Source organism: Symphalangus syndactylus, chromosome 17, assembly GCF_028878055.3.
Source record: "Symphalangus syndactylus isolate Jambi chromosome 17, NHGRI_mSymSyn1-v2.1_pri, whole genome shotgun sequence".
Lineage (NCBI taxonomy): Eukaryota > Metazoa > Chordata > Mammalia > Primates > Hylobatidae > Symphalangus > Symphalangus syndactylus.
In genome coordinates, this window is record NC_072439.2 from 36,612,043 (window position 1) to 36,679,020 (window position 66,978).

At 47.7% G+C, this 66,978-nt stretch overlaps 3 protein-coding genes across 3 annotated transcripts; 2 read left to right on the top strand and 1 right to left on the bottom strand.

The window, feature by feature from the left end:
• Positions 1-10,719: 10,719 nt before the first annotated feature.
• Positions 10,720-19,846, top strand: KRT76 (keratin 76). The gene is made up of 9 exons (XM_055247076.1): positions 10,720-11,373; positions 12,468-12,682; positions 14,358-14,418; positions 15,104-15,199; positions 15,725-15,889; positions 15,987-16,112; positions 16,764-16,984; positions 18,385-18,419; positions 18,858-19,846. The coding sequence occupies exons 1-9, from the start codon at positions 10,774-10,776 to the stop codon at positions 19,286-19,288; spliced, it is 1,950 nt and encodes a 649-aa protein (XP_055103051.1). The 5' UTR covers positions 10,720-10,773; the 3' UTR covers positions 19,289-19,846.
• A 9,883-nt stretch (positions 19,847-29,729) lies between these two features.
• Positions 29,730-31,170, bottom strand: LOC129466003 (BTB/POZ domain-containing protein 10-like). The gene has a single exon (XM_055250828.2). It carries the CDS (start codon positions 30,857-30,859, stop codon positions 29,879-29,881), a length of 981 nt encoding a protein of 326 aa, XP_055106803.2. The 5' UTR covers positions 30,860-31,170; the 3' UTR covers positions 29,730-29,878.
• A 6,614-nt stretch (positions 31,171-37,784) lies between these two features.
• LOC129466841 (keratin, type II cytoskeletal 2 oral-like) lies at positions 37,785-57,215 on the top strand. The gene is given in 16 exon segments (XM_055250829.2): positions 37,785-37,802; positions 38,204-38,500; positions 39,756-39,824; positions 40,773-40,890; positions 41,232-41,285; positions 49,632-50,178; positions 50,180-50,200; positions 52,319-52,379; positions 53,081-53,175; positions 53,522-53,630; positions 53,632-53,686; positions 54,758-54,885; positions 55,554-55,774; positions 56,459-56,493; positions 56,593-56,735; positions 56,784-57,215. Coding segments are annotated over 16 exon segments (2,403 nt in total).
• The last annotated feature ends 9,763 nt before the right edge of the window (positions 57,216-66,978 follow it).

The window sequence follows — 66,978 nt, forward strand, 5'->3', positions numbered from 1 at the left end:
AGGTGGGGAGGTTAAGGGAGAGGGGAGATTCAACCAGGATGCCCAGTTTCCCAGTATGAGCACTTGGGTGGTTGGTGGTGCCATTTACTGAGGTGAGTGGAGGAGTGGGAGGGCGGGATAGGTGTGGAGAGAAACTTCAGCTGTGCTTTAGAAAAGCAGGAGCTGCTCACGAGATAGCCACATGAGACACCCAGGTGAGATGTGAGCCTGTAGATTCAGAAGGGGGCCCCGTCAGGGCTAGACACTTGCATCTGGACATCATCAGCTTAAGGGTCACGTTCAGACTGTGACCTCTGTCCTTTGCTGTTCTTTCCTGGACCTGTGCTCACTGGCCCTTGTTTCTCCTGTGGGGTTTACAGGAGCCCCTGCTACCTAAGTAACAACTAGTGGTGAGGTGGTGGGGTGGGGCTCCATGCAGCTTCTTAAAGGACAGCCTGGCACAGGAGGAGTGGGGTGGAGAGGCTATTTCTTGGAGGTGTCATTGTTCCAGAGGAATGGCTAGGGTAGGTTACCTTGGTGCCAGGATCTAGGACCCAAGGAGTTAACTCCATGCTTGGCTGGATATTCTCAGCCCAGCACTGACTTACTTTCTTTCTTTTTCTTTCTTTCTTTCTTTCTTTCTTTCTTTCTTTCTTTCTTTCTTTCTTTCTTTCTTTCTTTCTTCTTTCTTTCTTTCTTTCTTTCTTTCTTTCTTTCTTTCTTTCTTTCTTCCTTCCTTCCTTCTTTCTTTCTTCTTTCTTTCTTTCTTTCTTTCTTTCTTTCTTTCTTTCTTTCTTTCTTTCTTTCTTCTTTCTTTCTTCTTTCTTTCTTTCTTTCTTTCTTTCTTTCTTTCTTTCTTTCTTTTTCTTTCTCTCTCTCTCTCTCTTTCTTCCTTCCTTTCTTTCTTTCTTTCTTTCTTTCTTTCTTTCTTTCTTTCTTTCTTTCTTTCTTTCTTTCTTTCTTTCTTTCTTCCTTTCTTTCTTTCTTTTTGAGACAGAGTCTCCCTGTGTCACTCAGGCTGTAGTGCAGTGGCACTATCTTGGCTCACTGCAACCTCTGCCCCCTGGGCTCAAGTGATTCTTGTGCGTCATCCTCCTGAGTAGCTGAGATTATAGGTGCAAGCCACCAAGCCCAGCTAATTTTTGCATTTTTAGTAGAGACGGCCATGTTGGCCAGGGTGGTTTCTAACTCCTGACCTCAGGTGATCTGCCCGCCTCCGCCTCGCAAAGTGCTGGGATTACAGGCATGAGCCACCGCGCCCTGCCAGGCCCTGACTGTTTCTAATCCAGGCTGAAAACCCCTTGCAGGGAACTTCACCTGCTTCTGAGTGCTCCTTCTTTTCCTTTGCCTTAGCATTTGCATAGTTTTTTTTGCACAATTCTATGTTGACTTTTCAAGTGCTCTTAAGTCACTGGGCTTGAGTTTGCTTTCTTGTACTTGACTAGACTTTTCATTCTTCTAGTAGGTAGTCAGTGAGTCCTGTGTTGTCCATGGTTTTCCTGTCCTCTAAGGCATACCTTCACCCATAAAGAGCTCGCAGTGATTGTTGAATAATGCCTACTTGTGAGCCTGGATCCTAAACTGGGATTTGGGGTCTTTGGCCAATGTTCAAGGATTTCTTTGCTCTCTCTTCCACATCTCTCTTTCCTGGGTGTGGAGAGGTATATCCACTTGCAATGAAACAGAGGAACCAACTTCTACCCTACGCCTCTATCTATCTATCTATCTATCTATCTATCTATCTATCTATCTATCTATCTATCATCTATCTATCTATCTATCTATCTATCTATCTATCTATCTATCTATCATCATCATCTATCTACCTATCTATCTATCTATCTATCTATCATCTATCTATCTATGTATCATCTATCTATCTATCATCTATCTATCTATCTATCTATCATCTAATCTATCTATCTATCTATCTAATCTATCTATCATCTATCTATCTAATCTATCTGTCATCTATCTATCTATCTATCTATCTATCATCTATCATCTAATCTATCTATCTATCTAATCTATCTAACATCTATCTATCTATCTATCTATCTATCTATCTATCTATCTATCATCTATCACCTATCTATCTATCTATCATCTATCATCTATCTATCTATCTATCTATCTATCTATCTATCTATCTATCTATCATCTATCTATCATCTATCCGCTCCAACCACCCCCACACTGTCTTCCCCAGAAGAAGTGCTCAAAAGAGTGTTTTGCTATTCTAAGAGCTTGCGGACTCACTGGTTCACTTCCCATTAGGAAGACCAAGTTGTGTTTTTAGATTTCAGGTTTTCCTTCTATATCTTTGTGAGAATACAGGCTACATGTCAGAGCAAGTATCAACGGTAACAGTGTCACACCTACGAAAGGCTCAGTTAAGGAAACCAGGGGATTGTTTTCCACAAGAATTTGAAAGTAGTTATCAGCGCTTGCCTATGGATAATCTAGACTTGACTGCTGATGATCAAGGTTTGCATGTAGTTTTGTGTAATTTGCAGGTAAATCTCTACATGACTCTTCTCTGTTTTGCCTAGAAGTGGATGGAGTGTTTGTTAGCCAAGCATCAGAGATCTCACTTTCTGGGATTTGGACTGCCTATTCTCTCTGCCTTCTCAGCACTTCAGCCCATGTGCATTCTCCCTCTTTGCAAAGACAAAGACAAAGACAAAAAATGTGGGCACCTTGAGATAATCTTGGGATGACTGAGAAAAACTCACTTAAGTTCTACAAATGCTTCTTCGCACATTTTATCTGAATCTTCACTACATCCTTCACAAGCCCTTCTGGCACACACACTGTCTAACACACATCTCTGTTGTGCCCAAGATAGAGCTAATCCCCATCAACACTTCCAGCCCAGGCTGAAGGCTGAAGGTGACTTGGCTCTCCTAGGGAACCATTGATGGAGGTGTGCTGGGAGAATCTGATACTTTTGGAATCCGTGGTGATGAGACTGAATGGTGACAGCTCCGTCAACCACTGGAGAAGACGGTGGCAGGAGAAGGTGACTCTAGGTGGAACTAATGCTGTGACTCTCAGTGGGGGCAATTTTGCTCCCCAGGGAACATATAGCAATGTCTGGTGACATTTTTGGTTGTCACAAGTGGGGGAGTGCTACTGGCATCTAGAGAGTAGAGGCCAGGTTGCTACTAAACATCCCACATCACACAAGCCAGCCCCCTTCAACATAGAAACAGCCAGCCTCAAATGTCCACAGTGCCACTGCAGAGAAAGCTGTGCCAAACAAGAGGTCATCTCATTCACTTCTCTCCTTGGGAGAAGATCTTTAGTTACAGTGATATGGGTTATAGTTGAACTGGATAGAGACTCTTCTGGATTTGAGGGAAGTATGTATTTGTAGAAGTTTTTTTTTTTTTTTTTTTTTTTATGAGGTGGAGTCTTGCTCTGCCACCAGGCTGGAGTGCAGTGGCATGATCTCAGCTCACTGCAACCTCCGCCTCCTGGGTTCAAGTGATTCTCCTGCCTCAGCCTCCCGAGTAGCTGGGACTACAGGTGCATGCCGCCACGCCTGGCTAATTTATTTTTATTTATTTTTTTTATTTTAGTAGAGACGGGCTTTCACCATGTTGCCCAGGCTGGTCTGGAACTCCTGAGTCAGGCAATCCTCCCGCCACGGCCTCCCAAAGTGCTAGGATTACAGGCATGAGCCACCATGCCTGGCCCAAGTTTGTTTATTTTAAATTGGAAATGCCCTTTTATTCTGGATAAAGACATAGGAAAAAAGCCAAGGAAACAGTGTGGCCTAATGTGGAGACTTTCAAGACCTGTGCAAATGGCCCACAAGGTGCCTGCAGTTCTGGTATCAACCTGGCTTTCTCACGCCTCTGTGCCTTTGATGCTTTGTTCTCTGCCAGGAAGGCTCATCTCGCCTTCACCCATTTGCCCTGCCTCACTCATCACTGAGGATTACCCAGGCACTGCCTCCTGAAAGCCTTCCTAGACCCTCCATGGAACTGAGCAGCTGTCTGGACTCCCATGGGACTTTGTCTATCCCTTTTTATCATGTGCCATATTATATTAAAATGACTAGTTTCAGTGCCTGTTCTCCACATTAAAATAGAAGTTACTCGAAGGGATGGCTCTGCCTGATTCATCTTTGTGCTCTTCAGTGACCAGCAAAATGCCGGACACATAGCAGGCACTGTGAGCTTCACTAAGCTAATGAGATTTTGAAAAGGGTAGGGTAGCCTCTTAAAGGTAATTACTGCCCTGACATATTTAACAAAAACAGCTGGATTAAACAACTAACTTTTGTGACTAGTGCAAGTCATACGCTGGGCATTTTGCACATGTCATGTCATTTCATCCTTTGCAACTGCCATAGGAGTCAGGTGGCAATTATCCTTATTTTCTAGATGAGGACACTGGCTTGGAGAAGCAGAGCGACATGACTGATGGAAAGTGGCAAATCTGGCCTCATATTCAAAGGGTACACATGTAACTACTGTGCTATGCTGCTGAATGGGGCGCGCTGGTGTCTTCTTAGACTCTAGGATGTCCTCCCTTGTGTGTGGACTAACGACTTTCCACAGTTTTGAGCCAGAAACCAAACTTGAAGTTCCTACATTAGCAGACGAGGTTTCTACAGCTGAGGCTCTGTGATGGTGAGCAGGCCCACGTTCAACTCTGGGGAGTTCTGATCTCCAGACAGAGAAGCCATTGAGATTGATTAGGAGGATACCTTGATAATGATGGGTGTTCCTCCTTGATGCCACAATGGAATTCACAAAGTTTAAAACTATTTTCATCAACACAAGTTGATGCTTCAAGGGAGATCTGACCATTACCTTCTAAGGATGGGTTTTTTTTTTTTTTTTTTAACATGCAACACAAATGTATTATTTAAAATTGCATCTTGATTACCTGTTTGGTGAGCAAAAGCAAAATACGGTGGCTCACGCCGGTAATCCCAGTACTTTGGGAGGCTGAAGCGGGTGGAGCACCTGAGTTCAGGAGTTCGAGACCAGCCTGACCAACATGGTGAAACCCCGTCTCTACTAAACATACAAAAATTAGCCGGGTGTGGTGGTGGGCGCCTGTAATCCCAGCTACTCGGGAGGCTGAGGCAGGAGAATCGCCTGAACCCGGGAGGCAGAGGTTGCAGTGAGACTTGATCGTGCCACTGCATTCCAGCCTGAGCAACAGAGTGAGAGTCTGTCTCAAAAAAAAAAAAAAAAAAAAAAAAGTAAAAGAGAAGATTGTGGCAAATCATTCCTGTGGGCCAAGTGGTCAACTCCAACATCTAAGACCCAGCAAGCAGCTAAGCTCAGCGCAAACTCCTGGCCTCTTGCTCTTTCTCCAACAGGGTGAAGACATCACCTTTTACATTGCAGATGATGGAGCGGCTCTTGCCATCTATAAATTCCATGCACACCCATGTGTTCTGTCCCTGAAAGACTGTCCTGACTAGTGCCTTGGTGACCCTGGCTAGCATGGTAGGCTGCACATGGCTGGTGTCCAACTTATCATGTGGTGGTCAGGTAGAGAGAATATTGGTGGGTTCTTTACATGTCAAAGTGGACTTTTCACTTTGGGATGGTGTAATTTGACTTGCTGAAGTCTATACAGAAGAAAAGCATTCATGAATTTACGACAGGCTTTGGGGTTGGACAGTCTGATTAAAATCCAAGCTTGCAAGTGAATTGACTTGAGGCAAGTTAATTGACCTCATGCCCTTATCTGTAAAATGTGAATGAAAATTCTTACCTTGCCAAGTTTTTGTGACAATTAGAAACAACACATGTAAACAACCTGTCGGTGACTTGTATATGTCAGGCAGTCAATGTTAGCTATTTTAAAATTCTATTCACAGATGGGCAATAGGAGTTAAGATTTGAAAGAGGAAATTATTTTCACTGAAACATAGTCCCCATACCCCTTACCTCTAGAAAGTATGTAGTAGATCAATAAGTATTTGCTGATTGATAGATTGCATTACTGATGAGGCCCTATAGTGGGAAAATGGCTTGGCCAGACATGGGAAAATGGCTTTTATGTAATTCTCAATATAGACACTATGATTCTTTGCAACTTGTTGCAAAAATAGTCAAAGACTTCACTGTTGCCTTGGCCCTAAACTGGGCTACCCCTTAGAACTCCTCCTTCCTCTTCAGCCTCCAAACTGACACCTTCTAGGAGGGCTTCCTACATTGACATCATCATCACAAGGGCTGCCATGCGTTGAGCACCTGCTTTGTGTAAGGGTTTTCCAACTTTACTTCCTACAGTTCCCACTGCAACTCTATGAGGAGGCTGTGCTAACTCCAATTTGTTGAATGGGAAACTGAGGTCCAGAGGGTAAAACGCCTTGCCTGATGCCGTGCAACTGGAAAGTGGCAAGGCTGGGATCTGAACACAGGCTCGTCTAATTCCAAGGCTTCCATATTTTCCACTCTTCCAAGCTGCAAAGGAAGAGAGGAGAAGATGCAGTTATTTGAGTTCCAGAAAATCCAGCATGCCCATGAAAGATCCATGGTTTTTGGAAATATTCAGCCAAATCCATTTACTGGTGAGAAATATTCACTGACAGGAGGGCTGGTCTTTAGAGAACCTGTCCAGTTTTCAGCATCCCAGTGCCCTTCTTGCTGCATCTTCAACCCCAGGCCTTAGTCTGCTCTCAGCTTCCTGCTATCTCACTTGGAGCAAGTGCTTTCTCTCCAGGGATGAGGATGTCTCCTTATGCCCTAAACCCCTGATTGGTCTATCTGCACATTCTCATCCATCCTGGATGGCTAGTTGGACTAGCGTTTCCAGAGTATACTTGACAGCATGTTAGTAGATGTTAAGATAGAAAGATTTTGTTGTTAAATTTGGGAAGCTGTGATTAAATTAAGGCAAAAAGATTATTTTCTATAGGACTTCTTAGGGCTTTTAATATGCTAAATAACTTTACTAAAAATCCCAAGAAAGAGCTATAGATTTTTCATTTCCCAAATTTATGTAATCACAGAACCTTTTAATCAGGGCCATCTTGGGAGATAGAATTCTGCCCTACATAAGCCCTGGGAGAGATCCAAGTACCAGATAAAGAATTAGGGGTGAGCTGGAGTGTATTTTAATCAAGTGTAGAGATAAGACCAGAATCAGAACAAATTGTGGTTGCTAACAGCTAAGACCTTAGTAACATAAGGACTTAGTTGTACTTAGATGTTTGCTTCTTTATCAAGCTTTCACTATAAATCTTGCTCTATATGGTAATTATTTTTACTGTTCATTGGTTAAAATTGCTTCATTAGTGACAAGCTTTAATGTCAACAAGAAAAGAACGCTAATTCCTAGTCCAGGGGCAGCATACCCAGAACGTTAATTATTCTTTTTTCATTTTTGAGAACAAATTGGTGATTATTTTGAAAGTGGGATCTGCGAAACTCCATGGAGAAAGAGGCAGCAGCCATAGCTCCCTCATCCTCAGCAGATGGTGGTGGAGAGGGATGTCTGCTCACTCTGGCCAAGGATAATGACTACTGTCTCTTGATGCATTCCTCCACTCATAATTATGTTACAGGCAATCTGAAGCCTTCTCATCGCAGTTGACAACCAGAGAGCAATTTGGTTAGAGGGAATAACTACTTGGTTTTAGTGCCCCCAATTTTATAGGTGGGGAAATAAAAATCCAGGGTGCTCAGCCATCTGGCAAGCTTTACACAGAAGGTTCCGACAGTGAGGGATTGGAACTCAGATTGCTGGCAGTAGGCAGACCCTTTAGATACTGTTCTGAAAGATCCTACAGTGAATGAGGGCAATGTTGGTTAGGACGGCAACTCTGGGTATTTCCAGCAGCTCCATTCAACTGCTGAGAAGACAATTCCCATCTGCTAAATAAGGCGATGCCTTGGCAGGCTCAGGCAACACGGATTAGGCGACCCAGCCCAAACCCGTGCTTTTGTGATCTGTGCATCGCCTTTCTCCACCACGCTTCTCCAGCCTATGCCAGGGTGGCAGAGGTGAGCCATACATCAGAGGCTGCCACCCACCACCTCAGCACTGCAGCCAAGGGAGGGAAGGGAATCAGAGACATTTACATCTGTTCTTGTTTGCTTTGGACTCTCACCTGGAGCTTCAGCGGAGCCTGGCTCAGCTTTCTTTCCAGGAAGGGCATGTGATCTGCTTTTGAAGGATCCAGAGAATTTGAGGAAAGACCTTACCAGAAGGGGCTGTAATTCAATTGATGGGTGGAGTATAAATGTCTCATGGAAGAACTCAACATGAAATCCTCTTCCTGGATTATCTGTGGATGAATGATGTTAATTTAAAAATCCAAACATGTATTGCTGAATACTATGTATTTAAATTTCAAAACAATCCTGCAAGTAGGATCAATGCCACCTTTTACAAATAAGGAGAGAGAGAAGCCAAGTACCTTGTCCAAGGTCACCATATAGTGAGAGGTAGACATAGGATTTGAACCCAGGTCTTCGGAATTCCATGGTGACAGGTTTTCTGTTAGACCACAGCTATCTTACTCCTGTGTGGAATTTTGTGATTTTCAAATGACTTTCACTTACATTATCCTGCAAGTCTCACCACAAACCAGTAAGGTAGGAAAGGGTTTGGCAGATTAGAACACAGATGTACATTAAATCGTGGCCCAAGGTCACCCATCCCAACCCTATTCAGTATAGGTCTCAGCCTTTTCTATCCCAAATGGGCTTTCTAATTCTTCACTCCTATTCAGCCTCCTTTCCTCACCTTTGGTGAGCTTCTTAGGGATGCAAAGTTGTCTTGAGAACAGCCAGGGCCAAACATGTTATCGCTTCTCCATTCCCCCAAATAGAGTACTGGCAAGTAGCTAAACATACAGTGCTTGCTATGTGTCAAGCACTGGGCTAAGCATTTTATATTTACTTAACTTGTTCAATGCTCACAACAATCCCATAAAGTACTTGCCATTCTTAGCCCCATTTTACAATTGATAAAGCAGACACATAAAAGTTAAGTAACTTGTCCAAGGCCTAAAAGTTGTTGGATAGTGGATCTGGGATCTGACGCCAGACAAGCTGCAGAGCAGAGAGCTGAGAATTAGCTGCAGAGCTCTTGAAGGCACTCAACTCAAGGTGGTTCCCAGGTTCTCAGACCAATCCTCTCCCCTAGACTGGACTGTTCAGAAACCGAAACTCAGAGAGACAGAGCTCCCACTACCAATTTGGCTGGCATTCTGGAGATAGACCCACCACCAATTTCTCAGGGAGTCTTGCCACCTGCTCCTGTCATACGTGTGAAATCTCCTATGCAGACAACAACCTGAGGATTTGGTCTTGCCCTGTGTGGTGTGTTTGGATGTGGAGGTGGGTTGGATGGGGTTTGGGGTCCGCTGAGCTCTTGGCAGTGACAGCAGTAACTCATCATGTGTTATTCGTTCTGCCATCAGGGGTCCTCCATCCTCCTATTCCTGGCCCATATGGAGTAGCCATGGTCTAGACCAGGGCTTCCCAGACTTTCTGCATTATAAGAATGATCTGGAGGGCTTGTTAAAAATGCAAACTCTCAAGCCTTTCTTCTGAAGATTTTCATTCATAGGGCTGGGGTGGGAGCTGGTTTTAGGTATTTGCATTCTTAGACATCAGTCATCAGTCAGTTAACACGTTTGTGCTGTGCTTACCCTATGCTAGGAGCTGGACATTTAGGATAATTTAGAATGGGCAGGACTCAAGCCTTGCCCTCAAGAAGCTCAGGGATCAGAGGGGTATGGACAAGTAAGCAGGTAAGTATACTTTATGTCAGGGCCCCGATGGGAAAAGTACAGGGTATGGTGGGAAGACAAGGAGGGACATCTGACCCAGACCTGGGGGTAAAGCAGGGAGAGGATCCCCTCCAGAAGATCTGAATTAGGGCCTAGACACAACATACACTGTCCTCCTAAGATGAATGGGGTCCTTGAGCTGACTCTACCAGTCAGATGGAGGGTTCCCAGATTCTGTCTCCTCTTGCTTCTGGGTCTAGAAATTGCCTGCTGTCAGTCTAGAATGGTGGGGGGAGGGCTTGGTCTGAGGCTCTCCACAGTGCATGCCCCCTCTTCTTCCCAAACCTCATACTTGTTTGCTCCGTTCCAGGAGCTAGACATGTTTACCTCCACTGTAATTTCTTTCCCATAAGTAGCATTTCTCAGCCCAGACTCCAGGTTTGCTGAGATGGATGCCTTTGGCTGAGGTGCTGGCAGAGCAGACTCTATGCGTCTAGGCCCCTCTCACTTCTGCTCCCACTCCAGACCCTCTGAAGAGTTGGGAACAGGTGACATGCCACCAGAAGACAAGGCCCAATGATGGGAGAGATAGGCGCAGCCACTGTGGGAGCCTGTGGACACTGTGGTGCTGCAGGGAGGGACCCAGCCTACCCGGAAGAGGTTTCCTGGTCCTCACCCCTGTGTCAGGGAGCTCACGGCTCTGAATCCCCTGGTGTCTAAAGCTGCTTCCTCCTGCTGGATCAGGTGCTGCTTGGGTTCCCTGAAACCCTTGAGGACAGCACACAAAGAGAGGGAGGAGAGCTCCAGCATTTTGTCAACTGAGGCAAATTTAGGTGATTAAGCTAAGAAGGCAAAGCCACTCTGGCCCAGAGGATTATCTTTGAGGTGTGTTGGGAACCAAGAAGTAACTTAATGCCTACGAGGCAAACCAAACCCAAGATGACTCTCAACTAATTGCTCGCCTCTCCTTTTGCCAAGCCAAACTCCCTGGTATATAAAGGCCAGTCTCCTCTCTTGTCCCCATCCCTCTCAGCACTTGCTAAGTGATCACTAGCTTGCCTCCAAGCTCTCTCACTATGAACAGACAAGTCTGCAAGAAATCCTTCAGTGGCGGGAGCCAGGGTTTCTCTGGCCGCTCTGCTGTGGTCTCCGGTAGCAGCAGGATGAGCTGTGTGGCCCGCTCTGGGGGAGCTGGTGGAGGGGCCTGTGGCTTCCGGAGCGGAGCAGGCGGCTTTGGCAGTCGCAGCCTCTACAACTTGGGCGGCAACAAGAGCATCTCCATCAGCGTGGCAGCTGGCAGCTTCCGGGCTGGAGGCTTTGGGGAAGGGCGGAGCAGCTGTGGCTTTGCAGGTGGCTATGGAGGTGGCTTTGGGGGCAGCTATGGTGGTGGCTTTGGTGGTGGCAGAGGAGTAGGTAGTGGTTTTGGAGGGGCTGGTGGCTTTGGTGGAGCTAGTGGCTTTGGTGGTCCTGGTGTATTTCGTGGGCCTGGCAGCTTTGGTGGTCTTGGTGGCTTTGGCCCTGGGGGCTTTCCTGGGGGAATTCAGGAAGTGACTGTAAACCAGAGTCTCCTGCAGCCCCTCAATGTGGAGATCGACCCCCAGATTGGACAAGTAAAGGCCCAGGAGCGGGAGCAGATCAAGACCCTCAACAACAAGTTTGCCTCCTTCATCGACAAGGTGAGGGCAAGGCCAAGAGGTGCTGTGGAGGGTTTGGGGTGCCCAGGGTTTGGTGTAGAAAGATGCCATGGAGACCTGTGAGACACCGGGTAGGCAGGGGTGCTTGGCTCTTGTCCTGGTGCTGTCTTGGTCCCTACAGGACAGTGATCATGCCTCTTTCACTTTTTGGGCCTTCTTTTTCCAGCTGTGAAATGGGGGGAAGAATTCCTGGTCCTGGTTTCCTGCTAAGAATGAGATGAGGGTAAATGAAATGGGGGTCCAAACATGCTCTTAGCTCTTTGAAGAATGAGCCATTTTAGCCATGAAATTATTGCAGTTACTTTAATTTCTCCTGAAAAGCAATTGCTTGATAATCCAAACTAGTTGGTAATCAAAAACTTGTGTTATCACAGATCTTGGGGCTGCCTCTAAATGAGGAATATTGGCAGCTGCCTTACCTTCCAAATGACGCTGTGCTTCAGCCAATAATTAAATTGAGCTGTCCATGCTGGGGCAGATGAGGGTGTGCTGGGTCTGTGAGGGACTGAGCCCAAGATCTGAAGTGAATTCTAGGTCAGCTGCAAGCTGAATAACTGAAAAGAGGTCTTCCTATGTGAAACTTCTAAAGAAATGTTAGACCTCATTAACTGTTTTCACTGCCTTTATGGAGCTGAAAAAAGCTTACATCTAAAAAACAATGACAAACTTTATTTGTGCTTACTTCCTTTAGTGGTATTCTGAAGGATTCCTATAGACCCAGGACAGTCCTGGGTTTGATTCTTAGCTTTGTCACTCAGTAGACTTGTCACTTTGGGAAACTTAAACTCTTTGAGTCTCAGTTTCCTTATCTACAAAATGGGGATCACGGCAACTCCTTTATAGGTGGTTGTGAGGATTAAATGTGATGGAAATAGATGAAAATAACAGGTAAGGCATAATCACTTAACAAATTCTAGCCCTCCCTTTTCTAAATCTTCATCCTTCCCAAATTAAAAAACAGGGGAAATTGCAGATTGAAGAACTGGGTTCCTTCTCCACACTTCTACCATTTGGGATGGGCAGCCCCACATGCCCAACTCAAGAGGCTGACTCCTTTTCTCCCCTCTCTGATGCAGGTGCGGTTCCTGGAACAGCAGAACAAGGTCCTGGAGACCAAGTGGGAACTGCTCCAGCAGCAGACCACAGGCTCAGGGCCCAGGAGCCTGGAGCCTTGTTTTGAATCCTACATCAGCTTCCTACACAAGCAGCTAGATTCACTTCTAGGGGAGAGGGGGAACCTGGAGGGAGAGCTGAAAAGCCTGCAGGACCTGGTGGAAGACTTCAAAAAGAAGTGAGAGCTCCTCCGGGGAAGTTTCCCCTTCTGGGGAATTAGCAGGGAGGTGTGGTCCTAATTTGGGATTTCAACTGTTCCCAACTGTGCCTTCAGTCAATACTCTGGGATGCACTTATTGAGTGAAGCATGACCAAGCAGAAGGGGGTGAGAGGATGGGGACTGAGACTCCCATGTGGCTATGACACAGATTTCAGTCTCCAGGTGGGCCCCCTCCTATTCCAGCCCAGAGGGACAAAAGAGTCCTTCCAGAGTTTAGAATCCTTTAGGGTGGGGAGTCTGCCACACTTGACTGTACATAGGAATCACGTTGGATGCTTGTCAACAAATGCGTATTCCTGTATTCCAGTCTTAGGTATTCTGAATCATAGGTGTGGACAGGCCCCAGGAGTGTGAGTGCTCCCCTAGCTCCTGGGGATTCTAGGCAGATGCCCAGGGCTGCACTTGGTAAAGGCCTTTTTCAGTGTGTCCCATCCAATCTCCTGTTCTGCAGCTTTGGTTTGCTCCTCCTCCACGTTCCAAGTTGCAGTCCATATCTGCTGAGTTCTGCGAGGAGCAAACTGGGCCTCTCAAGGTGGGAGGGAGCTCCCGACTTCCCCAGGGGTCAGAACCCACAGGGACTGGCACACCTGCTCTGCAGAGGCCCTATTCCAATTCAACCACACAAACCTGGTGGGCACCCACTCTGTGGCAGGCTCTGTGCTGGGCTCTGGGAATCCAGTGGCAACTCAGATTCATATTCCCAAAAGAGGTCCCAGAATTCCTCAAGCTTTATGAAATACAAACTCTTGGTAGTAGATTTTAGTCCTTAACAGGCAGGAATCCCACAACTTTGATGCATTCAGAAGATATGAATTCATTCTTAACTGAAATTCCTGTAAGAAGTAACTGTAATGAAGGAAAACAAAAACAGAGGAAATAGGCAGAAGTGCCCAATGAGAGCAAACATTTCACTGGGTTCCATATGCACACATTGTGCTTCGCAAAGTCAATCAAAGAGCCTAGGCAAGTAGTCAAACTCCTTGAAGTCTGCCCTCTCTGACTGCCCATACCTCTGCCCGTCACTGGATTTGGAGGGAAGAGGGCCAGGCAGTGCTCTGAGCTCTGAGAGGTCTCTGGGCAGGACCAGCTACATGATTTTCAGGGCTCAGTGCAAAATGATAATGTAGGAACCTAGTTACAAAATTATTAAGAATTTTAATCATGCCTGCAATCCCAGTACTTTGGAAGGCTGAAGAGGGAGAATCACTTGAGCCCAGCAGTTCGAGACCAGCCTGGGCAACAAAGTGAGACCTTGTCTCTACTAAAAATTAAAAAATTGGCTGGACGTGGTGGTGCATGCCTCTGGTCCCAGCTACTTGGGAGTCTGAGGCAGGAGGATTGCTTAAGCCTGAGAGGTTGAGGCCACAGTGAGCCATGTTTGTGCCACTGCACTCCAGCCTAGGTGACAGGGTGAAACCTTGTCTCAGAAAAAAAAAAAAAAAGAGAAAAAATGTCAATATGGTGCCAGCATTGAGCTAAGTGTGAGGACCCTGAGCCCAAGGTCCCGTGTAACTGCACGTGCCCATGAAGCTCGTCCTGTCTCTGCACAGGTGAGGAGAGTGCCTGGGATCCTCACCTCTCTTTTTTACTTCTGAAATGCCAGTGTTCAAATGTGTGCCTCTTCTTGTTCCAGGTATGAAGATGAAATCAACAAACGCACTGCAGCAGAGAATGAGTTTGTGGGGCTCAAGAAGGTAGGTGAGCCTGGACCAGCACATCCAGGTTTCCTTTCTGGGAGCTGCCCCCATGGAGAGAGTGCACAGCCAGCTGTTCTGGGGCACAGTGACCTTATATTGTGTGTGGAATTGACACTTTTCCTTACATTTTTGGAAATGAAATGTCTCATGAAGGAAGCTACTCTAAGTATATTACCATGGGAAGGTATATTAAAATGTTACTGTGACTAATGAGCTGATTAGCAATGCGAACTAATAATGAGCACTTTATGTGTAGGATTGATCAAGATTTTCAGCCTACAAATGTACTCCAGATGCTATTAATAACAATTAACAAATACTTGTAGTGTAAAAGTGAAGTAGCGAGAATACCCTAATTTCTGTTCAGGAGGGTGGGATTTCTGGTACTATACAGCCAAAGTCACATACATATTAGGTAAATATGATTTTTCTACCCTAAAATCAGATGGTTACTCTCTGCCTTATGGTTTGTATTTTGTTAAAGCATTGGGGTTTGATATGTCAAGCAAGGAAAAGGAAGAAAGCCACTTTGATCTTCCTTATTTCAAAAGGGAAGATGAGAAGTCACAATTAGGAGGAGAGCTGGGGGAGGAACAAAGACGAGACATGAGGGCTTAGGAAGGAGCCACCGGGTGTGAGGGGAACAGAGGGTCATTCTCTGTGTTTCTGACCTCCTCTGCAGGATGTGGATGCGGCTTTCATGAACAAGGTGGAGCTGCAGGCCAAAGTGGACGGCCTGACAGATGAAGTCAGCTTCCTGAGGACCCTCTATGAGATGGTGATTCCTTGGTTTGCAAGCTCCAGAACCTTCCTGTCTGATTCTTCCCAAGCATAACTTTAGGGGACAGCCAAACAGCACAACACTCACAAAACCAGCAATGGGGCTCAGGACTCAGCTCCACCCCACCTGGGAAATGTTAACTGAGCTCCTTCAGTCTGCATAGACCTGGCCCACAGGTCCTCAGGCCATTTTGCTCTGCACCTTTTCTCTGGCTTCTATACCCATATCATAGCTGGCTTCTTCATAATACTCCTCCCTGCTGGGGGCCCATGGAAACTTACACAATAGGACTCACTGGCTGATACTTTCAGGCTGACAGCCTGATTATATTTGCATATTTTGCATATTTCCTTTAGCCTTGTTGTCTAACATCCTTTAGGCTGTAGCCAGGCCTAAAGTGTGAGCTTATTTTTCCAACTGATCCACTTCTAGCCCCATCCTTGGGATATCTCTGCTAGTAGAGGATTCTCAGCATCTTCTGGTCCAGGGGATGGTGAGAGTAACTATCCATGTTTCCTGCAGGAGCTGTCCCAGATGCAGAGCCATGTCAGCGACACTTCTGTGGTTCTGTCCATGGACAACAACCGCTGCCTGGACCTGGACAGCATCATTGCCGAGGTCCGTGCCCAGTATGAGGAGATTGCCCAGAGGAGCAAGGCTGAAGCTGAGGCCCTGTACCAGACCAAGGTGGGAACCCTCCCTGTGTCCTTAGATCCTGATGACCTTCATTGAGAATGTGCCAACACTTTGCAAAAGCTATGTTGATTGGTTTTTCCTCTGTCAGCTTGGGGAGCTGCAGACCACAGCTGGCAGGCATGGGGACGACCTGAGGAACACCAAGAGTGAGATCATGGAGCTCAACAGGATGATCCAGAGGCTACGGGCTGAGATTGAAAATGTCAAGAAGCAGGTGGGGCTGGGTTTAGAGGAGAGATCCCGGAGGTCTTCTGGGCCCCGGAGAGAAGGAGCATAAGCTCTGCTCCTCTGCTACATGCTCTCTCCATCCTTTCATGGTGTCACACGTGGGATAGCACAGTGTCTGAGAAACTCTGTTCTCCCAGATGTTTCTGTTGGAGGTTGAACTTCTTGGAATGCTCACTCAAGAAAGATGTTTGTTTATTCCAGTTTGCCTAACAAATCTTGCAACTGCAGTTCTGGACTTAAACACTCAGCTCTCAGCAGGATCTGCCCTTAGCGAAGCTGTTTCTCACACATTTCACATAACCTTGATGGCTGCTCTGTATCATTGGAATGAAGTGGTTAGGCAAGAGAGTTTTTAACAGTCTTGCAAAAAAGATTAGAGACTAACCAGACCATTACTACCTGTAACAACATAGGAAAGCAAATTAGTGCTCCCTTTCTTGATGAGCCACAAGTTGATTTCAATGGGACAAAGATGACTTAACCAATTGCAAAACTGACTTCTTTTCTCTGAGTATGCTCCATTGGGATTTCTAAGGAAAGGGAGGAAGGGATGCAGGATGTGGGAGAAGAGATATACTCCTAGTAAAGATCAAGTGTTTGTTTCCGGGTCACTATGCTAATTGATTTTCTACCTCAGAATGCCAACCTGCAGACGGCAATTGCAGAGGCTGAGCAGCGTGGAGAGATGGCCCTCAAGGACGCCAATGCCAAGCTCCAAGATTTGCAGGCTGCCCTACAGAAGGCTAAGGATGACCTGGCTCGGCTCCTGCGTGACTACCAGGAGCTGATGAACGTCAAGCTGGCCCTGGATGTGGAGATTGCCACCTACCGCAAGCTGCTGGAGGGAGAGGAGTGCAGGTGAGGGGCCATGGGGTCACCGTTCTCCAGATACGGTTTTAGAGTGACCTTTGGTAATGTGGAAAGAGGGCAAGATGATAAGGAGAGGAACACTCAGACAAAGGGCAAGGAGTGTCTTGAATGACAGAGTCAAGGGTTCAAACCCCACTATTTTATGTCCATCGAGATCATTCAACTCTCAAATGTTTAATGGACATCAATATCATGTTACATATCTCCACTGATCTTCACTATGTGCAATGTATTAGGAAAGTTCTTTGGCATTATGACAAGTGATAGACCAGTGCTGTCCACTGGAACTTTTTGAGATGATGAAAATTTTCTATTCATGTGCTGTCCAATATAGTAGCCATTGGCCACTTGAGCACTGGAAATGTGGCTGGTGCAACTGAGAAACAGAGTTTTACATTTAATTTAATTTTAATTAACTTAAATAGCATCATGTGGCTACCGGCTACCATATTGGAAAGCTCAATATAGACAGTCCTACAAGCCCCACCCATGAAGCTGAGTCCATATGGGGAGATGGTTGATACATCCATGCTCTTGGAAAATAATACAACATTAAGCAGCAAGTGGTTATCAAATGCTAAAGGATTGTCAAGAATTGAGAGATCTTTCTGCTGAGTTTCTGCCCAATGCATCATGTGTTCGGGGGGTAGCTAACCCTCTGTCCTCTGGTAGCTTGCAATCTGATGGAGGAAGCAGAACCAAAGTATGAGAAGGAAAGTGAGAGTGAAGATGATGTCAAGTGTACTAGGAGTCATGGGATGAGGAGGGAGTGGTCAACATCAGTGGGCACACATTGGCAAGGTGTGCAGACCCATTCCATATCTTCTCAGATATGTGGACATGCCTGCTGCATTAACAAGAATAAGACACAGGAAGATGGGCAGTACAGGTGGTACATTTCAAATCCATCCTGCATTGAGTGTCAGCCCCTCCCATATTTTCTCCACCCTGAACAACCCCCATCATGTCACCACCACCCCAGGAAGGCTCACTGTGGAAGCCTTCTTGGAAAGGCAGAATTGGAAATAAAAAAATCCAGGGCTGGGTAGATAAGAATGAAAGGGCATGCTAAGGTGGGAAGTGGTCTTAGCAGGGGATGAGAGGTGGGGACAGGCCAATCAAGGCAGAGCTGGGTGTCAAGTAGTTTGCCTACAGAAGATAATCTCTAAGGGATAAGGGGAAAAGTGTTGGACGTCTCAACTCTTGAAGCAGCCCCCTTTCCTGGGGAGATATGGTCAAGGAAACAGACTTGGAATAGGCTTTCTTCTAGCAGGAGCTTGACCCCTAGTGGGGCAAATGGGAGGGTGTGGCTCCCAAAGTTGTGAACTCTCAACTCTTTGGTTATTGACTCATTGCAGAAAGAATTCACCTCTCCTCTTCCTTTTCAGGATGTCTGGAGAGTGTCAGAGTGCCGTGTGCATTTGTAAGTAGCCCATTCAAAAAACCCTCTCCCTAGGTTGTAAAAGAGCAACTAGAAACAACCTCACTGACTGACCTTCAGGCAAGAAGGCCTGTTCCATCCAAGGAGGTCAGGCCACCTGACAGCGTCTAGGATCTCAGGCCACGGCCACATGCTCTGCCCCTAGTGTAAGCTGACAACCTCTCAGGCCAAAGCTAAAAACCCTCTGGTTTGGGGAGTGGCCTAGGTTGGAAAACCAGAAATTTCTGTGGATTTCTGGTTCCTGTTCTTGGGAGAAGGCACTAGAGGCCAGGCTCACTCTCATGGTTTGCAAACTGAGGCATTAGATAAGTTAACATCTTTCTCGAAGTCACATGGCCAAGCAGGGTGGGGATGTAATACAGTCCTTGGCTTCCAGTTTCCCAGGCCCTTTGCCTGAATTGTGTGCCTGTTGTCTTGTAGCAGTGGTCAGCAATGTTACCAGCACAAGTGGCAGCTCTGGCAGTAGCCGTGGAGTTTTTGGAGGGGTCAGTGGCAGTGGCAGTGGCAGTGGTGGCTACAAAGGCAGCAGCAGCAGCAGCAGCAGCTATGGAGTCAGTGGCGGCAGCGGCAGTGGCTATGGAGGAGTCAGTGGCGGCAGCAGCAGCGGCTATGGAGGGGTCAGCAGTGGCAGCACTGGGGGCAGGGGTAGCAGCGGGGGCTACCAGAGCAGCAGTAGTGGGAGCAGGCTCAGCGGTGCAGATAGCATCTCCGTGAGCCACAGTGGAATGGGCTCCAGCTCTGGCAGCGTCTACACTTCTGGAGGCAGCAGCTACAAGTCTGGTGGTGGAGGCAGCACCAGTATCCACTTCTCCCAGACCACGAGCTCAAGCCAGCATAGCTCCACCAAGTGATCTACTGTGCCAAATCTCTATAACCACCTGCTTCCCACTCAGCCTGCAATAGTGTTTCCCACTCTCTGCTTGGCATCACTAGATGCAAATGGGTCAACCACATTTTTCCTCAAGTTCCCTGGAGAAGAAGCTGAACTCCTGGTTTCTCCATCCCCATGACCTTCCCAGGGCCATGGAAGTCCTGCTGCTGGTCTGGGATGATGATGCCCCTGGAAACCTTCCTGCAACGGCCCCTTACTTTGGACAGCAACCCCTGAGCCCAAGCCAGTCTTGGCCTTCACAGCCTGGCCTGTTCCCACTCTGGCCCATCTCCCTTTCTTACTGGGAGTTGGTGATTTGAAGCCAGTCATCTCAGCACTGTTTGAGGAGGGCAGAGCCATGGGTTCAGTGCTGGAGGGTGCACGGTCAAGATCTCCAGACTGCTGGTTCCCAGGGAGCCCTCCTTACATCTGGGCTTCAGATCCTGACTCCCTTCTGCCCCCTAATTCCCTGAGCTATAGATCCTCTGGTGATGAGTATGTTGCACTTTCCTTTCTCAATAAATTGCACTGAATTTCACATTCTGGTGTTGGTCTTTTATTCCAAGAGTCACAGAATAGATCATGACCCAAAAGTGATGAGAAATCAGGTGGAAGTGATGGTCTTCCAGGAATTTAAAAGTGGGTATAAAGGCCACTGAATAGTCTTGGCTTCTCCATCTATTTGGTTAGGTTCTTCTGGTAGGTCTGTCCAGGAGTATGTTGTTTAAGGGGAGACCTTCCCCACTCCCAAGAAAGTCATCCTATCCATCCTCCAGCCTCTGAGCCAGCCTCTGCAATTCAGTCTTGGAAGAAGAGGGTTCTGCAGTTCATCAAGGAAACAGATTCCACTGGGGATTCAGTTCCTTTGTTCCACTCCCATCCCAGCCAGACACAGAACCAATCCTCTTTCTGCAAACACAGCTCTTGGAATCTGAAGGGGTCAATACATAACATCTTCTTTTCCTTGCATAAGTTCTGAGCCAATTAAAAAATAAGACAAATGAATGAGCAGATGGAGGGTCAATATTGCCTTTATTACCAATAAAGCAGATACTGAAGCATGTGTCTTTTTACCTCGGATGGAAAGGGTTTCTCCTATCACAGGACCTCAGGATTAGGTCAGATTTTCCACCTGGCTAGGGGCAGCCTAGGGCCACTGTGGCCTTCCCTACGGGGTCAGATACCTCATAGTCGAGGGAGAGCACAAGAGAGCAGAATATAATCTTACTGTGGACAGCCAGACCCTAAGAGATGGAGGGGCATTGCTCTGCAAACTCAATTCTTCCTTCCAAACTCACCGATCAGGTAAAAGAGTGAGTGGGAGTGTTAAACTAGTAAAACTCACCCTAAGTGTATGTAAAATGAGGAACGGGGATGATGTGTGCCTGCTCTCACATCAGCATTTACCAGCCATTCTCAGAAAGCTGAAACCCAAACCCGGGGGAACAGGGGTAATGAGACAGTCACTGAGAGAAACCAGGAAAACTGGAGGCCTCAGGGAGATAATATTTAGGATCTGTGATTTTTCCCCACCCCGCCCCCCAACCAATGCCTTCTGCATGCCATTAAGCATGGCAAAATACTAGTTTGTAAGTCACTATAGACCATGTGTTACTGCCCATAAGTCAGGTCAGGGCTGGAATAACGAGAGGGCATCTGTACATTTGTCTGAAGTCCAAGGGAAGTGCCAGGGCCTGGTCTCCATATTTCTGAGCCTTAGCTCAGCCCATCTAATCTCTAAAGTTCAGTAGCCCTGGCCTCAAGAATTGGAGAAGAGGGCATTTTAAAGTTCCTATACCTGAGTGATCAATACATCCTTGCCCATCTTTTCATGGCTTACAAGCTGGAGGTAGTGCCCTTTCCATGTTCCCTTGGCCTAGCTCTGGGTACTTTGAGCAGGGGCAGGCAGTTCTGAATTTCTGCTCTTACTGGCCTTTTAGAGACGCTGCGAGAAACATAATTGGTTGTTTCCCCAACTCCCCACAGGAAAACACCCTGGGAGCTCTGCTCCATGTGTTGCTTAACTTAATGGGAAGAGGCTGACTGTCTTGAGTCAACACAACTTCTCATAAGACAGAAGCAGCAGGGTTTGGAGACATCTGCTTCGGTCTCTTTATCCATCTGCTTCATGTGTGTTGACAGCTGGGTCCTGGGTACTAATCTCAGGGCCCTGCATAGCAGGTGGGGAACTGAGCAAAAGTTTGGTGGTCAATTGAAAGAATGACTAGAGATGAATAAGGAGAGTGGGCCCCGCATCCCCTTAGCCTGAATGGAAGATGGGATAGGTCACACTCCAAGGTAGGACAGAGTGAAAAGTTTACAATGAGGGCCTAGGACCCTCTTTTGAACTCTTTTGAGGAGGAATAGTGGAGGGGGCTACCAAGGAAGGTAGTGAAAGACTTAAGGATACCTAGAATTAAAGGAAGGGGCCTATTTAGAAAGGCACATTGTAGAAGAAGCCTGGAGCAGGCCTGGGAAGGAAAGAGACTCTGGGCAATACGGAGGAAGGGCAAAGGGTCAGGGCTCAGCTATCCAGACCAAATCCCAGGAGAACTCCAGGACTAGTATCTTCCATGTTCTTGACACAGTGGCACTAAATCATGTGCCAGTGGAGCACATGGTGGAGCTCCAGGGTGAAGGCATCATGTCTGTCATTGTACATAAGGATGACACTTAGTTAAAAGCTAATGTGTACTGAGTGCTTGTTATGTACCAGGACATGTTCTAAAATAATTTAATCCTCACAGCAAATTTTTATCTGATAGGTGGAATTCAAGGCATAGTGGGTTAAACAACTTACCCGAGGTAATGTAACCAGGAGGTGGGGAGCCAAGATTTGACTCATGGGGTTTCACCACAATATGACTTAACTGACCTGAAGACCAGTGAGGCACAAGTGAAGGTTTTCTAGCACTAGATTCTTCTCATGCTGAAGCTCATGATGTTAAACTGGTGTTCTGAGGTCTTCTGGACCTCTCAGGTCTTTTTGTGAATTAGAAATAGATGTCCATTCTGTGCAGACAGTTTCACAGTTGCATGACTTAGCAAAGGATAGCACTTGTGTAAAGTAACATATGTTTGTGTTCTTCTGGGTGGACATAGTCCATGGCAGAGCACACAGCTCGGTGACTAGAGTATGGGCTAGATTTTCGCTCCCTTTCACATCCTTGGCCTGGAACTCTTATATATGACACAATCTGCGCAACTGACATGGTGGTCTGGTGGTTTTGTGTTAGTCTGTTGCTATCCTGAGCCCTGAGATCTGGAGAAGTGGGGCCTTTCCTCAATCTAATGTTGAATCTCGTCAGTCCTCAGTTTCTGCAGCTGGCCTGCCTCCCCACCACTCAACGTAAGGTCAGCACTGCCTTTCTAGAACAAGATAGTAATGGCACCACAACTTCTCTATACCTGCTCTCCAGTGGCTCACTGCCACTCTAGGAGCTTTAGAATCTCCTGGTTTTAGATTCATTTCATCAAGGAGCACTGTGTTCACATTCTCGACAAACTGGACCTGCCCATGGCTTATCCACCACATCCACAAGGAAGTTGCTAAGTTGTGTCAGAATGAAGCTGGAAACCTATTAATGCACACTTTTAAGGAATGTAGGGATTCAAAAAACATGTGCAAGTTACTGTTGTGATGATACTGCAAAGAATGGCTTATGTATATACCACATTTCAGCTGCAGTAGAGAGATCTGGTGGCATGAGACTGAGGGTTGTCTATCGGGTTTGGCTTTTAGGAAGTCAAGGAGAAAGGCATTCTTAGGAATGTGGTGTCCCTGATGTCAGGGTTATGTACAGAACTAGATTTCATGGGTTTAGGAGCTGATCAGAGACAGGGAAGTGGACAAAATGGGGTTATCCTTTTGAGACATTTAGTTGAGAAGGGGAAGAGAGACAGAATGATAGCAAGAAGTTGCCATGGGGTGACAAGAGGTACTGTAAGGGTGGGAAAGACTTGGGTATGAGAGGAGAGGCTGAGAGGAGGGGCAGGAGAGGGAGGAGGGTAACTGATGGAGCAAAGAATTAGAGGAGATGGGTGGGGATACATCTTGAAGCCTTGTACAAGAAAAAGGAAAATCAGGTGGGTGTGGAGGCAGGCAGGATTCAAGGCACGGAAGGGATGTTGAGGGGATCACTCCTGATGGCTTCAGTGTTCTTGGTGAAGTAGGAAGCTAGGCTTGGGTGGTCTCCCTTAGCAGAGCTCAGTGCCTGCAGCAGGTAGGGGAAGGAAGGTTGTAGTCTTGGCCTTGAGAAGGGACTTTGTTAGGCTGATGGTTGAAAGATGGGGGAATAGGGGAATTGATGAGGCTGGTGAGAAGGTCTTCCAGGTGGTGAAGTCCAGTCTGTTATTTCTGTGAGGAAAGAGACAGCATCAATTTTGTTCACCGCTTTCCACCACCTGGTCAATGCCTAGCATATAGTAGATGCTCAGAAAGTATTTGTTGAATGAATGAATAATGCTTAATGTGAGAAGAGCAGGAAAAGAAACCGGGAGAGAGCTAACAGCCTTGGAAAAAATAAAGGGGTTAAGACAATGAGATTATTTACGTGAGTGAGGAGCGGATGTAATGAGAGTTAGGTGGGAGAGCCCTGAGAGATGGAAAGTTATGGCCAGAAAGTGGGGCTTGGGAATTAAGCTCCTAGGAGGCAGCAGTTCTTGGTGATATTCCAGGCTGCAGGCATGGAGTGTGTGGTTGAGGTGGAGTGAAGGAGAAGGTGACCGGAATTGAGAAGACCCAGGGATTCCATTGCCAGGCTGCTGAGTGGGTCACCCTCTCAGAGGTGGAACTTAGCAAGGATGATGGTGGTTGTGGGGAGGAGATGCATGGTATTCCAGAACCCAACAGGGGGAAGAAACCATAGAGGTAATTTGTTCAACTTCCTACCAAATGATAGCAAGAAGATTGGCTTGGATGGACAGAGTTTTAACATTAAAGTGGTGGAATCAGGATGGAAGAAAGAAAAAGGGAAAGGGGAGGGCATTTAACGTCAAAAGAGGAGATCGTTCTGCTAGAAGAGGCAGGCTAGTCAACTTTTGGGTAGGAGAGTGACATTTTGAAAATGGTGCTTGCATAAGATCATGTTGGCAGGGGTGGATGGGAGCAGAGGGAGACTAGAGACTCAGGGTGATCTTTGGGGAGCAGTGAGCCACATCCAAACTTGTGACCCACTGCAGTTTGCCAGGCTGTCATAAACAGCATAAATTCTTCCCAGTCAATGGGTCAGGCTGGCACATATCCTTGCGTTCATGGATATACCACGCTCTGCTTCATAGCCTTCAGCAGCCTTTGATGATCTTGCTTCAAATGAAGCTGTAATATTTGCTGCACAGACTGGTTCCTGCAAGTCTCTTTATGCCCCCAACATGGGATACTCTTTATCTTCTCCATCAACTCACCTCAAGATACTTTCTCTGGGAAGTCTTCCTTGACTAACCACCCTCCACGGTTCCCATTTCAATCCCGTCCTGTAACTGCAATAGTCACGTGGCTGTTTCTGGTCCCATCCATGTCTGCCTCATGCTCTGGGTGAGAGTGTCAGGCTGTTTGCTTTCTGGGTGTTAACAGAATACATTTCCTCCTTCCTATAAACTTCTTGTTATATGATCAAGAAGCTATTCAATAAATGGAACAGAACTGGGTTTGCTTAAACTTTAGCTCCCATGTTGTCTTATGTGCCTTGCAGTGAGTGCCCTTCCCAAAATCTCTGAGAGCCGACTTGCCATCCCATGACCTACTCCTGTGGTGCTGTCTACAGAGGCAAGCACAACATTAGATTCCTGTAGATGTGGTGGTGCCAAAGAATGTGTCTGTTCTAAGCCTGGTATAAGCACCTACCAGAGGCAGAAAGAACTCTGTAGCCTCCAGGGCAACCTGAGCATGATCTTTATTTTTATTTTTATTTTAATAAACTGTAACTAGAAGGTTCTTGGTCATCAAGTTGTTTATCCTCGTGCACAGGGTCAGTTGAAAGTGAACCTACCCCTGACACCCAGTCAAAACTTCTCTTCCTTCCAGAGGCGATGGCACGGCAGCTTGGAGTGCCCAGCTCTCTGGCCTCTCTGCAGGGAATGCCTTCTAGCACCCCTGCTACTGTAGCATAACTTTTTTCTTGGCCTGTGCTCACCAGAAACCACTGGATTCAGATCCTCTCTCCTTATAGCCAGGATGACTGTTGCTGTTACCCCCGGTTAGAATTCTTAATAAAATTCCCTCTCTTCTGTTTATTTTGAGGCTAATCTGCAGCCTCTACCCAGGAACCTGAGGATGTCAGGCTGCCAAGACAAGCATCCAAGCTGGGATGTTAGGGGTTTCTAGGGGCTGAGAAAGTGTGAGGGTGTGAGGTGAGATTCAAGGTCTTCCAATCAGCTGGGTCTCTTTTCCCTGCAGTTGGATGATTTGGCTGCATTTCCCACGTGCTTAACATGGGCTTGGTACACAGGTGGGCATGTTTAGCAGAGAGGGCAGCCATTCCTACAAGTGGCAGCTGATTTAGTCAGTCTGTATCTCAAAACCCCATCTTGAGTTCATGCATACAGGCTCCTGTCCTGGGTTTGGGGCAGGAGATGATTGGGTAGAAGGGTGTCTGGAGGGCCAAGACTTTTCTTCTTCAGCACGACAGTGGAGGCGGGACACACAACTACCCACACAGAGGACAATGCTTTAAGCAGGAGGAACCGAATAGTTGTTGATCCCACAAAATCTGGGAGCCTACCATGGGCCAGGCACTGTGCTAGGCATGGGGAACCCTGGAGAATCAGGCAGAGAGGATCCTGTCATCATGGCATCTGTTGTCAGGTGGACAAGGGTGAAGCCCTCCCTGCAGGGGAGAGGCAGGAAGGGAATACAGGCAGCAGAATACATAGGGGCCTGAAAAGGGGACTAAGGGGGCGTGTTTGAAAGAGGAAGAGACTGGGCGTGGGATGTGAGATGAGTGACATGAGGCTCCCTGGGCAGCAGGTTGAAAAACAGGATCAACAGAACCACTCAGAGAGCCACAGGCAGACAGACGGGGTGTTAGGGACTCTCTTGGTCACCAGAATGGTGAGCATTGCTCAGTCTCAGATGAATGAATGCCTTCAAGTATCCAGTTCATTCATTCAGACCCTTGGCTCAGCCTGGGATATTCTGGCTGAATCCCCCTCTTCCTGGCTAGAATAGGGAGAGTGCTGGTTGTATTGCAGACCCAGGGACAAACTCTCTGGGGAGTTCCATGGACACACATGGTGTGAGACTTGGAGGTGCTAAAATTAGGAGGAATCTACCCTTTCATTTGATCCTCTAAACCCTTTCCAGATTCTTGGGTGAGCCTTGTTCATTCTGAGAGGCAGACAGCAGAATGACAGGGGTGGATGCCTGGGGTTAAAGTGGAATGAAAAAGCCACCAGCTCACCTAATTGAACCTGCTGCCTCCTGAGAAGCCAGTGCCCAGGGTGCTGGGGTTGGGTCTGGGCCATGTCTGGCAGGAACCAAGCTCACTTAGCAAGGGAGGGCCTGGGTTTATTCCTGCAGGAAGTCTATGCAGGCCACAAGATGAGGTGTCTGAAAATGGTGCTGATGAAAGGAAGGTCTGCCCTCTGTTGATATTTTGTGTTGGTGCCAAGGAGAATGAGATGTAGGTCTCAGAGATGGGCATCTTAGTTGCTCCCCAGTAAACAGGGACAGATATTCAGGCACTCCATCATTTAGCAAAAATGGATTGCACATTTTGCTGTTTACTAGATCACTTTGGGAGCTTTACAAATTTGCACTTGTAACCCATTAAATCAGGGTTTCTGGGCATGGGAGCCAGGCTTTGGTACCTTTTATTGAGTTCCAGGAGAGGACGAGTTAGAAAATGTGTTTGTCCTGGGTGGTGAGGGAGCTTCAAGCGGGGGCCAAGACAGAAAGCAGCCCTGTTCCTGATCTGATGTTGAGGGCAGGATGCACACTCAGGACACAGATGGAGCTGGGAGCTTTGGGGGCAGACTCAAGGGGAAGATGGCCTTGGAATTGAGCATTGGCCCTGGCTTATGAGGACTTGGGTGATCTCCAGCAGTGGAGAATCCAGAGACCTATATGAATGTGCCACCCAGGGACAGCAAGGGCTGTGTGCCAGTTCCATTACATGTTTTATCTCCTTCTAGTTTCAGTGTCTGGGAGTGTTGGAAATGGGGTACCACTGTGCTCTTAAAGATCCTACCATTCGGCTGGCTGCGATGGCTCACGCCTGTAATCCCAGTACTTTGGGAGGCCGAGGCAGGCGGATCATGAGGTCAGGAGATCAAGACCATCCTGGCCAACATGGTGAAACCCCATCTCCACTAAAATACAAAAAATTAGCTGGGTGTGGTGGTATGCAACTGTAGTCCCAGCTACTTGGGAGGCTGAGGCAGGGGAATCGCTTGAACCTGGGAGGTGGAGGTTGCAGTGAGCAAAGATCGCGCCACTGCACTCCAGCCTGGTGACAGAGCAAGACTCCGTCTCAAAGAAAAAAAAAATCCTACCATTCTAATAACCCATGCCACCCACTGGCATGTTATCCAGAGAATATTCACCATCAACCCTGCCCCAGCTGAGCTTCCACCTCCTGGGATAAACACCTTTCTCTGCACATCTGTGCATATAACCTTGGCTCTGCTGCCATCTGAGCCTTACTTCTTTTCTTCCTGGTAGGTATGAGGATGAATTTCACAAGTACTCAGGGGCTAATAATGACTTCATGGTTCTGAAGAAGGTGAGCAGGGCAGTGGAGCTATGAAGAGAGGAGATGGAGCCAGGAAACTGAGGAATGGTGGTGCCTTCTCAGGGCTGTGAGGCTGGATAACACTTTCTCCAGAACAGGAATTCCAAGTGTTGCTGTTGCTGATGGCCAAAACCTAGGACAGTGCCAGCCTCAATGCTGAGCCTCTGCCGCAGGGTTTTCTTTCCGGAGTTAACATCCCTCCAAAGTGTGTTTTGCTCGCCAGCTGCCAAACTGCTTTGAACCCTTCATTACAACAGTTTACTATTGAACTGTAGGTAATTACCATTATAATCATCCAGGTTATAGAAATTGATAATAACATGCCTTCTCTAATATTGAGCTCAATTGTCAAATCTCTCTCTCTACTGCAACGGTACTGTCTGTTTTTTTTTTTTTTGTGATTTTTGCTCCTGTAACCATGTAAACATGCTGCTGATATTATCAAATGAGAGTAATATTGAGGCAAATAAGGCTGATTATCTTCAGAAGGTGGATCTTTCTTACATGACCAAAGTGGACTTGGAAATCAAAACGGAGAGTCTGGCCAGTCTGAGAGCCTCTATGAAGCTGTGAGGACCTTTATTATTTCTTCTAGGATTGAAGCCACATGTAGGGTGTCAAGTCTTGCTTGATTCTGGGGATTCTGCTTCCTTTGTGAAATCTATTTTCAGGCAAACATTTCAAAGTGTTTCCCATCAAGATCCATATTCTTCCATCATTTCTTCAATTTTACAGTCCCCTTCCCCATATTGCTTACTTCCTCCCTCTTGTCCTTCCCAAGGCTCAGGGTACCTAGCATCTGCAGTTCAGGCTTTTAGAATCCCTACGTCCACAGCATCCCAAGGGGAATATATGAAGAGTGGCCAAGAGGAGAGTTATGGGTAACCCCTTATTGTCTGCTGGATGATTGTCTGCTGCCTGGTTTCTCTGGGTTACTGTCGCTTGTTACTTTCCTTTCTCTTTACTAAGATTTAGTTTTCTCTTTTTTGTTTCTTTTTTTTTTTCCAAGGTGGTTATAAATTTGGTCAGAAACATTAAAACAATGGAATTTTATTTTGACAAAAAACTGAAGTTTATAATCACTTAGTAAATGAAGAGCAAACACTTCATTTTCCTATCCCATAACTCTTAAGAAAAAAAAGCATTAGTAAATAAATATCTGTGAACAGATTAAGGGTAAAGCAGACTGGATAATAAACCACCTCTGACATTCACACTCCCTGCATGTGACTCACTCTAAAGGGTGAAATGGCCCTGGAGATAACTGAACTGATAAGATATGGGCATTAAATCTCATCTAGATCATTCAGATAAGTCCAAGATAAATACTTTTTGCTCATCAAAGGCAGCAAACTATACAAATTTTACTGGAGGAATACTTTGACAGAAGCACTTAAATTATATTGTGCATCAAAACTATAAACTGGCTTGAACATTTCCATTTAACCACCATCTATAAAGTGCAACTATATAATACTCTGCATTTTATCTGGGGTGTGATGAATATCAATCCAAACTGAAAGTACCCCAGCTGCCAATTTCCGCCACTTTTGAAAGGACCTAGATGTGTGAAAAAGGACTGTCCGCCATACAAAGAACCAATTTCACAAATCTACTGGTAAACAAATACATTTATATAACTGGAACTTCAAAATGCTAGAGTTGTACTCATTTAGAAAAACCATTCAGCTACCTTTGGTCTTGAAAAAGCCTACACTGCAACATCCTAAACATTGTTATGTGCATCTCATGATGAAGAAGAGTGGCCTTGCATTGCAGAATGAGGAGAGTACAACGTCACTGTGAAGAGTAGCATGCTGTGGTTTCAAGGAACATCAGCATCACAGCATTGGATTCTGTGCATCAGGATCGAGGCCACCGTTGCCAGAAGGGGGATGGATAGGGAGAATATCCAGCTCATCCACTCGTGGAGTTGGGTGCATGACTACCAGCTGGTCCTGGGGAATGTCTGCCATAGCTGCTGCAAGGTTGGTGGTAGATTTACTCTTTACACACTGAAAGTCTACATGCTGACTCTTTCCTTCTTCCTTCTCCCAGGACATTCGAATAAAGGGTCTTTGGACATAGTTGTAGAACACTTCTGGGCGGCCTCCAGGCCTTTTCTTTACTTTTTCTTTGTAGGTAGGATAACCTTCTATTCCCAATCTAATCTTAAGACTCCTCTTCTTCAAAACTGACTTGGCCACATCTCTGTTTTCAATGTACTTGAAAAATCTATATAATTTTGTGCTATAAATAATTTGTGAATATTCTTCTCCAATCTGTGGTGGATATTCTTCACCCCAATCAACCACATCATCATCTGTAAGCACCACTATATGACATTCCCATTCCCCACTCTGGGCACTAGCTACCATGAGAGGGAGGATCATTTCTTCCAGATAAAATTCAAATTGTCTATGAGCACCATCATTTGATAACTCATGCATTAGGGCACTGAGATCTTTACATTTAACAGTACTATATTCAAAAAAGATACAAAGATAGTCACATGCTTCTCTCAGTTCAGGAATAGATATGCCATCAGGACAATGGATTATTCCTGTTTTATAGTAATCCAGAATAGCTTGAAACACAGTGGAACCAATCCCCTCTGCCACCTCATACTCTTCTTTCTTATTGGGTCGTGTAAAGTTATGTTCTCGGCCAGAACCAACCATCCTGTACAACATTGTATTTGGCTGTGCAGTAAAAATGGATGGGTCTACAAGAAATCTAGTGTTATCCACTATTAGTGTCACTTGTTCTGACGTTCTTATATTCTGAGCTCCTTCTTTTGCATTTTCATATACAAACACCATCTCCCTAGATGTCTTACAGCTACCACCTAAACTTGACTGACTACTGTTTCTGCTGCTGTTCCCAGCACTGCTAATGGAACCATTTGGGGATGCTTTTTGAGGATGCAGACTGCTTGGATGAGAGGAACTGCGATCTTTTTCTTGTTCAACATGGTGCTGTCATGTTGGAGAAGTCGCATTTCTAATACAAGGAGTGAGCTGAGACTGTTCTTTCGTGAGATGAATCTCGTGATCTGTCACTTGACGTTTGTCTATCTCTGGATCTCTTACGACCCCCGCTAGCATCATGTAGACTCACTTTGGTGTGGTCGACTCCTTTTGCAATATTCGAGGAAGTACTTCAAACTTTGAATCCCACGTTTTCCCCTTGACTTCCTGTCACCATTAAAGAAAAGCAGACGGCCGGGTGCGGTGGCTCACGCCTGTAATCTCAGCACTTTGGGAGGCCGAGGCGGGTGGATCACGAGGTCAGGAGATCGAGACCATCCTGGCTAACACGGTGAAACCCCGTCTCTACTAAAAATACAAAAAATTAGCCAGGCGAAGTGGCGGGCGCCTGTAGTCCCAGCTACTCGGGAGGCTGAGGCAGGAGAATGGCGTGAACCCCGGGGGGCGGAGCCTGCAGTGAGCCGAGATCGCGCCACTGCACTCCAGCCTGGGTGAAAGAGTGAGACTCCGTCTCAAAAAAAAAAAAAAGAAAAGCAGACAGCTTTTCAGTCACAGAGTTGGAGAAATACCTCAGGGACTATTCAAGGAAAGCATTTTCCTCATCAAAGCAAACTCCAAAATCACTTCTGCCCGTGTGGACCAACTGGAACTGATGAGAGTTCGTTGTCGTGAGGGACACACTCTGTTCCCTAGCGTCCCCTGCTGCTTATTTTTAAACGCTCAGCTGGCGGGAACCCACGTGCCAGCTGAAACTCCTTCAGTTTGGCCGCCTAGGAAACATCGAGAGTCACCTTCATGGGCTGGCTGGGCAATAAAAACAGATTTAGTTTTTTCGACCTCATAACATTCCTGGGCCAATGGATAGTCGGTTCAGGGCATCCTAGAGAGATGGTGACAACTGCCCAGTGGTGTGCCCCTGTGTGCTTGTAGGAGTATAACCAGGCCTGTCACAATCCATTGATATGTCTGTGGTCCTGTCTATGGACAATAACTGGCACCTGGACCTCAACAGCATCATTGCCAAGGTCAAGGCCTAGAGGCCTACTATGAGGAGATGGCTTAGAAGAGCAAGGCCAAGGCCCAGACCCTGTACCAGACCAAGGTAAATAAGGATTATTGGATCAATCTGGACCCCACCAGCCTTTTCCAGGTCTTCTGAACTTTACCTCCAGCCCCTCTGGCACCATCCCAGAGAATACATATTTTACTCACTAGGAAACCTATTGAAATTTCTTTCACAAATTTCCATAACCTGCAGAAACTTTTTTTTTTTTTTTTTTTTTGAGATGGAGTCTCACTCACTCTCTTGCCCAGGCTGGACTGACTGCAGTGGCACAATCTTGGCTCACTGTAACCTCTCTGCCTCCCGGCTTCAAGCGATTCTCCTGCCTCAGCCTCCCAAGTAGCTGGGATTATAGGCTTGCACCTGTATGCCCAGATAATTTTTGTGTTTTTAGTAGAGACAGCATTTCACCATATTGGCTAGGCTGGTCTTGAACTTTTGACCTCAAGTGATCTACCCGCCTTGGTCTCCCAAGTATCTGGAATTACAGGTGTGAGCCACTGTGCCCAGCCCCATAACTTGCAGAGTCTTTATAGTGCTTTTCATTCTACTACCCGATATCTTTCAGGGCAACTGTGAGTTCCAGTTAAGTGATTCTTTCCACTCTACGTGCCTGGTGGGCTCTAAGTGAATTAGGACTTTCTGGATTGATTCTATTGCCCTTTTCATACACATGTTTCAGGGTCAGGGGTAATCTCTCCTTACCTGCTCTCTCTGTTCACCCAGCTGTAGCTTGGGGAGCTGTAGACCACAGCCAGAAGACATGGTGATGACTTGAGGAGCACCAAAAATGAGATTGCGGAGCTCAGCAGGATGATCTGCAGGCTGCAGGCAGAGATTGAGAGCATCAACAAGCAGGTGGGGGCAGCTCCTCAAAGCCCAGGATTATGGCTCTGATGAAAGTGGTGTCCTGGGATGCCAGAGGGGCACCTGGACCTAGCAGGTAGGGCAGCCTTTCAGACTCCTGATTGGGACCTTTTGCAACTGGGCTTGCCAAGTGGTACCACATAGAACAAGGACTTTACGCTGTCTTAACTTACATCCATCAACCTAAAGGCAGAATGATCTTCTCTCAATCTGGTAGACATGGTCCCCAAAACTTCATAAACTATGCGGCATTGAGTTTCTGGGATCTCAGAACATGTATTATTCCTTCCCAAGAGGTGGGAAGCAAGTGACCACTATCTCTGGGTAAAGGCTCGACAATCATTGGAGTTTCCCAGCATGGTTTAGTTTATATGGATGTGAATGCTATGAGCAGAAGTTAGCATCACCAGCCACATAGCACACAGATTAAAGATTTTCACCAACGGGAAAGATGGAGACCTGTGCTCACCTGCTATATACGCAGTTGGATCCAGGGACTCAGTGCACTTCCTCCTCCTGCTTCAGAATGCTAACCTGGAGGTGGCAATTGCTGACACTGAGCAGCATGGCGCAGGGGGTGATGCTGACCCTCAAGGATGCCCAGGCCAAGTTGGCAGAGCTCAGAAAGGCCCTGCAGCAGGCCAGGGAGGGCCTGGCCTATCTTCTGTGTGACTACCAGGAGCTGCTGAACATCAAGCTGGGCTGGATGTGGAGACTGCCACCTACCAGAAGATGCTGGAGGGCGAGGAGTGCAGCAGCATAGGCACTCTGGTCAAGGCACAGAACCCAACTAAAGAAACCTGTTTCACAGGATTATGTGGTCCTTTGGTTAGCTATACTGTGTTACAGTGATTTTTGTCTCTACTTTTCCTTCCCCTTGGTATACGGAGGCTCTAACACAGTGGCAGGGGACAAAGGAAGGGCTCAACAAGTGCTCGATGAAGTGGACTGTACTGCGCAGCACTTTCTCTTTGGGCTCAGAGATACAATTTTTATAATATTTGCTAGAGCAGAACACTCAGAGCCTCCTAATAGGTGTATAGTGCACTGAAAGGCAAATGTCAGTGAATCCTGGTGTGGTGGAGAATACAAAGATGAGTACCAGGTAGTCCTAACAGCCTGCTGTCCCTACACTTTAAACTGGAGTTTCCACTTTCCTCAGAACCAGTCACTCTTCCCCACCTTCTCTTCTTTGTTAATGTTATCATTGGACAGTTGGAGTCTGTGCAGTGCTCTGGAAAAGATACCCGCCTAGCTAGGTGTGGCGGCTCACGCCTGTAATCCTAGTGCTTTGGAAGGCTGGGGCAGGATCACTTGAGGCCAGGAACTCCAGAACAACCTGGACAACATAATGAGACCGCATCTTTACAAAAAATAATACAAAATTAGCCAGGCATGGTGGTATGTGCCTGTAGTACCAGCTACTCAAGAGGCTGAGAGAGGAGGATCACTTGAGCTCAGGAGTGTGAGGCTGCAGTGAGGCATGATTGCACCACTGCATTCCAGCCTGGGTGACAGAGAAAGGCCTCATCTCAAAAAAAAAAAGACACCTGCACCTGGATGTGGGTGGTGTCCATGGGCCCAGAAGGATGATGCAAATAAGAGCTGTGTCACTTATGATATGGAATAGGGAATGTGCAGGGCACTCTACCCAGCTTGATTTAATCATCACACACACTGCTGAAGAGCCATGTTATCCCAGTTTTGCCCATGCAGTAACTGAGGCCAAGGTGATGACAGAGCCGTGTATCCAGAGACATATTACATTTCTATTCTTTGCATTCCCCATCCTAGAATCTCAGGGAAGTCCCTTCTCATGTCTAACCTTAATCCCTGATGCTGGAGCTCATATCATTGTATCCTGGCATCTCAGGGGTTAATTCCAAAAAGAGCTTGTCCCACCTGGGTAATTTCACCATAACCTTTCCATGATATTTATTTTGTTCCTGAATAGGATGTCTGGGGAGTGCCAGCATCCGGTGTGTATCTGTGAGTATGCTGTGCACTTCTTTTCTATCATTTTAGATGATTTCTCATGGCTTTGTATCAGCTTTTCAACCCTAGAATTGTCTTCTACAGCCTTGTCCCTAGAGTAACACAAAGGCAGGGGCACAAGGGAGAGACACATAAGTCATATTTAGGTAGGATTTATCTGATGTCCCATCCAGTGTATGTCCTGGGCCTCCCTCAGACAGGGAAGGCCCATAGGAGCATTGTCTCTCTCTCTCTCTCTTTTTTTTTTTGGTCTTTTTTTTGTAGTGTCTTTTCACAAGTCTTTCCTCTGTGGCTTTCCTTGACCACTCATTTCTCAGACAGGGATTGGCATGCAATGGGCATTTAGGAAGACAGACTGTGACTGAGCAGTCCATTCTCATTGCAGCTGTGGTCAACCACATTTCTAGCAGCAAAAACATTACTATGGGGGATAGTAGCAGCTCCAGCAGTGGCGACTGGAGCAACAGCGGTACCAAGGCTCTCCAAGGGGGTATCAACTCCACGGCTATTGGGAAGGATGTCCAGTTCAGAAGCACAAGTCTCTCCGTGGATCAGAATCCCAGACTCGGCAGTTCATCCCCATCATCCTTGGCCAGGATTGTGCAGACCACCACCAGCAGTGGCTAGTGCTCCTGCACCACATACTGAGCCTGAGACCTAATACATGACTACAGAAAGTCCCCCCTGACCTTTGCCACTCCTCTGTAATAACTCCTTTCTCCTCAGAGTTAGTGACACCACAATCCCATCCCCCTGGAGGTTCAAAGCCAAGCCAAGAAGGGACCCAGAAAGACACTGTCAAGCTAGGGGGTTGGACTTGAGCCACACGACTATTGCCTGCCTGCCTGCTTGCTTGCTTTCTTTCTTTCTTTCTTTCTTTCTTTCTTTCTTTCTTTCTTTCTTTCTTTCTCCTTTCTTTCTTTCTTTCTTTCTTTCTTTCTTTCTTTCTTTCTTTCTTTCTTCCTTCCTTCCTTCCTTCCTTCCTCTCTTTTTTCTTTCTTTCTTTCTTTCTTCTTTCTTCTTTCTTTTTCTTTCTTTCTTTCTTTCTTTCTTTCTTTCTTTCTTTCTTTCTTTCCTTCTTTCTTTCTTTCCTTCTTTCTTTCTTTCTCTTTCTTTCTTTCTTTCTTTCTTTCTTTCTTTCTTTCTTTCTTTCTTTCTTTCTTTCTTTCTTTCCTCTCTCTCTTTCTTTCTTCCTTCCTTCCTTTCTCTTTCTTTTTTCTCTTTCTTTCTCTCTTTCTTTCTTTCTTTCTTTCTTTCTTCCTTCCTTCCTTCCTTCCTTCCTTCCTTCCTTCCTTTCTCACTTTCTCTTTCTTTCTTTCTCTCTTTCTATCTCTCTTTCTCGGAGTCTCACTCTGTTACCCAGGCTGCAGTGCAGTGGTGTGATCTCGACTCACTGCAACCTCCACCTCCTGGGTTTAAGCAATTCTCCTGCCTCAGCCTTCCAAGTAGCTGGCATTGCAGGCACACGCCACCATGCCAGGCTAATTTTTGGTATTTTTAGTAGAGATGGGGTTTCACTATATTGGCCAGGCTGGTCTCGAACTCCTGAACTTGTGATCTGCCTGCCTCGCCCTCCCAAAGTGCTGGGATTACAGACGTGAGCTACTGTCCCTGGCTCACCTTTATGTTGTCTTATATAGAAACTCTGCCTTTCCTTCTTTCAGTTCTGTTTTTTTTCTCCATTAAACTGTAATATGTTATGCCGCATTTTGGCTCTAAGTTTTGTAGAACAATAGAGACCTATTGTGCCTTCTGAATCGGAGGGTGACAAAAAGACTGCAGAAAGTTATGGTAGCAGTTGTGTGTGGACTGAGCGAGAGATGAGAAGAGAATCAGAGCACTGAGAGAGTCTTTGGGGTTAAGCAACCTGGGTCAAACAATTGGCCTAATTGCAGTGATATACTTCTCTCTTTCTGGATCCACCCGAGGGCAGCCCTCTCCCTGAGGCTGGCACACTTCTTGCAGAGGCCTCAGTGGTCCTTGCCAGGAGCTCCAAATGGCTCAGTGACAGTCAGCTGTCACTTCAGTGCCCAGCTTGGGTCTCTTCAGGGCCTTCCTCACTGCTCCCCTTGAGGTCTTTGGGCCAAGGTGGTGGGAGAATGTGGTCAAACACTGCCCGTGTATCTTCCTTCCTTATTATTCAAGAGAAGCCAACTCTCTCCCCAGCAAGACTTTGTCCACAGCACTTCACATGCCCTTTTCCTCCACATACTGAGATCTCAAGGTTATGGAAAACCAACAAATGAAGCAAATATACACTACCTAGTTATATACATAATTACTACCTGCCAGAAATTGTTCTGAGAACTTCAGTATAACTCACCTAATCTTCACAATGATCTTATTGTTATGGGATCCTTGAGGTGTTACTTTTCTGGCCAGAAACCTCTGTGGCTGGTGGCACCTTTGCCCAAGTTCTTGTCCTGTGTCCAGGAAGAGTTAGGTATGCAGACAAGTGGAAGGTGAACAAGATGAAGAGGAGCTTCGTTGAGTGTTACAACAGCTCAGAGGTGACCCACGGTGGGTAGCTCCCCTCTGTGGGCAAGTTGTACCATGTAGAGTGTGCAGCTCTCAGCAGAGAGGAGGCCCTGGAAAGGGTAGTTCCTTTCTATCGGGACATCATCTCCACAAGTCTCTGAAGCTCTCAGCAGAGAGCACTGCTCCTCTCTGCGGCTCGTCGTCCTGGCATGTCCAGCTATCAGTAGAGAGGGTAGCTCCTCTCTGCAGCTGGTCCTACCTCATCTCTCCATCCCCTGTGTCCTTTCCCATGCTCTGGCTGTGCCCTGGGCTTTTATGGACCTCAGAGGGGAGGAATTGTGTGCTGATTCGTCCATGGGCTGCCCCAAGGAGGTACCACAAGTCCCCACTCCAGTTGGCGAGATTGGCTGATCGTTCCCCAGCCTTCAGGCCCTCCCTGACCTGAAGGTGAGACCTTACTGGGGACTGCTTTTCCACCCAGTAATCTGCCTGCCTCCCACTGCCATTCATGGCCCTGGGGCTCAGACCCAACCCTGCTTGGAGATCAGAGCAAGCACCAGGAGAGGAGAGAGGCCAGGCAGCAGAAGCAGACACCCCCTGAAGCAGCAGGGACTGGAGGGGGGCCCTTCCTGGGCCTCTGAGGGTGCAGGCTGCAGAGATGCCCAGGTCCTGCTCCTGGGAGGGCAGTGGCAGCTGTACCTGGGGAGCTTCTGCCCCACCAACTTGGAAGGGGCAGGGATCGTGCTTGTGCCTGGCTCCTGCCTGCTCTGCAGAGTGGGAGACCCAGGTCTGCTGCTGTAGATCAGGCAGCTGCCGCTGCACCCAGGAAGGCAGATCCTGCCTACTCCTGGCCCTCTAAAGAGCACAGGGAGGCTCCGATCCACAGCCACAGTTTGGGGGGTTGTAGCCCTGACGAGGAGAGTGGGGCTCCTGCAGCCGCAATTTGGATGGCTGCAGCGTCACCTGGGGAGGTCCCGCCCCAACTCAGAAGAGGTGGGGCTCCCACCGGCTCCATGGAGTGTGCGGCCCCAGCTGTGCCTCCCTGCTGCAGCCGCTGCCATCACTATGAGGTGGGTATGATTATCTGTATTTTACAGATGTGGAAAAGGAGGTATAGAGACGTAAAGGTCACATTGTGTCACAGGTTACAGTTAGCAAGTGGTAGAGCCAGTGTGTGAACATAGGCAGTTGAGCCCCAGCGTCCATGCTTGTCACTCCCATGCTATATTAATAACATAGGTGTAGTTTTGTTTCTCCAAGACAGTGTGTGTGTGTGTGTGTGTGTGTGTGTGTGTGTGTGTGTGTGTGTGGTGTTTCTGGTCTTCAACGGCACAGCATTACTTTAGTGAGAGGCCTTTGAGTGTTTAGATGCTGTCCAGGAAGCGGTGCTCTGTCCTTGGTGCTGAAATCTGGCCCAGATGTCCAGTGGCCTTTTCTATTTCAGGAGGCTGACACTGTAGTCACTTCCTCCAAACTCAACTCTCCCCATCCCCTGCTTCAGCTCTGACGATTTGCTTTGGGCATACAAATTTCCTGTCTAAGATCAGGTAAATATTTGGTCCAGAGCCCGACTTTAAAATAGTCTCAGACTTTGTCTATTTTGTTATATTCCCCATAAAACCAAGACCAAAAAAATTTGCCTCTAAGCCTTTATGAATAATAAAACCTGTGAATATTGGCATGTTTTCCTTTCTGCCTCCTGCTACTGGAAAGTATTCGTCATTGGTGATTAGAGTATTATATTTTCTTCCTATTTTAACATGGATTGTTATTTTAAGTTAACTCCCTTATTATTGTGATGACAGGGATATAAAAATAAAAAAGTCTAAGAAGCTAGTCTTCTCTTTTTTTTTTTTTTGAGACGGAGTCTCGCTTTGTCACCCAGGCTGGAGTGCAGTGGCATGATCTCGGCTCACTGCAAGCTCCGCCTCCTAGGTTCACGCCATTCTCCTGCCTCAGCCTCTTCGAGTAGCTGGGACTACAGGCGCCCGCCACCACGCCCGGCTAATTTTTTTGTATTTTTAGTAGAGACGGGGTTTCACCGTGATCTCGATCTCCTGACCTTGTGATTCACCCGCCTCGGCCTCCCAAAGTGCTTGAGGCTAGGTTCATGCTGAGCCATATTAGAAACTGGACATTTCCAGAGGAGGAGAATGATTTAAAACATTAGGTATTATTATTCATTAATGTGGTAATAAAAAGAATATCTTCCTTTCTGGGATGTGTTGAAGAACACATGAAGTAATATATGTAAAAAACACTTTATAAGATAAAAGATGTTCATACTGCTTAGCTCTCTGCATCACTAGGTTCCTCATTTCTTAGGCCCCAGACACCTCAGGCTCGGGGCAGAGCTTCTTTCTCCTCCTGTGTGTGCGGAGCCTCTACCAGAAGGTACCTCACTGGTCACAGCCTCTCTGCTCCCAGTTCTGCCCTCAGCTTGCTTTGCAATTTGCCCTCAATTTCTCCCTCTGCAAGGTCTCCATTCATTCCTCTCTAACAAATTGCTGTGTGTTTCACTGCATTGTCTTTGACAGTCAATGGGTTTTATTGATTGTCACTTTGCAGGGCGGGGTAGGGGGGCAGGGGAAGGAAAGGAGAGGGGAAGAGAGGAAGCTGTGTCCTCAGAGAGCAACCTGTTGGGAGCAGAGGGCATCATGAGGCATAGACGAAGAGGGGTGAGGGAGAAAGGTCCTGTGGCACCTGGCAGGGTGGAGGAGGGGCCAGCCCGCCTACCACTCCTGGAGCCGTGCTCTCTGCGCTGGTTTCTGATGTCTCATCTGGCCCCTTCATTTTGGTGACCTGCTCCAACACTCCTCCCCTGGCTAATGGACTGAGCATTCCCAGGCCTCCTTGGCTCCCCGCTCTGCAGCCTGTCTCATTCCTGCACACCCTGCAGCCACCTGAGCATCGATTTGCTGCTGCAGGCTTTGTGCCACAAACCTGCACTGGCCCAGTGGGGTCCTGGCCTTCACTCCCTTCTAACTCACTACTGGACCCTCAAACCCATAATCCCTCCAGCTGAGCCAGTCCTTGCACCCCCATCGGAAGAGGGGGTCCAGGGCCTCTGGGTCTCCACACCCTCTTGGCCCATAGCATGCTCCCATGTCCCCCTACCCCCCGTCACCTTGCATCTCAAGTCTGGCTCAGATGTGCAGAGGAGAAGGGACTTGGGGATCTATAGGCTGTGACTTGGTCTTCCCTCCTGGACACTCTGCTGCCCCCAGGGTCTGTGTCTGCTGGCCCTTGGGGCGGGTCCTCTGGGAGCTGTTGGTCTGTTTGACTCAGGGCAGGGGACACCAGGGCTCCCAGTGCTTCTGTGATTCTTCTCACATCTCCCAGGGAGGAGCCAGAAGGCTCAAGTTGGACCAGTGCGCCCCACTTGCCCTGCCCTCTGCCACTGGGATCCTGCTCACCCCCTCCACCGACGGCCCAACTAAAGTCTCCAGGGACTTCCTCGGTGTCCATGTAGTGGCCTGGTTTTGGTCACTTTCTTAGTACTTTGAGGCCTCTGATGCTGTTGCCCAACCCCTTTCTCCCGTTTTCTCTCTCCTTTCTTGCCCTGTCTTCCCAGGTCTTTCTGTTGCCTCTCTTCCTCTGTCCAAAAATTGAATGATGGAGTTCTGCAATGTTTTAAAAATCTTTTATTGAACTAAAATATATAGACACAAAAGAGCACAGAGCTCACGTGTTCAGCTTGATGAATTTTCTCAAACTGAGCCCACCCACATAACCAACACCCAGATCAAGGATCAGGTGTTCCCCTCACCCCAGAAGCCCCTGCCCTGAGTTCCCTTCCAGCCACTCCCCAGACACGTTCCCCGGAAACCCTTATTCTGACTTCTAACGGCTTAGGTGAGTTTCGCATGTTTTTGTTCTTCATATAGGAATCCTACAGCTTGTGGCTGGCCTCTTTGCTCACATAAAGTTAGTGAGATTTATCCATATTGTTGCGAGAAGTTGCAGGTCATTCATTCTTGTCAGTATTTCACTGCATGACGAAACCCTGGTTTATTTATCTGCTCTACCACTGATGGACATTGGAGTAGATTCCAGCTTTAGGCTATTAGGAACAAAGCTGCTCTGAGCATTCTCGTACACGGCCCTTGGGGAATCACGTATGCGCTCCGTGTCTTTGTGTGTACCTATCAGTGGCGTTGCCGTTCATAGGGTATGCATATGTTCAGCTTTAGTAGATACTCCAGACAGTTCCCAAAGTAGCTCCAGGAAGGCAGGCAGTTCTTACCGACACTAGCTATTTTCTTTCTTTTGTATTTTAGCTTTTCTGGATGGGGACTGTTGCGTATCTTTATGGTTTTAATTTGCATGTCCCATTGTGGTTAATGACGTAGAGCTCATTTTCACATGTGTATTGGCCATTTGGATACCTCTTTGGTCCTGTCTTTTGAATATTTTTCTATTGGTGGTGTTGTCTGTCTTTTTCTTACTAATTTATAGCTGTTCTTTATATGTTCTGGATATGAGTCCTGTGTCAGATATGTAAATTATGAATATCTTCTCCCACTCTGGGGGTGATCTTTGCACTCTCTTAATTAAGCTACTTGACAAGCAGAATTACTTATTCAAAATTTACTTCTTCTAATTCATCATATTTTTCTTTCGTGTGGTGTTTTTGTGTCCGTTTAAGAATCCTGCTCTAGGCTGGGCGCGGTGGCTCACGCTTGTAATCCCAGCACTTTGGGAGGCCGAGGCGGGCAGATCACGAGGTCAGGAGATCGAGACCACGGTGAAATCCCGTCTCTACTAAAAATACAAAAATTTGGCTGGGCGTGGTGGTGGGCGCCTGTAGTCCCAGCTACTCAGAGAGGCTGAGGCAGGAGAATGGCATGAACCCGGGAGGCGGAGCTTGCAGTGAGCCGAGATTGCGCCATTGCACTCCAGCCTGGGCGACAGAGCGAGACTCCATCCCCCCCCCAAAAAAAAAAAAAAAAAAAAAGAACCCTGCTCTATATTCTCAAGTCCATGGAGACATTCTCTGATTTCTTCTAAAATCTCTACTCTTTGGCCTTTCACACTGGGGGTTTTATAACATTTCATTTAAAACGTGAAAAGACATATAAATCTACGTAATCTTGGTGGTGAACACACAGGTGTTTGCTCTATTGTTTTCAGTATGATTGAAATATTCTATAGTTAAAAATAAAATGAAAAATATTAAAAATAGGTGTTTCCCTGGGTTCTTTCTTTTTTGCTCTGTTCTTTTCATGTTGCGTATTGTTCCTGGGTGAGTTTGCCTACTCTAGTTTCACTCATACATCTATTCAAATTTCATCTAGCACCAATCTGGCCCATGTGCCATGGGGGCGGTGGCCACAGAGATGACTATAACGTGGATGCCCCCTTAAGGGACTTACAGTCTAGTGTATATTGGGACACACAAATGCAGGACATACAAATCCTATTCTCAGGAACAGCTATTCCAAAGAACAGCTCAGAGCTCATGCTGTCTTGAACATGAGTATCCTGTCCTTCCTGTCTCTTCTTCCTGTCCCCTTTTAAAAAACTTCATTGAGGCATAATTTGTATACAGTAATAATGCACTCATTTTCAGAGTAGAGTTCCATGAGTTTTGACAAATGTAAATCCCTGCGTGACCACAACTATAACCAAAATTTAGAATATCTTCCAAAATGCTCTTCATGCCCCTTTGCAGTTAATCCCCTGCCAATCCCCAGCACCAGGCTGAGGCTTGCTTTATGTCACTATAGGTTAGTTTTGCTGTGTTTAGGGCTTCATAGGAATGCAATCATGTAGAATGTATTCCTTTGTGTCCGGCTTCCCTGGCTCATTGTAATCTTTCTGAGACCCTTCAGGCATATGTGTTGCAAATATAAATTTTGTCCCACTCTGCGGTTTGCCTTTTCATGTTCTTTTTTTTATGTATATATGTAGAATTTCTTTTTTAATTTTTTATTTTTATTTATTTTTTTATTATACTTTCAGTTTTAGGGTACATGTGCACAACGTGAAGGTTAGTTACATATGTATACATGTGCCGTGTTGGTGTGCTGCACCCATTAACTAGTTATTTAACATTAGGTATATCTCCTAATGCTATCCCTCCCCTCTCCCCCCCGCCTTTTCATGTTCTTAATGATGTGCTCCTAAGCTCCCTGCCCCTTGGAGTCCCTGCCAATTGGCAAGTGGCACTTCCCAATCGGCAGCATTTGTACCTGTATCTAGAGCTGAGTGCTTGGCTCAGCCCTTGGACTAGATCCAACTCTATGTCCTGTGTGAAGACAAGTGACTCTCTCTTACCCTTCCCCTAGCCTTTTATAAAAATGGGGACATTTTCTCCTTTAGTAAAGTTGCTTACATTCTGGGAATTAGTCCATCAGAATTAAAGCAAACTGGAGCTTTAAAAAAATCTAGGTGCCCGGGCCATGCTCCCTGATTCTGATTCAGGAGACCGGAAGTAGGGCTTGAGGATCTGGATTTTTAAAAGCTGCCCAGTGGTCCTGATGTGTAGCTGCCCACAGAGCAAAGTCCCAAATCTGCAGCATAGCACAGAGAGATCAATGCAATCAGTTTCAACCTATACCTTCAGCTCCTTCCCCATCATCTCTCCTCCTCCATTATGATGCCTATCCTGAACATGTGGGATCCCTTACCAATACTTCCCCCACCACATTAGATTTCCCCCTCTCTACCAGTGGTGTCTTTTTTGAATTGTCCACCCACTGGGCCCACTCCAACTCCTCCCTCAGTACCCTACTCAAAACTACCTCCTCTGTGATGCCTTCAATAGCCTTTCTTCCTCTCACACCTTAGTACTTCGATCTACTGTCAATAAACCTGACTCCAATATGCTCTAAGGTGTTATTTACATGCCTGGTACTTCCTTCAACAAAACTGTAGGCTCCTCCGGACCACGACATGTATTTTGTGTGTCATTGTGTTCTATTGGGAAGCCTGCTGCCTGACACAAGCAAGTGCTTCACGAATCATTGCTGAGTGATTGAATAAGTGTTTGGAGAGATGACTAAATTGATACTGGTCAATGTTGCATCTCTTGGAGGGAATGAAGTTCTAGGGGAAACCCTTCTGGATGCTCCTTCTTGGATTCTCTGAACAGAGCGTAGGAGTAGGAGCACCCATTATGCCTGACTCTAGATTCCTGCTCCAATTTTCATGCTTCTTGGCAGAAACCAGAGCCAGTGGTTAGGTTGAGACGGCTTCTACTTTCTGACTGCATCAGTTTTAAACCTACTTCATGCTTAATGCTTTTGTCATTTTCATTTGGGGCTACAGGTTGTATGAAAGTATTTTTTCTGTGAGTCACAGAGGGTGTGTGTCTGTGTGTGGCATGTTTGCCCATTGGTCTGTCAGGGCAGATAAATGAAAGGACTTTAACAAGTTCAAGACACCACGAATGCCAGATACTATTAAGTGTCATGTACGCTTATGAGGCTATAGCTTGGCTTCTTTAGGAACCAAGAACTTTCTGAATTGCATAAGGTTGGCTGGCAGCTGGGTAGGTGTATGTGCCAGGTATGGGGCCTGCCCTCCCATGGCTTCTACACTGGTTGAGGAGAAGTAAGATATTCTTGTTTGACTTATAGACACCGTAGGGACAATGAGTGTCCCAGGAGATTGAGGCCAGGAGAGCTCAGGGGGCCAGACCAGTCATATAAGGCATCATGTTGGGACTGGGACTTTGGCTGGTTCCTAAATGAGTTGGTTTAGGGCAGAAGGGAAAGGGTTTTAGGTCTAGACTGTGGCCCTCTTCTGGCCCATCAGCTTGCAAAATCACACCCTTGACCCTGCTGAGGAAGGAGCAAGCTGGCGCAGCACAAACCATCCCCTTTGCTGGGAAAACCACGCAAAGTGCCCTTCTAAGGACTATGCTTAGAGAAGCATGGAGTCCTGTTTGTGCCTTTTCTATCAGTTCCACACCACTTTGCAAACATGATCAAATACAAGTCAGTTGCTCAGAGTCAGGGCTTGTTCTGTAAGCTGAGAACTTACAGACACAGAAGGAAGGGACAGACATAGAACATCCTGCCAGTGCTTGCACAAGGAGCCTTTCCAGAGCTCTGAGTCGTATATGCCTCAATCTGTATCGTGTGCTCCAGGCTGGGACAGAAACTGAACTGGAGGCCTGGCTCTGCCACTTATTGGCTGTGGGCCCCTGGAAAAGTTGTTTAACTCCCAAGCCTTAGTTTCCCTCATCTGTAAAAACAGAGCTAGAGGGTTGCCATGAAGGTTGAAAAAGTCTATAAGTGTCAATTTACAGCCTGCTACCTGGCTAGCATTCTATGGCCTGACTCCCTGCTGCCGTTGTGATCCTTCAGTTCCCACAGTGCTCCTGCTTTCTAGTTTATAAGGCCCTTGTTGTACTTCACTCACCTGGCCCTCGATGGGCTCAGGAGTAGAGCCTCAACAGGCAGAGCAGAGGTTTATCAGCTCTACTTTACAATGGGCTAAAAGGAGGCCCAGAGGAGCCTGGAGACTGGAACTTGGGGCTCTTGCCTCTGTCCAGGGTGCTTTCCACGGCACTGCTCTGCTGGCCTCCTGGGGTGGGTAGGTCTGGGCACATTGAAGAGGCTTCCTCACTCCCTGGGCCCTCTCCTTCTGGGCTGGGCCAAGTTTCTAGCTGCAGCTGCCTGGCCCAAGACCTTTTCTCCTAAGTTGCAGATGCCACGAGGCTGGCCCTCTTCAGTGAGACTCAACTCAGAGCTTACCTGGTATTGAAGAACAGTTTCTGGCCAGGCCCAGTGGCTCACACCTCTAATCCCAGCATTTTGGGAGGCCAAGGCTGGTGGATCACCTGAGGTCAGGAGTTTGAGACCAGCCTGGCCAACATGGCGAGATCCCATCTCTACAAAATTACAAAAATTAGCCGGGCATGGTGGCGGCTGCCTGTAGTCCCAGCTACTTGGGAGGCCGCGGCAAGAGAATCACTTGAACCCAGGAGGCAGAGGTTATAATGAGCAGAGATCACACCACTGCACTCTAGCCTGGGTGATAGAGTGAGACTCCATTTAACAAAACAAAACAAAACAAAACAAAAACAACAATTTCTTATGGAACAGATTCCCCTTTGACTGCAGGGCACAGAGTGGGACAGTCTGCCCAGGGAACCAGAGCTGACTCCTCCTGGCTCATGCCCAATCTGCCCCAGGGCTCCATCCATGTGCTCCCCTTGAAGCCTCCCGCACACACAGCTCTGTCCCAACTCTGCTCTCCCCCTTGCCCTCCCTGGCCCAGCATCATCTGCCAGCTGCCATGCCATGTACTGTCAAGCTCTGGCCTCAGCCCTGGGTGCTGCATTTGAGGGCCCCATTTCCCCGAGAAGCTGGGACTGCCTCATTGCAGGAACAATGGCAGGTGCGATTGTTCCCCTGCCCTTGGACTCCACTGGTGAGGGCACTTCTGCCCCACAGCAGAGGGGCCTCGGTCAGATGCCAGCCTGGGAGGCATAGCCATGGCCACGGAGAGGAGGGAGTGCAGGGCTCAGTATCTCTCCTGGGGCCTCTGTGCCCTCATCCCCAGGAAAGGCCCATCTGGGCTAATTCTAGGGTTGGCGACTCCCTGGCTAGCAGTGCACTCTAATTTTTTTGAAGAGGCAACAGAGAAAAATAGCTGGACTTTTCTAGTTTGCAGGTATGGGGGATTGGTGGGATTTGCCACTGCTAATGAAGGGATTTGGGATGGGTCCTCATTAGAGCCCCAACTTCCACCCTAATCTCTTTGGGATTTGTTCTTGATGTTAAAATGCAAACTGACTTCTTTGTGTATTCAGACTGGGCCAGGTCATTGGCAGTGATCAAGCGGTGGAAACCAGTGAATTGTTCTGCAGAATTCCCCTTCAATAGCAAGGATTTACAAATGGCAAGTAGGGGACAGGAGGATGGTGGGACACCTTTCCTCATTTGCTCCTGGGGCCTCTCTTGACAAAAGCATAGGCCACACTTGGAAACCAAAACATGACTTGGATTTTGGAGTCAGGATCAGCCCCATATGTGAGCAAAGATAGCGGTTTTATGTTATGTTGCTGAGCCCCACCATCAGCACCGGAAGTGACCCAGAGGGCAATGGGCCCAGGAGTTTCCAAATTGTTTTTAAACAGCAGAGTCTTTTATTTAAGAGATCAGCGTGGAGGTGTCATGATAGCAGTGGTGATGAGACCAGAACACTGCCCACTGCAACCCTTTCTCCAACTCATACCTCCTTTGAACCCTGGGGCTTCAGTGGGTCCAACGTGAATCCCCTACTCAAGTCTGAAGCCCTCATTGTGCAGAGGAGGAAACTGAGGCTTGGCAAGGGGAAGACTCAGTAGCTGAGTTGAGTTGGGACCTGGGTCTCCTCTCAGTCTGTGCCAATATTTGGATCCAGCTGCCGTATCTTGGTTTCTTAGGTCATCAAGGAGCTTTGAGCAAGAATCAGGGCCCTGAGGGATGGGGTAGGCACCAAGGTTTTGAAGGTAGTGAGGAGGACGATGCCTACCTGTGGCACGAAAGGCTGCAAGGGGAAGAGCACCCTGGGCAGGGAATTGTGATGAGCGTGTGCATCCTTGTGGGCATGCCTGTGGTTCTGTGATGTTTGTTTTTGTGTGTGTGTGTGTGTTGGTGTGAATTTATGGTGTGTTTTGCTTCTCTCTCTCTCTCCACTGAGTTCATTCTCTTCCACTTTACTTGAGGGTCTTTTGTGACTTGATGGAGAGGAACAGGAGCTTCCCTGAGGTTTGGCGGGTCACTGGTTTGAACTGATCCTCCCTCCAGTGAGCTGGCAAGGGAAGAAGGAGGTGCTGAGTGGCTAGGAAGTCAGGTCTGAGCAAAGGGGAGAAGGTGAGATCAATAAGAGAAGGGTTCTTGGATGAGCACGGATCAGAGGGAATTGGAGGTCAGATTAGAAGAGGAAAAGGCAAAGGTCATTTTAAAAGGGGCTGGCCTTTGCAGAGGCTCATTTTCCAGCCTTGGTTTGTGCTGTCAGGATTGGTGTCATCAAAGGTAGTCTTTGCTGCCAAAGGTAAGTAGAGGTAAATGTTACAAAAGTGAGTAACATTTCATGTCACACAGAACTTCTTCCAAATATTATGCCCCTAACAGCCTTAAGAAGAAGCCCTTGTTATTCTTAAATTTTACTGGTGAGGATCTGAGCTTCCTAGATGGTGGGGGTGGTGTCTCATGTGAGCTGAGGGAAGAGGGCCTTGGGAATCCTGGATTCATTTTTGTTGTACAAGTTTGGAAGAGGAAAAGCTGATGGTTTTTCTGGCCTGGCCCAAGTGGTCCATCCCCTCTACCCTGGCCAGGCTGGCCTCAGCCCCTCTCTCTGCTCACCCTCTCTTAGGGCACTTGGTGGTGACCTTGACTTCTCCAGCTATGCTCATTCCTGTCCTTGTCAGACTGACTCCTCTCTCCTCCCCTGCAGCTCTCCCTCCAAGGCCCCTTAGATCCCAGTTCTAGTTGCCCCTGTGGCTGAGAACTTGCTCTTTGTGCATTCATATGTGTATCTCCTCCCTGAAGGGTGAGGTCCTAGAGGCAGCTGCTGTGCATTCTTGAACTTCTGTTGCACCTTCCTTCTCCTTGTCAGCCATGACATCACCTTCACAGCCCTCCCCCTTCCTCTCCCTTCTTCCTTGGAGTCCTTGCCTGGGGTCCTGCCCCCACTGGGGCTCTGCACCCATCCTGGGAACCTCCTGAGACTGGTTGGTCTGGCTGAGTGGCCGAGGGGCAGAGAATTGCTGACCTGTCACTCTCAGCATGGGGTCATAGATCTCTTGGGGATTAGGGGTTGTGTCCAGCCCTACAGGATGGTCCCTCTCTCAATTTAAGGTTATTTCAGAGAAGTAACCCCGGGAAAACAAAGTAAGTTGGAAATTTGGAGGGATTATCAAGGTGTGTTGCATGTTTTGAACTCGACCTCTTGCTGCCAGGCAAACCAAAGCTGCTAATACCTCAGTTAGGTGGCTGGCACCATCAGCCAGCCAAGCTCCCAGGCTCTACATAAGGGCCATCCCCATCCCAGAACTTCAGAAGGCTTCTGAGTTTCCTCCAGCCTTCTGAGCCCACCCTTCCTTTGGAAGACCTTGCTGTCTGCCATGAGTCGCCAGATAAGCTACAGCCAGCAGCCCTGCAGGTCTTCTGGTGGGTCCTACTGCCAGGCCTTCAGCAGCCACTCAGCAGTGGTGTCAGGCCACAGCTGGATCAGCTCCATCATGTCCTCCTTTTCCTCCAGCTCAGGAAGGGCTGGTGGTGGGTGGGTCTGCTGCCTGTGCCATGATGGGGGGAGGTTTCTGCAGCCAGAGTCTCCATCGCCTTGGGGGGAAGAAGACGATCCCTATCAGTGTGGCTGGAGGTGGCACCTGGGCTGGTGGGTTCAGGGGGGCTGGTGGGTTCAGTGGGGCTTGTGGGTTCTGGGGGCCTGGTAGGGGATGTTTTGGAGGCAGCGGTTTTGGAGGCGGTGGAAGAGGGATGGGTGGAAGCTTTGGTGGAAGAGCTGGGGGCTTTGGTGGAGGAATTGGAGGCTTCAGAGGAGGAGCCAGGGGTTTCTGCAGAGGAGCTGGTGGCTTTGGTGGCCCTAGTGGCTTTGGTGGCTCTGGAAGCTTTGGTGGTCCTGGTGGCTTTGGTGGTCTCAGTGACCTCAGTGATCTAGGTGGCTTCCTGGGTGGAATCCAGGAAGTGACTGTCAACCAGAGCCTTCTGCAGCCCCTCCAGGTGGAGACTGACCTTAAGTTTGGGTAGGTAAAGGCCCAGAAGCGGGAGCAGATCAAGACCCTCAACAACGTTTGCCTCCTTCATCGACAGGTGAGCCCATCTCAAGCCAGCTAGACAGTGAGGAAATCTGGCTCAATTGTGTTGGTCTTTTTTCTCCCTCTTCTCCTTATGAGTCTGAGGAAGGAGTTGTGGGTTCACCCAATATGTCAAGCCATCTGTGGCATCTCAGCAGTAGTGGGCCTGCTTACAGCAGCAACAGGTGAGGAAAATGCTGCAGCCCCTCCCTGGATGGAGGTGCCATCCCTCTGTGTGCCCCATCCCGTGGCTCCTCAGAGGGGCTGCTGAGGCTGCTGCTTCGGGGACTGCTGGCTGCCATCATTGATGTCTCCTAACCATCGCCTTCTGAAACCCAAACACAGAACTCCCCTTCCATCTCGGAGGACTTGCAAGCTGCTCATCTTTGAAAGAGAGGCCGACTCTGCCCAAGCTGAATTTGTATTTGAGGGATGAGTCAACCTGCCATCAGCTTTGTGACGTCAGATGAGGGTGAAGGGGCACCTCCTCCTTGGTGCTTCTCACAGGAAGATTTTAGTGTGAGGAACTGCAAATGTTGAAGGCATGTGAGGCTTGTTTGCATGTATACGTGCAAGGGCCTGGCTGAATGAATGGTCTCTGGGGGTGTCTGCGTTCTGGATTTTCCATGCAAGGGAAACCATGGCAATGACAGTGGTGACTGTGTGGTGTCTGGGCTTGGTTAGCTGCTGAGAGTGTCATCAGTAATCTTGGGGTACGACGTGTGGAGATCTCTTTGTGACCCTGGGGTAATAGCAGGCCTCACAGAAAGGGCTTGTAGTTATTCTTTGCGGAGTCCCATTTCCATATGTGTCCTGGGCAAAGATGAAGAAGTTAGTCTTAACATTGGAACATCACACCTTTTTAGAGGTGAAGCTCTTGAAAATTAAGTGACCTTCTAGAGGTACCTAACTGGTTCCCGGCAGACATCTGGGTGTCTGGATAAATTTATTTACAGTGGCTGGGTGCGTTGGTTCACGCCTGTAATCCTAGCGCTCTGGGAGTCTGAGGCAGGTGAACTGCTTGAGTCCAGGAGTTTGAGACCAGCCTGGGCAATATAGTGAGACCCTGTCTCTACAAAAAATACAAAAATTAGCCAGGCATGGGGGTATACACCTATAGTCTTAGCTACTTGGGGGGCTGAGGATGGAGAATCGCCTGAGCCCAAGGGGCAGAAGTTGCAGTGAGCCAAGATCATGCCACTGCACTCCAGCCTGGGCAACAGAGTGAGAGCCTGTCTCAAAAAAATTTGTTTACAGAAAAACAGAAAGCGATGCTGAAAATGCAGCTGCTCCACAGCAAGCGGGTTTGGCTGCCCAAGGTCTCAGCAGTAGCCCTTATCATCCTCAAAGGGGGCTTCTGAGATCTTGGAATCCTGAGTGTCTAGCATAAGGCCTGACACAGGCTTGGTGCTCTGCAAACGTTTGTTGAATGACCAGTTGATTGATAGTTACTCCCCTGCTTATATGGTTAGCATTGAATTTTGTGCAGAAATGTCTCATAGCAAATAAAAGTTTGAGACATCTTTAGCCAGTGGTTAAGTTTAAATGCAGGGCTCAGGTGCATCTAGGATCCTTCTTGGGAAAAGGTCTGCTTGAGAGACATTTCTCTGTGGTTTTCTTTAATTCCCACCTGAGTGCAGTGTACCCAGGATTGTAAACATCTTCCTGAAGACTGCATCTGCTGCAGAATACTCACTAAGTACCTATGGAGAGCCCATGGTGCTACTGTACTTGCTGTACACAGAGTTGGCACCAGAAAATTCCCCTGAAAGCTCTTGGCAGCTCAGCCATCTCCCTCTGGTCCCATAAATAGTTGAAAAAAATCAAAATTTCTCCAGAAAGCCTTCTATGATCAATCAGAATAGTATCCCACAAGGAAGGGGTATCTACTTCACTGTCCAATTATCGTCATCATCATTATTTAGTGGTGCCTGGCACATATTAAGTGCTAGTAAATGTCTGTAGAATGAACTGGGTCTTACCTGAACCCAGAAGGCCATACATTGGAAAGATGCAGGCCTTGGACTAAACTGATAGGACAAGAAGCCCTGAGTCCATGTGATTCATGGGATGTGCTCTGGGGCCATGGGGATGACTGAGAGAAGGCAGACCACAGGTGACCTTTTTCTCACAGGTATGAAGATGAGGTCAACAAGTGCACAGCTGCAGAGAATGACTTTGTGGTCCTGAAGAAGGTGAGGGGCCTCTTCCCAGCTTCCCACCCCAAAGCCCTGCTAACCTGAGTGGTTTGAGAGTGGAGGGGAGGCAGAAGCTTAGTGCTGTTGATCTGAGGACTTCTTGTAGGCCCTGAAAGTGAGGGCCTGGAAGAGGGAGGAGGCCAGACAGGGTTCAGGCCCCAGCAGCTCCCTGCCCACCCCTGCTGAAGGGTGTGAAGGTCCCAGCAGCCTTTTGCCAAGTCCTTTCCTGATGGGCATGCAGGGTTTATGAACCTGATTAGGCCTTAAGTTGTGATCACAAAATGGACAAAAGGAAGAAATCATTTCTTTCTTTTTTCTATTAGGAGTGCATTCCCAGGAGCTATTTAAAGAGAGAGACTTTAAGTGTGGCAAATTTAAATTCTCCCTCAGACCCCTTTCCTCAGATATTCTTCTCCCCTGGTCTCAGTGTAAGGGCCCCAGCCCCAGACTTCATTCTTCCTCTCACCTTATAGTCTCTTTGTGCCCTTCCTTGGTGTGCGTTCACCAGCCCAGCCTGCAGAGTACTTGGTTTAGCAATGTTAGGGTGCAGCTGCCTGTGCCTGGATGGGGTCTCCTTTCCCCTGAGTGGGAGCTCCCAGGGACAGGGCCCCGTGGCCCCTTCTTCCTGCCCCTTTCCATAGTATGCAGGACTGGACAGAGTCACAGGTTGTGGAGACAGTGATTGAATTATCTCCCAGGACGTCGATGCTGCCCACATGACCAAAGTGGAGCTGGAGGCCAAGGCGGAGAGGGTGACAGGCGAGATGAACTTCCTGAAAGCCCTCTATGATGCTGGAAGTCTCTCCTCATTGGCATTCCTCGGGACTCACCTGCCCTGCCTCCTAGAGGAGAGGGCATTTAGAAGTCCAGCAGGACTGTGGGTCTGTCTGTCCTGACCAGAGAGACACTGGCCCACCTTTGTGGGTAGTTCTATTCCCTACCTGGACCATTCAAACCTCTGCCTCCTCACCTTCTTTCTTCTGTTGTAGAAGTGGCTATTGCCTTCCAGAAAAACCTCTAGTGGTGGTCCCTCAGTCCTGAGCACCCCTCTCCTGAGCTGGTGGCTTCCCGTGCTCTGTTGGGCAGCCTGGTGTGGGTCTGCTCAGCAGGTGGGGGGGGCATGTTTGCTTGGCCCTGTGGGAGCTGTCCCAGAAGCAGTCAGACACCAGCGACACGTCTGTGGTTCTTTCCATGGACAACAACTGCTGTCTGGACCTGAACAGCATCATTGCCAAGGTCTGCGCCCAGGTATGAGGAGATTGCCCAGAGGAACAAGGCCGAGGCCGAGGCCCTGTACCAGACCAAGATGGGTGACAGCATCATGTAGCTTTGGAGAATCTTGCTCCCCCATCAATCTGCCTAGACAGTCCACACAGGAGGGCAGACCCTGCCTCCAAGCCATTCTTCCCACATCTCCACATGGCAGTTACCTCATCTTCCCACTGGTCTGGTCTTATTAACAGAGAGCTTTCTTCCCAGTCAGAAAGCTCTGACTTTGCTCTAACCCAGTGCTTCTCAACAGAGGGTGGGGAAGGTATGATCTTCCCCCATGGGACATTTGGAAATATCTGCAGGCATTTTTGATTGTCATACCTAAAAGTGGGGTGGGGGTACTAACTGGCATCTAGTGGGTAGAGGCCAGGGATGCTGTAAACATAATGCACAGGATGCCAGCCTCTGCAAAAAGAACTATCACGCCCAAAATGTCAGTCGTCCCAAGGCTGAAAAATTCTTAACCTAAATCTTTCTTGCTGCATCCCCTTTATTGTTATTTCGTGTTAGAAACTCTTCCATTTCTCCTCCACAAAGGCTCTGCATCTATGTGCGCTTCTGATCACACTGAGGTGTTGAAGCCAGTATCTGGAACAGCCAAGGGAGCGAGATGGGCAAAGTCTAACTCCACGGGCCCAGGGAATTCTGTACATTTTCCCCCCATTCCCCAAATCTGAATGAGACAGAGTTGGTCCATCTACGTTTGACTCTTCCCCTGGATTTTCTGCTGATTAAGAAAGAAGCTGGCTCCAGCATCCGGGATGTTTGTATTCAAGTGCCCACACTGTCACTCCATAGCTGGATGACTTTGGTTATGGAACTCAGGCAATCTGAGTCTCAGTTTTCCTTTTGTATAAGATGGGGATAATAATGCCTTTCTCATCAAGTTGTTGTGAGGACGAATGAGATAAAACAGAGGGTCTGGTGCACAGCGACTGCTCAACAGACAGTAGCTACTGTTCTGGAAGACGAAGCCTCTGATGCAGGGAGAGAGCACTGGGTCTGTATACGCCTGTGCTCTGGTTTTTACATTTGTGGTATGAAGGTGTTGAAGCAGGTGATCTATAAGACCCCTTTTCTGAGAATGTGACTTTTCTGGACACAGCTGGGGGAGCAGCAGACCACGGCCAGCAGGCACGGGGATGACCTGAGGAACACCAAGAGTGAGATCATGGAGCTCAACAGGATGATCCAGAGGCTGTGGGTGGAGATCGAGAGCATCAAGAAGGAGGTGGGGATGAGGAGGAAAAGAACATGAGCAGGGCTGTTGGCTGATGCTTCCATCACGACACTCAGGCCTAGCACCTACGCAAAGCGAAATCATGCCCCACAGTCACGTACACTAAGATTTCCTGGGTGACGTGCTGGGCTAGCGCTGAACTAAGATTGTTACGTGGATTTAGTTTCTGCTTCCCTGGAGCTTGAAGGTTGATATGGGATAGAAACTGAGTAAAGACATAATTAGGTGGTTGAAGAAAGAAGTTGACTGTTGAAGACTGAATTGGGGGAGTAGCCAAGGAAGCCCACATCTACATGGGCTAAGGCAGAGGGAAGGTTTCTCTGATAATTCATGAAGACTTCCTGGAGGAGGGAAGTTTTCAGAAGATGCTTAGTTATTTCCCATAAAAAAGGAGAGAGGCACAGGAAGGGTCTGGCTCCTCCTGAGTTGGTATAGCCCCTTGAAGCCAGGTGTTTCTAATCCCACTCCCTGGTGTGCTAGGACCTAGATCCAAGCCCAGGCTTCTCTGCTGACCAGCTGCATAGCCTTTAACCCCTGTGCCTGGGGTTTCCTCACATGCCCAACATCAGGTAACACACGTGCAAGCACCAAGCACACAGGACGGGCCGTCAGTGAATGACACTCGAATCTAAATTGGACTCCTGGCTCCCCATACTAAGAACGCCAAGCTGCAGACGACCATCGCTGATGCAGAGCAGCGCTGGGAGGTGGCCCTCAAGGACACCAATGCCAAGCTTCAGGACAAGAAGTCTGGACTGCAGCAGGCCAAAGAGGACCTGGCCCTGCTGCTTTGTGTGTACCAGGCGCTGATGAATGTCAAGCTGGCCCTGGACGTGGAGATCGCCACCTACCGGACCCTCCCGGAGGGCGAGGAGTGCAGGTGAGAGTCCGTCTGGTTCCCAGGAGGCCAGAGGCCTGGGGCTTTCCTGCCTGAGCATGCTGCCAGGTGTGGGAGCTGTGCGTGCTGTGGGAGGTGGCGGTGGCCGTTGGCAGGCACAGCCTCTTGTTCAGGGCTGGGAGATGCTGTCACACCAAGAAAGCTGTGCTTCCTATGCCATATGAACACATTAGAGCCTTACCTGGGGTAACGTCCTATGTTTTAGCTATACAGTGTATGTCTGCAAAGATGAAGGGTCATAGACATAAATGTTATTTCTAGGCCATTTCTTTATTACTGCCTTAATTGCAAGTTTTTGAAGAGTGGGTTCCCGTACACTGGCACATGGGTATAGGGCTCTGTCCCATGTGGGTTCAAATAGCATTTGCTAAATGAAGAGTATCCTGAGGAGGTGGAGAGGATGGGTGGGTCCAGAAATGTTCTGTATCCTCTGGTCTCTATCTCTTTGGGAGATGTCAGTGGAAAGAGTAACACTTTAACCTTACCCAATAGAAAGAAGAATGTGTTTTATGATTTTCTGAGCATCCGTCTAGCTTATTTCTCACTCTCTACATCAATCAGGAGGGTATGAGGGGTGGGGTGACCAAGGCTCTCCTTGCTGTTGACCCAAGGAAGGCCATTTAGGGAGACGGAGGAATTGAGCGAACTGTCTGGTCTTCCCCACAGGGTGTCTGGGAGGTGCCAGAGTTCCCTGAGCCTCGGTGAGTATTGGATTCTTTCTCTGGGAAGGGGCTGGAGGCCTCGGAATGCAGTTTCTGAAGCCATGTGCCATCGCTGGTGCGAGGCCATCCGGCCTGCAGGCTGGAAGAGCTGTTGGCGGTGGTTTTGGAGGAGCCAACCTCCCCTCCCCTCCTTGAAGCCTGTCCTCCCCACGCCTTGCCGGATCTTGGCGGGGCGTCACCCCGGGGAAGACCTGCGGCCCGGGACTGTGGGAGTGGCTGGCGTGCGGGGCGGACACTGCCAGGCTCCCTGAACCCGACCCTCTTTGCAGAGATGGTCCACAGCATCACTGACGAGCGGCTGCACCCTGGGTGGAGCAGCAGGAGCTGGGGCCCGCGGACGTAGCGGGGGCCGCAGCCGCTGGGGCTTGGGCGGGAGCTCCGCGGTGCTCCGGGGCTTCTGTGGCTCCGGGACTCCTGCGGGGTCAGCCGGGGTGGCGGCGGCGGCAGCCGCAGTGACGCCAGAGTCTCACAAAGCTCCTCCCAGAGCCGGCGGTCCCGCCCCAAATTCTGAACCTAGCGCCAGGGGCGTCCTCGGACCCCAGGCCCCTTCGCTCTCCGGGACGCCCCGCTCTGAGCTCCCGCGCACCCCCGCGGGGCCCCTTTCCTCCATTGCTTCTGACCTGTGCGCCGGAGCCCCACCTTCCCAGACGGCTGGCATCGCAGCACCCCGAAAGTTGCCGGGAAGGATGAGTAGGCAGTAAACCCTCCACCGCGGACTCGGCAGCTCATTCCTGTAATCCCAGCACTTTGGGAGGCCGAGGCGGGAGGATTACTTGAGCCCAGTAGTTGGAGGCTGCATTGAGCTAGCATGGCACCACTGCACTTCAGCCTGGGCAACTGAGCGAGACCCTATCTCTAAACAAACAAACAAAATCTGAAAAAACATCCACCCACACAAGGCAGTGCCCAGGAGCTGGGCCATGTCACTGCTTGTGCCCTGAAGGTGCCCCCACCCCAGCCAATGTCCCACTGCCTTATGGGACAGTTCCAGTCGGCCCATTCCCCTCCCTGTAGGCAGGGCCTCGCCGGTCACCACTTCCTGCTGCTACTTTGATTTCCCGTCTTGGCTTCAAGAAAGGAATTCTCTGTTCTGTACAATCTTCAATTAAGTGCGTTGTGTTTCAGACATCTTGGTAGAATTTTTATTCTGGATTCCAGGTCATTGAGACTTTCTTTGTGGCCAGTGGGTCATTCACTGTCCCTTTCACACACAGAGCTCTGGTCTGAGCTGGGAGGGGGACCCTGGGGAGGAAGTACTGAGAGTTCCCAGGTTGGTGGGACAGGGCCTTTTCACTCAAGAGATACTATGGATGACATATATCAACCTTCCTAATTGTTCAGATTTGAATTCATAAACACTTCATTTTATTTGAAAAAAGTTGTAGATTTCCTTGTTTTTCTAGTAATTCGAAATATGTCTGAAATTATTCAGGAATCACAGCTAATTATAATCAAAGGAGTTGCTGGTAGTCAAACATTTTCAAAAGCAATTATAAAAATTCAAATGTTTTATGGCAAAAGTTATATATGCCGAGGATGTATGTTAACATGTTTGATATGATGTGGGGCGGAGCCTTCAAATATTGAGAGTTATGAGAACAAAGAACTTCAAATGGTCTGGTAACAGGTCACCTCCACCCTCATCCCTGCCCCTACCCCAGATGGGAGCACAGAGTACAGGCAGATCCAGGAATACTTGGATAGAACAGAGGTTTGGTGCCAGGTGTGGGGGCCCCTTGCAAATTAGGGCATGTAAGTGGGAGAAGTAAAAGATGAGCAAACATGCAAAGGCATACATGCATGACAGCCTTCCTCGTAAAATGCTCACTGGTGTGGGGGACTGAGAAAGGTTGTCAGAGAAAGCAAGAAAGAGACAATACTCCTTGATAACAGATCACAGAAACTCTTAGCTAAGTACACAAAAAGCCAAGAGGGATAGCCAAAGGCTCACCACACTAGAAAAACAACACGTAACTACAGCTTCAACAGAGAATGTTCCAGCTCTAGGGTGAAGCACTTATCTGGGATAGTCTAAATCAGAGAGCAGGAAGCCTGGGGACTGTCCACTGCAGCTTACACTGGGAGGGACTACGGCTTCACCTCTCAAAAACAAGCCCACTCTCCAAGGATTCTCTTTTCTCCATGCCCTCATTTTTTTTTTTTTATTATACTTTAAGTTCTAGGGTACATGTGCACAATGTGCAGGTTTGTTACATATGTATACATGTGCCATGTTGGTGTGCTGCACCCGTTAACTCGTCATTTACATTAGGTATATCTCCTAATGCTATCCCTCCTCCCTCCCCCTACCACATGACAGGCCCTGGTGTGTGGCATTCCCCACCCTGTGTTCAAGTGTTCTCATTGTTCAATTCCCACCTATGAGTGAGAACATGCCATGTTTGGTTTTCTGTCTTTGTGATAGTTTGCTCAGAATGATGGTTTCTAGCTTCATCCATGTCCCTACAAAGGACATGAACTCATCCTTTTTTATGGCTGCATAGTATTCCATGGTGTATATGTGCCACATTTTCTTAATCCAGTCTATCATTGATGGACATTTGGGTTGGTTCCAAGTTTTTGCTATTGTCTCCACGCCCTCACTCTTATCCTTTATCTTTTTGATATAGCCATCCTAACATGTGTGAAGTAATGTCTCATCGTGGTTTTGACTTACATTTCTCTGATGGTTAGTGATGTTGAACACTTGTACACTGTGGGTGGGAAGGTAAGTTGGTACAGTATGGCCATGATGGAAAACAGTATGGAGGTTCCTCAAAACATTAAAAATGGAACTACCATATGACCCAACAACTCCACATCTGAGTATATATCCAAAGGAAATTAAATCACTATCTTGAAGAGATATCTGCATCTCCATGTTCACTGCAGCTTTATCCACAATAGCCAAGATATGAAATCAACCTAAGTGTCCGTTGATGGATAAATGGACAAAGACAACGTAGAATATATACACAATGGGATATTATTTAGCCTTACAAAGAAGGAAATCTTGTCATTTGCAACAACAGACAAATGGAGGACGTGATGCTAAGTGAAATAAGCCAGACATTGAAAGACAAATATTTTAGCCGAGCGTGGTGGCACATGCCTGTGATCCCAGCTACTTGGGAGGCTGAGGCATGAGAATCGCTTGAACCCGGGAAGTGGAGGTTGCAGTGAATATTTCAGCCTGGGTGACAGAGCAAAACTCTGCCCTGTCTCAGAAAAAAAAAAAAAAAAAAAGAAGACAAATACCTTAGGCTCTCACTGTATGTGTAATCTAAGACAGTCAAACTCATAGAAATGGAGTTGAAGGGTGGTTGCCAGGGGTTGGAGGTAGGGGTGGGAGAAATGGGGAGGTGTTGGTTAAAGGGTACAAAATATCAGTTATAATGAAATTTTCTCTATGGTGAACAAGTTCTCTAAATGAACAAGAAAAAGCGAGCCCACATGTGCCTCCTAAGCAGTGAATGCAGCTCGGAGAGATTGCCCTTTAGCTTAACGACAGAAGAGATACTTTTGGTTTGTTTCAAATTCATCAATAAATTGCCATCTTCCTTTAAATAGATGATTAAAGAAAAGCTTGTCTGCATCTTTTATATGATTTACAATATATTACAGGGCCACGGTTTCCTCTTATGGTGACTTTCTAATTTAAGGGAAGCTGGATGGAACATGCAGTTTGGTTAATAGAAATTTGCTTTTGTAATAATATAATAATTGCTAAAGTTGATGATCTCTTGTTATTTGCCTGACATGTGCTGAGCTTTTTCTGAATTAACCCATCTAATCTTCACAGCCCTGTGAGGTAAGCAGTGTTATGGCCTCTGCTTCACAAAAGAGGAAATGAAAGCACAGAGAGATGAATGAACTCTTCCAGGGTCACATAACTAGAAGGGATGGCACCAGGATTCAAACTCCAGCAGGCCTAACCTCCTAAATTGCCCCATAAAGCAGAAGGTAAGATAGTACAGCAAGAAACTCTCAGGCTTTGGAACCCAGCTGCCAGGTGTAATCTGGGCCCACTCCTTACCAGGAGTATGTGACCTTGAGCAGGCTGCTTGGCCACCCTCCCGACCCCTCACCCAAAAGTCATCAGTAAAATGCAGTTGTGTGGATGGAATCATGTCATCTGTTTAATTCTTGGCACATTGTAAGAGCTCAATAAGTGATCATTACTAATTATGGCCAACGTTTCAGGAACCTGTCTATTCTTTAAATGAAGAGAATAATACACTGCAAATTCCTTATGGTTATAAAGCACTGTAATCTCTCCCATCATGGTCAAGTGAGACATGAACCTGGAATTGATGGCAGGTCTCATATTACCCTCAGGGACTTGGAATGCTGGTCCCACCCCACCACTAGCTACCCCTGTAACCTTGAGACTGGCCCATCCTCTTTGATCCAACATATAGAAGCATTCTCTGCCCAGACAGCGCCATTCCTTTGCCGGGACCTCACTGTTTCTTTTGGAATTCAATCCAAGTCTAACCTGTAGCCTTATTTTCCTTTGGGGCCACACCTGCCTAGCTGCTCCCTTTGCTTCAGAGACAAGATAGTTGCCAGGCTGAGGCACAAGAATCGCTTGAACCCAGGAGGTGGAGGTTGCAGTGAGCATTTCGGCCTGGGCAAATTATAAACAAATAAATGGTTGTATAAATAAATAAATAAATGATTGTAAAAATAGTCATGACTTCCAGCATGTTGGATGGAAGAGCTTTGACACGCCTGGCACGATATTGTCTCTGGACCTTTGCCGTGGGAATTTGCAAGCTGCCCTTAGTGAGGCCTCTAGACAATATCCAGGCCCAAAAGCACCTATTGTGTTTGCCAAGAAGGAAGGAGACTGCCCGATTCTTATGCTCTAGGCAGACGCTGAGATTCTAGTTAAAGAGATGTCAAAGTGGCGTCCAGGCTAGTTTCGGGCCTCAGGAGGAGCTTAAGGCCCTAGTTGTTGCCCCAAACACACACCCCAACCCAGAAATCAGAGGATTCACCAGGGATGTTCCTGTGTGCCTGGCACCACCTTCCCACCCCTGCATGCAGGCTTGTTAGAGATTGAAGGTGGGACGCCCCATATAGTCATCTCTCCCAGACTGCAGAGCACAGAGGCACCTGGGAATTTCACATAGGCCTCCTTATTCTTTCTGAATTGGGGGGGAGGGTAGCCAAGTTCTTGTTCTATCTGCACCACCAACTTTTTTGGGTAACTTTGGCCAAGTCCCTGTCTTTATACCCATTTCTTCCTTGTAAAATGAAGGACTGGGCTGATACCGTCCATCATATGTTTGGCTGTGATGCTCTTATGCAGGAAGAAGAGTGGGCCAAGGGTGGGGAAGCCAAGGCTAGCGGCTTCTATTCAGTCCCAAGAGGTTTCTCTCCCTGATATGTGTCACATCACTGCCTCTCCTGTGCTGATGACAGGTCAAAAGGCTCTCATTTCAAGGAGGTTAAAGGCCCCCGTTCCTAGACCAGGGCTGCAGCTCTCCACTCTCTCCTTGGTGGGGACTGGTGAGTGAGAGTCTCCCTCCCGTCCTTTTTCCAGCCCCATGCCCCTGACACACCTCTGTGATACCCACCTCCAGACCCTGGGAAATGTAGGGTGAGGTGGGGGATAGAGCTTTGGGAGCTGCTCCTGCTGGTCATACCAGCAGCTCTTCTGAGCCCTGCTTCCCGCTGCTGTCTGAACTGTGATCCAGGTGGCTGATAGTTGCTCTGGGCCTCACCTTCTTGGCAGCCCTGGGTTTCAGTAACTGCGAGATGGGCTGGATGAGCTGGAGCCTTCAACTAACTTCCCACTTTCCTTTTAAGGTGGCAGGTGGGGAGAGGAGGAAGCGGGCACATCTCTCTCCAAGGACCCCATCTCTTCTGCAATACATGTAGGTTCTGAAGTGGGAATGCCTGGATTCAAATCTCCATTCCACTATTTTCATTAATGTATTCTTGGACAAGATTCTCTTTCCAAGTCTCACTTTCTCCATTTGCAAAATGAACACAGTAAGAATATCTTCCTTATGATGTTGGTATTTAGATTTCACGAGACCTTCCATATTATAGACAGCACAGTGCCTGGTCCATGGAAATCACCTGGTGAAGTTCACTATTATGATAATGATCGTTACTGCTATCTGTGTCCTTAGACTGAATGGAATCTCAAGAGGCTGTTTCATTTGTCCTTCTGTTTCCTCCAGGCCAGTGGTCTCCAAACTTGCTGCACATTAAAACCACCTTTTAAAAATTCTAAAGTCCAGACCATAGCCCCAGACCAATAAAACTCTACTCCTTAGGTGTGGGCCCCGGCACCAGCGATTTTGAAGCTTTCTAGGTAATTCCAGTGTGAGCCAGTTTAGAAACCGCTGCTCTCTGCAGTCTAACCAGCTGAGGAGTTTCTTTTAGGGGTAGTGATTCGTCCTAGGAACATTATTTACCCACTAATATTGATCTGAGCTGAAACACTTCGTTTAAGACAAGCAAAATCTCTCATGCTTCACTTTAAGTCATTTTTTTTCTTCTGAGGAAGTAGAGAATAGCTATCACCCTTCACCAAAAGCTCAGTTAGTGGGTGTATCCCTCCTCCCCTCCCAAGCCCTTCAAGGGATGACAGCAGCCCAGCAGGGGCCATCAGCTGACGGGAGGTAGACGACGATGTTGGCATTGGATGCTGAAATTTGATCATAGACAGATCAAAGAAGCTTCCTAAACTCTGCTGTCTGGGACTTCCTTTTTTATGTTATCACAATGGAATATTTTCACATTCAGCATGAGAGTATATAGAAACCTGGGTGAGTGCTGAACAAATTGCACTCAAAGACATTGCTGGAGCCCTCTGCAATCCAAGCCAAACTCAGGCCTCAGGGTTTCCCAGTTGCTCCCTCGAGGCAAGGGGGCCTCTTCATGGCTCCGCCATCCCACCCCCTCACGTGCCCATTCCTTCCTCTAGGCCTTGGCATGAGCAGTTTCTCTGGTCCTTCCCAGTCCCGGTCCCTACCACAGAGCACACTCCCACTGGCCTACAGTACATCCTTCAAGGTTAGCTTGAGCTTGCCTTTTCTTCTGTGAAGCCTTTTCCAGCTGCTTCTCTTTCTAAAAACTCTCATCGCATTCATAGGTCTCAATGCTGTAGCCATAGCCACACAATAACACCACTCGTAAGAGCGAGCCTTTTAAAATATTTGTTGTCTTCAAGTGCTCTATTTAAGGGTCAGATGAATAGGGTTCAGGGAACTCAGTGATTAGTTCAATCATAAAACTGGTACATGGGGGGAGCTGGGCTTTAACTCCAGGGGCACTTAATGGTGGGGCCCAAGCTCTTGGTTCTCCAAGCTGTCCATGTGTCTTTACTTTAGCTCAGTCATGAAGGCTTTTGTTATTGGCCCACACTGCCCAGCAGTTGCGGGAGGAAAGGGGCTCCTGGTCCATGAAGTTTTGTCCCAACAGCAAGGAGCTTCCTGTCTGTTTAGGTGGCAGTAGAGACAGATGCAAAGGGGTTAATTATGTGCATTCTTCATGAGGGGGAGGTGGGGTTTAAAGTGAGTGGTGCAGCCGGAGACAGAGGTGGGTTCACAGGGAGGGGCTGGGGAAAGGAACCCCACTTGTGTGACTCCTTGGGGCTTACAAAGTGCTCTTCCATATTTGATCGTAGCCATTCATTACTATCACTCTACAAAGCTGTTATTTTATATATATATATATATATATATATATATATATATATATACGTATATATATATATATGTGTATATATATATATATATGTGTATATATATATATATATGTATATATATATATATATACATATATATTTTGAGACAGATCTCCCTCTGTTGCCCAGGCTGGAGTGCAGTGGCATCGTCTTGGCTCACTGCAACGTCTACCTCCCAGATTCAAGCGATTCTCCTGCCTCAGCCTCCCAAGTAGCTGGGATTATATATTTTTGTGTTTTTAGTAGAGACGAAGTTTCACTATGTCGGCCAGGCTCGTCTTAGAACTCTTGACCTCAGGTGAGCAACCCACCTCTGCCTCCAAAAGTGCTGGGATTACAGGTGTGAGCCACTGTGCCTGCCTGGCTAATATTTTCTTTATTTTAGAGATCAGGAAACTGAGGTTCAAGGAGTCAAGTGTCCCAGCCATGGGGCTAGGAGTGGGGGGAGCCAGGAGTCAGAGCTGGGTTTCAAGATGCCCAACTCAAGGATCTGTTCGCCACACCACTGCTGTTTCCTGTCTGGGACTTACTGTCCCTTCTCCTATCAGCCCCCATTTTCTCTGCTAGACCCCTGCTTCTTCCCCCTGCTCTGTTCTCTCTGCCTCTCCTCTGATACCTGACTCACAATCCTGGTCTTCAGGCAGCTTTCTCACACGAACCCACCCCATTCCCTAGCTTCACCTCTCTTTCCTTCCTCTGCTTCTACTGGTTCTTTCCTTGTCACTCTGTGCTGGAGGCTAGGCCCTGGCTTCCCTCTCCTACCCTAGGGTTAGGAGTACAGCTGTGTGGACCATAGGTGCTTAGGGCTAGGGTGACCAACTGTTCTGATTTGCCCAGGTATATCCTGGTTTAAGTACTGAAAATCCCAGGCAAAGTAGGACAGCTGTCATCCCACCAGGATCTGTGAGCAGCTATTTCTGCTTGTTTAGTGATTCCAGTGCTCTGTGCTTTTTTCTCCCCACATGACTTATAGCTTTGAATCCTTGAGAAATAGACACTTTGGTTCCTTAAGTGTCTGACTCTAGAGTAGGCAGCTTGCCTAAGATGACACAGCCAGCAAGCAGCAGGGCTTCTGTCTATAAATTTCAGGCTCATTGTCTCCTCTATCCCACTGTGTCTCCTGGATGACCCACTGAACAGATACTATGCACGGAATGCAGAGGTTCATGAGAAGAGGGCGTGGAAGCTTGGAATTGCCCTTGGAGACTTTCCCTGCCCCAGGATGACTTTTCACTGCGGCGCCCCCACACTGCTCTTGTTTCTACCACCTGTTCTTCCCCACCTCTACTGGGATTTCTGCCACAACTTTCTTTTTTTTTTTTTTTCGAGGTGGAGTTGCACTCTTGTTGCCCAGGCTGGAGTGCAACGGTGCGATCTCGGCTCACCGCAACCTCTGCCTCCTGGGTTCAAGTGATTCTTCTGCCTCAGCCTCCCGAGTAGCTGGGATTACAGGCATGTGCCACAACGCCCGGCTAATTTTTTGTATTTTTAGTAGAGACGGCATTCTCCGTGTTGGTCAGGCTGGTCTCGAACTCCTAACCTCAGGTGATCCGCCTGTCTTGGCCTCCCAAAGTGCTGGGATTAAAGGCGTGAGCCAAAAATATTTATTGCAATGAACATAAAGAAAAAGGATATTTAAAATACCAGGAAAATTCAGCCAGGCACAGTAGCTCATGCCTGTAATCCCAGCACTTTGGGAAGTGGAGGCAGGTGCATCACCTGAGTTCAGGAGTTCCAGACAAGCCTGGCCAATATGGTGAAACCCTGTCTTTATTAAAAATACAAAAAATTAGCCAGGCGTGGTGGTAGGCACCTGTAATCCCAGTTACTCAGGAGGCTGAGACAAGAGAATCGCTTGAACCCAGGAGGCAGAGGTTGCAGGGAGTCAAGATTGTGCCACTGCACTCCAGCCTGGGCAACAGTGCAAGACTCTGTCTCAAAAAACAAATAAACAAACAAACAAAAAAACCTAGGAAAACTCCTCCCACAGTCTGTAAATAAATCAACTCACTTTCTAGTTACTTACAAAGTCTGTCTCATCTGCATTTTTTTTTTTTTTGAGAGAGGGTCTTATTCTCTTGCCCAGGCTGGAGTGCAGTGGCATGATAAGGGCTCACTGCAGCCTTGACCTCCCAGGCTCAAGAGATCCTCCTACCTCAGCCCCCCGACCCCTGGGAGCTGGGACTACAGTAGTGTGCCACCATACCTGGTTAATTTTTTGTATTTTTAGTAGAGATGGGGTTTCGCCATATTGGCCAGGCTGGTTTTGAACTCCTGGGCTCAAGTGATCTGCTTGCCTTTGCCTCCCACAGTGCTGGGATTACAGGAGTGACTATCGTGCCTGGCCTTCTGCATTCTTAGTTCTTATGAGTTCACAGCACAGACTCCATCATGTAGTCTGCCCTTTCCCTTTAATATGGTACATAGTATCACAAGTGGTTTCCGGTTCTGCTGCAGAGTCTCCAAGATGATTTAAAATAGTTGTATCCAATTGGGCAAGCCATCACTTAGCCATTTTTCTAAGGCTGGAGATTTTTTCTCCAAGTTAAAAAAATTATTATTACATTTTGGATGAAAGCCACAGCTATTTGAGTCCAGAGGGAAAACAGACATTTTTTTTTTTGTTGGCGGACACTGATGCTCACTGAATTAGCTTCTCCTCAGGATGCTGTCTGGGACGTGCTTCTCAGAGGGTGAGCACAGATCAGTGCTGGTCTACGGTGCTTTGTTATTGCCTTGTGGTAAGCACAGAATTT

Coding starts and splice junctions, on each gene's coding strand:
- LOC129466003 (XM_055250828.2), bottom strand. CDS start 30,859: ATGGTGTTTGTATATGAAAATGCAAAAGAAGGAGCTCAGAATATAAGA.
- KRT76 (XM_055247076.1), top strand. CDS start 10,774: ATGAACAGACAAGTCTGCAAGAAATCCTTCAGTGGCGGGAGCCAGGGT. Junction 15,200..15,724: donor TGAGGACCCTCTATGAGATG/GTGATTCCTTGG, acceptor TGTTTCCTGCAG/GAGCTGTCCCAGATGCAGAG. Junction 18,420..18,857: donor TCAGAGTGCCGTGTGCATTT/GTAAGTAGCCCA, acceptor GTTGTCTTGTAG/CAGTGGTCAGCAATGTTACC.